Below are 72,089 nucleotides of genomic sequence, written 5' to 3' on the forward strand. Positions count from 1 at the left end.
GATGAGGGTGTTGATGTGAGCCATGACCAGCCTTTCAAAGCACTTCATGACTATGGACGCGAGTGCTACGGGTCGGTAGTCATTTAGGCAGGTTACCTTGGTGTTCTTGGGCACAGGGACTATGGTGGTCTGCTTGTGAAACATGTAGGTATTACAGACTCGGCCAGGGACAGGTTGAAAATGTCAGTGAAGACACTTGCCAGTTGGTCAGCGCATGCTCGGAGTACACGTCCCGGTAATCCGTCTGGCCCTGCGGCCTTGTGAATGTTGACCTGTTTAAAGGTCTTACTCACATCGGCTACGGTGAGCGTGATCACACAGTCGTCCGGAACAGCTGGTGCTCTCATGCATGCTTCAGTGTTGCTTGCCTCGAAGCACGCATAGAAGTCATTTAGCTCGTCTGGTAGGCTTGTGTCACTGGGCAGCTCGCGGCTGGGCTTCCCTTTGTAGTCCGTAATAGTTTGCAAGCCCTGCCACATCCGATGAGCGTCAGAGCCGGTGTAGTAGTATTCAATCTTAGTCTTGTATTTACGCTTTGCCTGTTTGCTGGTTCATTTGAGGGCATAGCAGGATTTCTTATAAGCGTACGGGTTAGAGTCCCGCTCCTTGAAAGCAGCAGCTCTACCCTTTAGCTCAGTGCGGATGTTGCCTGTAATCCATGGCTTCTGGTTGGGGTATGTACGTACGGTCACTGTCGGGACAATGTCATCGATGCACTTATTGATGAAGCCGGTGACTGATGTGGTATACACCTCAATGCCATCGGATGAGTCCCGGAACATATTCCAGTCTGTGCTAGCAAAATAGTCCTGTAGCTTAGCATCTGCGTCATCTGACCACTTCCGTATTGAGCGAGTCACTGGTACTTCCTGCTTTAGTTTTTGCTTGTAAGCAGGAATCAGGAGGATAGAATTATGGTCAGATTTGCCAAATGGAGGGCGAGCTTTGTACGCGTCTCTGTGTGTGGAGTAAAGGTGGTCTAGAGTTTTTTCCCCTCTTGTTGCACATGTAACATGCTGGTAGAAATGAGGTAAAACGCATGTAAGTTTCCCTGCAATAAAGTCCCCGGCCACTAGGAGCGCCACCTCTGGATGAGCATTTTCTTGCTTGCTTATGGCTTTATACAGCTCGTTGAGTGCGGTCTTAGTGCCAGCATCGGTTTGTAGTGGTAAATAGACAGCTACGAAAAATATAGATGAAAACTCTCTTGGTAAATAGTGTGGTCTACAGCTTATCATGCGATATTCTACGTATTTGATTTTGCGCACCAGTAGACCGCCACCCCTCGTCTTACCGGAGGCGGCTGTTCTGTCTGCCGATGCACGGAAAAACCAGCAAACTGTCTATTATCCATGTCGTCGTTCAGCCATGACTCTGTGAAACATAAGATATTACAGTTTTTAATGTCCCATTGGTAGGATAGTCTTGAACGGAGCTCATCCAGTTTATTATCCAATGATTGCACATTGGCCAATAGGACGGATGGTAGAGGCGGGTTACCCACTCGCCGACGAATTCTCACAAGGCACCCGGACCCTGTATCTGCGTCTTCTCTTCATGCGAATGATGGGGATTTGGGCCTGATCGGTTATCTGGAGTAAATCCTTCCCGTCCGACTCGTTAAATAAAAAATATTTGTCCAGTTCGAGGTGAGTCATCGCTGTTCTGATATCCAGAAGCTCGTTTCGGTCATAAGAGACGGTGGAAGAAACATTATGTACAAAATAAGTTACAAATAATGCGAAAAAACACACAAAATAGCACAATTGGTTAGGACCCCGTAAAACGGCAGCCATCTCCTCCAGCGGCATTATTATTACGGGATTATTGTGGATAGCAGGGGCGCAACTTTCACTGGGAACGGGGGACGGGGGGGATGGGGGGACATCCCAGCTAGCAATGAGAAATCGGCCCAGAAGAGGCCCTCTTCCCGGTGGGGGCAGAACTGATTGAATTGGCCTGGAGACGGGTGTCGGACTCGGCCCGGAATTAAAATGAATGACATCGGGCCGTACATCGGTACATCGGGCCCGATGCAAATGTTTATACATGTATACAAAATTACCCGATTTAGTAATTTTAAATATTACTATTATACATTTTATATATACAAATGATACCCATCCACAAAGTTTTTAATGCTGATCAATTGCCTTGCACAAAGTATCAAAATACTACTTAAACAGGAAAGACTCTTAAACAAAAACATTTAAATGTTAATTTTATTTTTTTGTTTGATTTTGTCTATTTAAGCTTTCTTTCTATTTAAGCTCTGGTAGGCATTCCGTTTTCTCCATCACTCCTCCAAGGTCTGGTCACTTCTCACTCGCTCTCTCCTTTTTCTCCCTCCATCTCTGTCAGGGGCTAGCTGCATCCATCGTTTTATGTATTTTCCTATCTCCACATCAGGAACTTCAGAATGGCTGCGACGCACAGCACTTTTGTAAATATCAGAAAGAGAAAATAGAACACTTATTGAAATACTCCCTGAAATATGACTCATAGTTTATGCAACTCCCAACATTATAGATCAGGGGTGGGCAACTTTGATGTTTGTGGGGGCCACATGTACCTTACATGTAACACTTACGATCACACACTGGCTGCTGCTGTTGTTGAATGTTTGGCTCAATCCTTGTTGGCCTATCAGAATTCCCAGGTGTCTCTCTTCTGTCCTCTGGAGGTCTGATAACTGGTGCAGTTGGCAAACCCTTAGAGGTGTTTGACTGGCCCTTGCGTGGAAACTTTTCCTTTGGCTCCTCATCCTCACTTTCAGTGGTACTGAATATTTGCGTATTTGTGCCCCTGATGTTAAAAATATAAGGTTATTGAACTCATAAGAATGACCAGTGAAGTAAACATATGTTGGATATTTAGGCCATCCACTGAGAAAATATTTGTTAATAGTTGTTATACCTTCCTTTTCTCTTCATATACGTGGGGCGGTCATCCTCCTCCTCAGTCTGAAGATCAGATTGGACCACAGCCATAGGAAGCTATAAGCTAGCTATAATACGGTCCATTGTGGATTTCCCGGCTTACTAGTGGGATCGGGTCCCACCTCCCACGTGTCACTTTTATTCATTCATTTCGCGTTGGTTTTATACTCCTAATGTCAAGTTCAAGTGTAGATTTCACACGTATTGTCACCTAAGGATCGTTTAGTATATGCATGTATCAGCGCTTTGACCTTTGCTCCCCATTTGAGTTGAGGAGACAGATACAGTAGCTAGCAATTGAATGTTTCTGGACATGAATTAGACTTACCGGTATCAGGATCCAATTCAGCTGTGTTAGATTTATTCTGTCATAGTGGTATTTCTGATATTAGTTAGCAAGTATTGTTGGGATACCACACCAGCAACCTCGATAAATAATATTTTAGCTACTGTACGTGTGGGTTACGCCCAGTTTCAGTTTCTAAGATCAAGACTAGGCTTCAAGACCTGTCAAACAAGTTTCTCATGTAACCAGTGCTAGCCTGAATGTATCATTGTTCAAATGTGATGTAGCAGTCTTTCATATTTGTTGCATACAGTGCAGCCTTTGTGATTGCGCACTTAATTACCATTACAAACGGTTGGAACTACTGTGTCCGAAATGGCACAATATCCACTATCCATTAGGGATCGGCATGAGTACTTGAGTACTCAAACGGACGTCAAAGCTTGACCTTTAACCAAAGATTTAAAAAAATAATCCAATACTGTAAAACTATTTAGTGGAATGTGCTTTGTGGCTGCCCAAACGGGTGAAATGTTGTCTTCCATTTGTGTATTGGTGGGGCACAACAAAAAAGAAACCATGCCAAGCATTGTCCCTTTTAGCTCAGTTGGTAGAGCATGGCGTTTGCAATGCCAGGGATGTGGGTTCGTTTCCCACGGTGGACCAGTATGGAGAGAGAAAATGTATGCACTCACTAACTGTAAGTCGCTCTGGATAAGAGCGTCTGTTTAAATGACTCAAATGTAAAAAAATGGTTAATTGCATCATGAATATCATGTGTAAGTGGTTGATTACATACATTTACCCACACACTAAAGTTAAAGGTCACTCATGTTCTCCCATTCTCATTATGTATGTTGTCTGTTCTCTGTAGAAAATGCTGATGGAAAGTATGTCTCCCCATTCCATGACATACCTATGTATGCTGATGAGAGCCAGGTAAAGTATGTCACCTTTATCCTGCTACAACGCTCCATTACATAACACACACACACTGAATGGAGATGGGATATCTATTCAACTGCTTCTTTATAGAAAGATACCCACTTAGTCTAACGTTTGAATCCATGGTTAAAGCTGCAATATTTAACTTTTTGGGTGACCTGATCAAATGCACATAGAAATGTGAGTTGTAGATATGTAATTCTCATTGAAAGTAAGTCTAAGAAGCGGTAGATATTGTAACGACCCTGGGTTTATAAGCGCGGATATCGACTCTACCACGCGAGCATGCTTTTGGGGCACAGTCGATGGCTCGCTGGACTTCGGGCTAGAAGGTTGAGGGTTCGAGACCTGCTCCCTGCCTGTTTCATTACAATATGGTTTTATGTGCTCTATTTCTATGCTTCTCATTATTAAGTTTCATTTTTACTTTCGGTTTTGGTACAGGAGCTCAAGCAAACATAATAAAGAAAGGAGGAGATAGGAATCCCATTGGGCAATGAAAGAAAGACGTATAACGCCCCGCCCATCAGACTGTTGACTAATCGCGTTCGTTGTTATGCAGCGTCACGCGTTGAGAAACCTGCCTATTTTCCTCGAAAGTGCGTAATGTCACGATTCCAACGCTATACGATATTACAGATAACAAGTTAATTATCTCACATCTCGGAAAACATTTGTAATGTTGTACTTCTTGTTGACGAAATTCATGTTAAACTTGTGTTTTGAGCTAGCGCCCAATTGACTCACATTCACTCCTTGGAGGAGAGCGCGCTTTTTCCCAGAATCACCCAGAATGCACCGCGTGGTCCTTTGACGACGCATTGGCAACGTACACAATGGGGGTTCATACGATTCCAATGGTGTTTCCCATCTCCTCAAAAGTATGTCTGGCTCAAGTATGGGTAGCTGCAGCCCAATATGGCGACCGGAGTATAAACAAGTGGGTGAGTCTAAAGGAGTAGGTGTATGGAAAGCAAATCATCAATAAGATACAATTGATAGGTTTGTGTTGATTTTACCTCCCAGAGTTGTTGAAAATAAAGTGCCTCCAGGGGTGGTGCAATAATCATGAGGTAGCTGCGTTCTATCGTTGATCAACACCGTCCTGGTTGGAATGGCCCTGCTTTCGCTAAGCTGACGACTGGTAGACGACGACATTTCGCCCCCGGTTTAGTGACTGGTCAGACGGTACTGCAATCTGTAGGTGGTTGATACCTAACCTGACGGACGGTGGAACCCAGGGCCTTTTCCCTTTCTCTCTTATCTCTTCCCTTTCTTGTCGTTCCTCCCAGCCGTCAGCGCATTCCCACTCCCTCTGCCAGGCAGGAAAAACAACAACACAAGCAGACTGGATATGACGTCAATGAAGGCAGCCGCCACACGTGTTTAGAAAGAAAGATCATATTATATTTTTCAAAATATTATTTGATGTAGGTTGAGGCCATAGACCATGGTTGAGGCCATAGACCGCAGGTGATTTTATTTGGTCACCAAAATGGCGGACGACACATAAAAGACTGTAAAAACATCAGCAAATCAGCTCGAAGTGATTATAAGTTTAGAGAGATAAATTAGATGTGATGGTATACAAATGTAAGCAAGGTTTGAAATTATTATGTTTTGGTCAATTATTATATCTGTTTGGGCTTCTTGCGGTCAATTTGCAGTCTACAAATTATTTGTAATTATGTTCTGGTCACCTTACCGACCATCGAAAAATCGCCCGCGGCTGAATCTATACTGAACAAAAATATAAACGCAACATGCAACATTTTCAACAATTTTACGGAGTTACAGATCATATAAGGAAATCAGTCAATTGAAATAAATTCATTAGGCCCTAATCCATGGATTTCACATGACTGGGCAGGGGCGCAGCCATGGGTGGGGAGCCAGGCCCAGCCAATCAGAATGAGTTTTTCCCCACAAAAGGGCTTTATTACAGACAGAAATTCTCCTCAGTTTTATCAGCTGTCTGGGTGGCTAGTCTCAGACGATTCCACAGGTGAACGAGCCAGATGTGGAGGTCCTGGGCTGGCGTGGTTACATGTGGTCTGTGGACGTGAGGCCGGTTGGATGTACTGCCAAATTCTCTAAAACGGTTTATGGTAGAGAACTTAACATTCAATTATCTGGCAACAGCTCTTGTGGACATTCCTGCAGTCAGCATGCCAAGTGTATGCTCCCTCAAAACTTGAGACATCTGTGGCATTGTGTTGAGTGACAAAACTGCACATTTTAGTGGCCTTTTATTGTCCCCAGCACAAGGTGCACCTGTGTAATGATCATGCAGTTTTTTCATTTTTTTATTTAACCTTTATTTAACTAGGCAAGTCAGTTAAGAACAAATTCTTATTTACAATGACGGCCTACCAAAAGGCAAAGGGCCTCCTGCGGGGACGGGGGCTGGGATTAAAAATAAAAAATAAAATACAAATATAGGACAAAACACACATCATGACAAGAGAGACACCACAACACTACATAAAGAGAGACCTAAGACAACAACATAGCATGGCAGCAACATATGACAACACATATTGGTAGCAACACAACATGACAACAACATGGTAGCAACACAACACTGCAGCAGCACAACATGGTAGCAGCACAAAACATTGTACAAACATTATTGGGCACAGACAACAGCACAAAGGGCAAGAAGGTAGAGACAACAATACATCACGCGAAGCAGCCACAACTGTCAGTAAGAGTGTCCATGATTGAGTCTTTGAATGAAGAGATTGAGATAAAACTGTCCAGTTTGAGTGTTTTTTGCAGCTCGTTCCAGTCGCTAGCTGCAGCGAACTGAAAAAAGGAGCTACCCAGGGATGTGTGTGCTTTGGGGACCTTTAACAGAATGTGACTGGCAGAACAGGTGTTGTATGTGGAGGATGAGGGCTGCAGTAGGTATCTCAAATAGGGGGGAGTGAAGCCTAGGAGGGTTTTATAAATAAGCATCAACCAGTGGGTCTTGCGACGGGTATACAGAGATGACCAGTTTACAGAGGAGTATAGAGTGCAGTGTTGTGTCCTATAAGGAGCATTGGTTGCAAATCTGATGGCCAAATGGTAAAGAACATCTAGCCGCTCAAGAGCACCCTTACCTGCCAATCTATAAATTACGTATCCGTAATCTAGCATGGGTAGGATGGTCATCTGAATCAGGGTTAGTTTAGCAGCTGGGGTGAAAGAGGAGCGATTACGATAGAGGAAACCAAGTCTAGATTTAACCTTAGCCTGCAACTTTGATATGTGCTGAGAGAAGGACAGTGTGCCATCTGGCCATACTCCCAAGTACTTGTATTTTAGTCATTTAGCAGACGCTCTTATCGACTTACAGTTAGTGAATACATATTTTTTTTATACTGGCCCCCCGTGGGAATCGAACCCACAACCCTGGCGTTGCAAACGCCATGTTCTATCAACTGAGCTACATCCCTGCCGGCCATTCCCTCCCCTACCCTGGGCCAATTGTGCGCCGCCCATGAGTCTCCCGGTCGCGGCCGGCTGCGACAGAGCCTGGATTCGAACCAGGATCTCTAGTGGCACAGTTAGCACTGCGATGCAGTGCCTTAGACCACTGCGCCACTCAGGAGTACATGAGGTGACTACCTCAAGCTCTAATCTCTCAGAGGTAGTAATCACAACAGTGGGGAGAGGGGCATTCTTCTTACCAAACCACATTACCTTTGTTTTGGAGGTGTTCAGAACAAGGTTAAGGGCAGAGAAAGCTTGTTGGACAGCATCTTGATATGCCACACCTGTTAGGTGGATGGATTATTTTGGCAAAGGAGAATTGCTCACTACCAGGGATGTAAACAAATTTGGGCACAACATTTTGAGAGAAATAAGCTTTTTGTGCATATGGAACATTTCTGGGATCTTTTATTTCAGCTCATGAAACATGGCACCAGCACTTTACATGATTCCATCCATAGACTGTAAAAATAATTGTTGAGGCAAAGTGCATCTTCTTCTCTGGTTGAGGGCAATGTTGCTTTACCTTTTCCATGTAGTACGTGATCTACATGTAACAAACTATAGTCTGATTTATGGCAGAAGAAGAACACATAGTTTTAGTGGATTCATATGTTATCAAGCTAGAAGATATCATGTTATCGCCCATATTCAAGAAAATGTACAGTAGAATGGGTTGGAGACCTGACTTATATTCAGCTGGTTTGCAAAAACACTATGGTTACATGCACACAACAATGCTATTATTCAAATCAAATCAAATTTTCTTTGTTACATGCGCCGAATACAAATGAAATGAAATGCTTACTTACAGTGAGGGAAAACATGTATTTGATCCCCTGCTGATTTTGTATGTTTGCCCACTGACAAAGAAATGATCAGTCTATAATTTTAATGGTAGGTTTATTTGAACAGTGAGAGACAGAATAACAACAACAAAATCCAGAAAAACGCATGTCAAAAATGTTATAAATTTATTTGCATTTTAATGAGGGAAATAAGTATTTGACCCCTCTGCAGAACATGACTTAGTACTTGGTGGCAAAACCCTTGTTGGCAATCACAGAGGTCAGACGTTTCTTGTAGTTGGCCACCAGGTTTGCACACATCTCAGGAGGGATTTTGTCCCTCTCCTCTTTGCAGATCTTCTCCAAGTCATGAAGCTTTCGAGGCTGATGTTAGGCAACTCGAACCTTCAGCTCCCTCCACAGATTTTCTATGGGATTAAGGTCTGGAGACTTGCTAGGCCACTCCAGGACCTTAATGTGCTTCTTCTTGAGCCACTCCTTTGTTGCCGTGTGTTTTGGGTCATTGTCATGCTGGAATACCCATCCACGACCCATTTTCAATGCCCTGGCTGAGGGAAGGAGGTTCTCACCCAATACTTTGATGCGGTGAAGTTGTCCTGTCCCCTTAGCAGAAAAACACCCGCAAAGCATAATGTTTCCACCTCCATGTTTGACGGTGGGGATGGTGTTCTTGGGGTCATAGGCAGAATTCCTCCTCCTCCAAACACAGCGAGTTGAGTTGATGCCAAAGAGCTCCATTTTGGTCTCATCTGACCACAACACTTTCACCCAGTTCTCCTCTGAATCATTCAGATGTTCATTGGCAAACTTCAGAAGGGCCTGTATATGTGCTTTCTTGAGCAGGGGGACCTTGTGGGCACTGCAGGATTTTAGTCCTTCACGGCGTAGTGTGTTACCAATTGTTATCTTGGTGACTATGGTCCCAGCTGCCTTGAGATCATTGACAAGATCCTCCCGTGTAGTTCTGGGCTGATTCCTCACCGTTCTCATGATCATTGCAACTCCACGAGGTGAGATCTTGCATGGAGCCCCAGGCCGAGTGAGATTGACAGTTATTTTGTGTTTCTTCCATTTGCGAATAATCGCACTAACTGTTGTCACCTTCTCACCAAGCTGCTTGGCGATGGTCTTGTAGCCCATTCCAGCCTTGTGTAGGTCTACAATCTTGTCCCTGACATCCTTGGAGAGCTCTTTGGTCTTGGCCATGGTGGAGAGTTTGGAATCTGATTGATTGATTGCTTCTGTGGACAGGTGTCTTTTATACAGGTAACAAGCTGAGATTAGGAGCACTCCCTTTAAGAGTGTGCTCCTAATCTCAGCTCGTTACCTGTAAAAAAGACACCTGGGAGCCAGAAATCTTTCTGATTGAGAGGGGGTCAAATACATATTTCCCTCATTAAAATGCAAATCAATTTATAACATTTTTGACATGCGTTTTTCTGGATTTTGTTGTTGTTATTCTGTCTCTCACTGTTCAAATAAACCTACCATTAAAATTATAGACTGATAATTTCTTTGTCAGTGGGCAAATGTACAAAATCAGCAGGGGATCAAATACTTTTTTCCCCTCACTGTACAAGCCCTTAACCAACAATGCAGTTTTAAGAAAAATAAGAGATACAAATATTTACTAAGTAAACTAAAGTACAAAATAAAAGAGCAACAATAAAATAACAATAACAAGGCTATATACAGGGGGTACCGGTACCGAGTCAATGTGCGGGGATACAGGTTAGTCGAGGTAATTGAGGTAATATGTACATATAGGTAGGGGTAAAGTGACAATGCATAGATAATAGATAATAAACAGCGAGTAGCAGCAGCGTAAAAAAGGGTGGGGGGGGGTCAATGTAAATAGTCCGGTAGCCATTTGATTAGCCATTCAGCAGTCTTATGGCTTGGGGGTAGAAGCTGTTCAGAAGCCTTTTGGACCTAGATTTAGCGCTCCGGTCCCGCTTGCCGTGCGTTAGCAGAGAGAACAGTCTATGACTAGGGTGGCTGGGGTCATTGGCAATTTTTAGGGCCTTCCTTTGACACCACCTGGTATAGAGGTCCTGGATGGCAGGAAGCTTGGCAGTGATATACTGGGCCGTACGCACTACCCTCTGTAGCGCCTTGCGGTCGGAGGCCGAGCAGTTGCCATACCAGGCAGTGATGCAACCAGTCAGGATGCTCTCGATGGTGCAGCTGTAGAACTTTTTGAGGATCTGAGGACCCATGCCAAATCTTTTCAGTCTCCTGAGGGGGAATAGGCGTTGTCGTGCCCTCTTCACAACTGTCTTGGTGTGTTTGGACCATGATAGTTTGTTGGTATTGTGGACACCAAGGATCTTGAAGCTCTCAACTTGCTCCACTACAGCCCCGTTGATGAGAATGTGGGAGTTCTCTGCCCTCCTTTTCCTGTAGTCCACGATCATCTCCTTTGTCTTGATCACGTCGAGGGAGAGGTTGTTGTCCTGGCACCACACTTCCAGGTCTCTAACCTCCTCCCTATAGGCTGTCTCATCATTGTCGGTGATCAGGCCTACCACCATTGTGTCGTCGGCAAACTTAATGATGGTGTTGGAGTCGTGCTTGGCCACGCAGTCATGGGTGAACAGGGAGTACAGGAGGGGACTAAGCACGCACCCGAGGGGCCCCCGTGTTGAGGATCAGCGTGGCAGATGTGTTGTTGCCTACCCTTACCACCTGAGTGCGGCCCGTCAGGAAGTCCAGGATCCAGTTGCAGAGGGAGGTGTTTAGTCCCAGGGTCCTTAGCTTAGTGATGAGCTTTGAGGGCACTACGGTGTTTAACGCTGAGCTGCAGTCAATGAACAGCATTCTCACGTAGGTGTTCCTTTTGTCCAGGTGGGAAAGGGCAGTGTGGAGTGCAATAGAGATTGTGTCATCTGTGGATCTGTTGGGGCGATATGCAAATTGGAGTAGGTCTAAGGTTTCTGGGATGAGGGTGTTGATGTGAGCCATGACCAGCCTTTCAAAGCACTTCATGACTATGGACGCGAGTGCTACGGGTCGGTAGTCATTTAGGCAGGTTACCTTGGTGTTCTTGGGCACAGGGACTATGGTGGTCTGCTTGTGAAACATGTAGGTATTACAGACTCGGCCAGGGACAGGTTGAAAATGTCAGTGAAGACACTTGCCAGTTGGTCAGCGCATGCTCGGAGTACACGTCCCGGTAATCCGTCTGGCCCTGCGGCCTTGTGAATGTTGACCTGTTTAAAGGTCTTACTCACATCGGCTACGGTGAGCGTGATCACACAGTCGTCCGGAACAGCTGGTGCTCTCATGCATGCTTCAGTGTTGCTTGCCTCGAAGCACGCATAGAAGTCATTTAGCTCGTCTGGTAGGCTTGTGTCACTGGGCAGCTCGCGGCTGGGCTTCCCTTTGTAGTCCGTAATAGTTTGCAAGCCCTGCCACATCCGACGAGCGTCAGAGCCGGTGTAGTAGTATTCAATCTTAGTCTTGTATTTACGCTTTGCCTGTTTGCTGGTTCATTTGAGGGCATAGCAGGATTTCTTATAAGCGTACAGGTTAGAGTCCCGCTCCTTGAAAGCAGCAGCTCTACCCTTTAGCTCAGTGCGGATGTTGCCTGTAATCCATGGCTTCTGGTTGGGGTATGTACGTACGGTCACTGTCGGGACAATGTCATCGATGCACTTATTGATGAAGCCGGTGACTGATGTGGTATACACCTCAATGCCATCGGATGAGTCCCGGAACATATTCCAGTCTGTGCTAGCAAAATAGTCCTGTAGCTTAGCATCTGCGTCATCTGACCACTTCCGTATTGAGCGAGTCACTGGTACTTCCTGCTTTAGTTTTTGCTTGTAAGCAGGAATCAGGAGGATAGAATTATGGTCAGATTTGCCAAATGGAGGGCGAGCTTTGTACGCGTCTCTGTGTGTGGAGTAAAGGTGGTCTAGAGTTTTTTTCCCTCTTGTTGCACATGTAACATGCTGGTAGAAATGAGGTAAAACGCATGTAAGTTTCCCTGCAATAAAGTCCCCGGCCACTAGGAGCGCCACCTCTGGATGAGCATTTTCTTGCTTGCTTATGGCTTTATACAGCTCGTTGAGTGCGGTCTTAGTGCCAGCATCGGTTTGTAGTGGTAAATAGACAGCTACGAAAAATATAGATGAAAACTCTCTTGGTAAATAGTGTGGTCTACAGCTTATCATGCGATATTCTACGTATTTGATTTTGCGCACCAGTAGACCGCCACCCCTCGTCTTACCGGAGGCGGCTGTTCTGTCTGCCGATGCACGGAAAAACCAGCAAACTGTCTATTATCCATGTCGTCGTTCAGCCATGACTCTGTGAAACATAAGATATTACAGTTTTTAATGTCCCATTGGTAGGATAGTCTTGAACGGAGCTCATCCAGTTTATTATCCAATGATTGCACATTGGCCAATAGGACGGATGGTAGAGGCGGATTACCCACTCGCCGACGAATTCTCACAAGGCACCCGGACCCTGTATCTGCGTCTTCTCTTCATGCGAATGATGGGGATTTGGGCCTGATCGGTTATCTGGAGTAAATCCTTCCCGTCCGACTCGTTAAATAAAAAATATTTGTCCAGTTCGAGGTGAGTAATCGCTGTTCTGATATCCAGAAGCTCGTTTCGGTCATAAGAGACGGTGGAAGAAACATTATGTACAAAATAAGTTACAAATAATGCGAAAAAACACACAAAATAGCACAATTGGTTAGGACCCCGTAAAACGGCAGCCATCTCCTCCAGCGGCATTATTATTACGGGATTATTGTGGATAGCAGGGGCGCAACTTTCACTGGGAACGGGGGACGGGGGGGATGGGGGGACATCCCAGCTAGCAATGAGAAATCGGCCCAGAAGAGGCCCTCTTCCCGGTGGGGGCAGAACTGATTGAATTGGCCCGGAGACGGGTGTCGGACTCGGCCCGGAATTAAAATGAATGACATCGGGCCGTACATCGGTACATCGGGCCGTTTCCGTCTACCGGAATTCAGCCAACTTTGCCGCCATCTTACCAGAGTCCCCCCAAAAGCGGCCCGATGCAAATGTTTATACATGTATACAAAATTACCCGATTTAGTAATTTTAAATATTACTATTATACATTTTATATATACAAATGATACCTATCCACAAAGTTTTTAATGCTGACCAATTGCCTTGCACAAAGTATCAAAATACTACTTAAACAGGAAAGACTCTTAAACAAAAACATTTAAATGTTAATTTTATTTTTTTGTTTGATTTTGTCTATTTAAGCTTTCTTTCTATTTAAGCTCTGGTAGGCATTCAGTTTTCTCCATCACTCCTCCAAGGTCTGGTCACTTCTCACTCGCTCTCTCCTTTTTCTCCCTCCATCTCTGTCAGGGGCTAGCTGCATCCATCGTTTTATGTATTTTCCTATCTCCACATCAGGAACTTCAAATTGGCTGCGACGCACAGCACCTTTGTAAATATCAGAAAGAGAAAATAGAACACTTATTGAAATACTCCCTGAAATATGACTCATAGTTTATGCAACTCCCAACATTATATATCAGGGGTGGGCAACTTTGATGTTTGTGGGGGCCACATGTACCTTACATGTAACACTTACGATCACACACTGGCTGCTGCTGTTGTTGAATGTTTGGCTCAATCCTTGTTGGCCTTTCAGAATTCCCAGGTGTCTCTCTTCTGTCCTCTGGAGGTCTGATAACTGGTGCAGTTGGCAAACCCTTAGAGGTGTTTGACTGGCCCTTGCGTGGAAACTTTTCCTTTGGCTCCTCATCCTCACTTTCAGTGGTACTGAATATTTGCGTATTTGTGCCCCTGATGTTAAAAATATAAGGTTATTGAACTCATAAGAATGACCAGTGAAGTAAACATATGTTGGATATTTAGGCCATCCACTGAGAAATATTTGTTAATAGTTGTTATACCTTCCTTTTCTCTTCATATACGTGGGGCGGTCATCCTCATCCTCAGTCTGAAGATCAGATTGGACCACAGCCATAGGAAGCTTACAGCGAGCCTCTTCATATGTGTCTGTAAGTGAATGTTAATGTATTGTGTTTAGATTGCAGATATATATTGTTGTCTCAGGAGGTTGATGTCAGTTATAAATAGTTGACTGCAAATATAACATTACCTCACCTCTAGTGTACCTGATGTTAACATCAAACAAACCCCATGTTTCGTCAGGTGCTTCTTGACGTTTCACTGCCCTTGTGCAGCGTTCTGTGGATGTATAAGGGGGGCAGTAGCTCATGCCATCCTGGACCCATGATGAAGGCACAACTTCGGTCTCCTTCTTCTTGTTATTCCATATTCAAGAGCCCAATTCACCAAGTAGCCTTTGAAACGGTCCGTTGGACTTTCAACTTCATTGTCAACCATCTCCTCGACATCATCACCCTCATCACCAATGTTCTCGTCAGCATCATCAACCTCACCCTGACCTCCACCTTCTCCTACACCTGCAGTGTCCATCAAAGCCTCCACAAACAGTTCATCCTCAAAGTCCTGACCAATGAACAACATTTCCTCAGCTGCCTCATTGGACATATAAAATGTCTGAGGAACAGCAGCATTTTCAACATTAAGTGTAGACTGCTCTTGTTGGATAGATGTCAGAAATCTTGACATGTGTGCAGTACACCTTCGCCGGATGTTTGAAGTCACACTATACTCTGAATACTTCTCAGTCATTTCTGACAAATGCTGACGTTGAGGGCCGGAGCTCTAAAACACACATTGATTAACTGAATTACTAAAGGGCATATACAGTCATGGCCAAAATTGTTGGCACCCCTGAAATTTTTCCAGAAAATGAAGTATTTCTCACAGAAAAGTATTGAAATTACACATGTTTTGCTATGCACATGTTTATTTCCTTTGTGTGTATTGGAATAACACAAAAAAAACAGGAAAAAAGCAAATTTGACATAATTTCACACAAAACTCAAAAAATGGGCCGGACAAAATGATTGGCACCCTTAACTTAATATTTAGTTGCACACCCTTTGGAAAAAATAACTGAAATCAGTCGCTTCCTATAACCATCAATAAGCTTCTTACACCTCTCACCCGGAATTTTGGACCACTCTTCTTTTGCAAACTGCTCCAGGTCTCTCATATTGGATGGGTGCCTTTTCCCAACAGCAATTTTAAGATCTCTCCACAGGTGTTCAATGGGATTAAGATCTGGACTCATTGCTGGCCACTTCAGAACTCTCCAGCGCTTTGTTGCCATCCATTTCTGGGTGCTTTTTGAAGTATGTTTGGGGTCATTGTCCTGCTGGAAGACCCATGATCTCGGACGCAAACCCAGCTTTCTGACACTGGGCCCTACATTGCGACCCAAAATCCTTTGGTAATCCTCAGATTTCATGATGCCTTGCACACAGTCAAGGCACCCAGTGCCAGAGGCAGCAAAACAACCCCAAAACATCTTTGAACCTCCACCATATTTGACTGTAGGTACTGTGTTCTTTTCTTTGAAGGCTTCATTACATTTTCGGTAAACAGTAGAACGATGTGCTTTACCAAAAAGCTCTATCTTGGTCTCATCTGTCCATAAGACGTTCTCCCAGAAGGAATTTGGCTTACTCATGTACATTTTGGCAAACTGTAGTCTTGCTTTTTTATGTCTCTGTGTCAGCAGTGGGGTCCTCCTGGGTCTCCTGCCATAGCGTTTCATTTCATTCAAATTTCGACGTATAGTTCGCGCTGACACTGATGCACCCTGAGCCTGCAGGACAGCTTGAATTTCTTTGGAACTTGTTTGGGGCTGCTTATCCACCATCCGGACTATCCTGCGTTGCAACCTTTCATCAATTTTTCTCTTCCGTCCACGTCCAGGGAGATTAGCTACAGTGCCATGGGTTGCAAACTTCTTGATCATGTTGCGCACTGTGGACAAAGGAACATCTAGATCTCTGGAGATGGACTTGTAACCTTGAGATTGTTGATATTTTTCCACAATTTTGGTTCTCAAGTCCTCAGACAGTTCTCTTTTCCTCTTTCTGTTCTCCATGCTTAGTGTGGCACACACAGAAACACAATGCAAAGACTGAGTCAACTTCTCTCCTTTTTATCTGCTTTCAGGTGTGATTTTTAGATTGCCCACACCTGTTACTTGCCCCAGGTGAGTTTAAAGGAGCATCACATGCTTGGAACAAACTTATTTATCCACAATTTTGAAAGGGTGCCAATAACTTTGTCCGGCCCATTTTTTTAGTTTTGTGTGAAATTATGTCAAATTTGCTTTTTTCCTGTTTTTTTTTGTGTTATTCCAATACACACAAAGGAAATAAACATGTGCATAGCAAAACATGTGTAATTTCAATACTTTTCTGTGAGAAATACTTCATTTTCTGGAAAAATTTCAGGGGTGCCAACAATTTTGGCCATGACTGTATAGCGAATTGCATTAATTCTTAGGAACCTTAATCACCTTTGTTGGCTGAATAGCTACTGCTGGAATTAGCTGGCAGGCTAGAGAGACAGAGCAGATATTTCTAGGTGTCAAAGTGACTGCATTAACATTCAAAAACTTGGGTCATTTTCAGGGAACACTCACCTTGATTAATCAGAAGAGGTTGGTTAGCAGTTTGCTGTAAGTTAACATCACAGACAACACAATCTGATTGCTGATTATGAAACTTGCCTCGAAACATGTAAGAAATCCCTTAACGTTTGTCGTTTTGTGTGTTGATATCCTACTCAGTCCTATAAATTAACGTTAGGCTACTGCAACCTGCCTTTTCACACTGGTAACTTAAGCGGCAGTAAAATAACTTTTTAACATACGTTTCTGTAGGTTTTCCAGTATGAAAATGTATGCACTCACTAACTGTAGGTCGCTCTGGATAAGAGCGTCTGCTAAATGACTAAAATGTAAAAAAATGTATTATTACAAAACTTATCCAGTTACTTAATGTCCAAATTGGATAAGAAATATGATTTACTGTTGAAGTTTAACGTTATATTGTAAACACAATCACAGAAACACATAACGTGAACTTACTCTGATATCCCAATCATTTTACCAGACCATTTAGCAAATGATACCACAAACAAAATATCATAAATAGATTACCTTTAACATTAGAACTGTCACAAAATAACAATAATTAGCTGGCTAGCTATTTTGTTTCCATCTTAACAAAAGGGGTCTACCTTCCTTCTTGATGGTCGAGCTCTAGTGACAGTTTATGACAGTTGGAATAGCAAGCGCCTCATTAACTCGTGCACTGGTAGACAGGAAGTAGATCTGCTCGAGTGCAGGTAGTGGTCCACCGTGGATGTTTAAACTCAACGAGTAGCCATACTGAATACGGCCGCACAAAATGACTTTCAAAGCTGAAATCTAAATTTAGTTTGTCTTCCATATCAATTCTATTTGAGCTATCATTTTAGGAAAAATTAATTAAATAATGAAATGTTAATTATATAAAGCAGCCCGTGTAATCATCTGCCAGAGAGTTGCCACAATCGGCAAGTAATACATTTGGTCCAGATAACTCACACCGGAATCAACCCGAGCTCAATCCCTGCATCCTAGCCATAAGTAATACCGCCAAAGGCGGGCCAGACTCGGGCCACATGATGTCTGCCGAGTTTGACTCTCAGCCAAGTGCCCCTACTCTCAGCCAGAATCGGCCCAGATCCACTGTGCTAGCTGGGATGTCCCCCCCACCACATTCTGAAATTGTGTTTTTGTCCCGGTAGGGTAGGCTGTTTGGAGTGTTTATTATAATGATGTCCCCCTCACTTCTAAAACCAAAGTTGCTCCACTGGTGGATAGTCAGATTAATATGATAGTTCGATTAAAACGTTTAGATGCTTTCCCTAATAATCCTGTTTGCATGGACACATTTGAAATTAGGCTACCTGATGACACTCTGATAAATGCAGAAAATCGCCAATCAAAATAAACGTCCTACCACAGCGACCATGTTATTTTTGGGAAGTATATTTTTTATTCCGAGTTCGGACATAGAAGTAGTTTTCGCATACAAACGTTATAAAACGCTTACATTCAGTTGTTCTGAACTCACTTCACTCGCGCTAAAGAGGGAGGCTCGCTCAGTTGATGCTAGCACATGTGCAGATCAAATACATTGCTGGAACGCATGTCCTAAAATTCGAAAGCTTGATCAACCAGGCAGGTAATGCTTACTTCAATTTTGATTTTACCCCGATTAAGATAAACAAAGCATGGTGTTTACATTACTATTGAAAAAAATGGCTACTGCCAAAATCAGTTTAATGTCTCAGTACATACACACTAATAATTCGATATTAATCTAATTATGGCAGAAGGCCAGTACGGCATTAGTCATCTGATTATGGCAGAAGGCCGAGTATGGCATTAGTCATGTACATGACGAAGGCCATAATCAGTTTAATATGTAATTATTAGTGGGTATGTACTGATACTGCAGTTCATGTCTAAGAGTTTATCAATATGCCTACATACGTTTCAGATCATAATGCTGCGTTCATAACCAAGTGGGAAGGTGGTAATTATCAGTTGTGAAGTCGTAAATATCAGTTGGATGCATTAATGTGCTTTAAACTGATTCTATATTTTTCTCTCTGTATTGTTGGGAAAGGCCCATAACTAAGCATTTCACTGTTAGTCTACACCTGTTATTTACAAAGCATGTGACAAATAAAATAAAATATGTGATTAATTTCCTTAGAAGGTGATGTCAGAGGTCAACATAATAATATAATATGCCATTTAGCAGACGCTTTTATCCAAAGCGACTTACAGTCATGCGTGCATACATTTTTTTTGTGTATGTGTATAACATGTGGGAGAAGTTGTGGTGCTTTCAAGATAACCTGGAACTCGAGTTCTAGAAAGATGCCCAAGTTTCTGACTTGGAATTCTGAGTTGGATGACCGTTCAAAACGATTTTCCCAGTTGTCCAGAACGCACTGAAGTCAGACTTTTCCAAGTTCCCAGTTGTTTTGAGCGTGGCAACTCGGAACCTCAGAGTTACATTTTGCATATGTTTTTTTGCGTAGAACTTCCTTTTGCGTATAACTTCCTATTTGTTTCCAAGTGGGAAACTCGGACCTCATCTTTCTACAACGAGGTTCCAAGTCAGAAATCTCAGAGTTTCCGACTTCCGAGTTGTCTTGAATGCAGCATCAAGGATGATAGATGAATTTCCCACTAGTAATTACCAGTTGGAGGGGCATTTAAATGGATTTTTCACAGTTGTATGTGGTAAATACCACCTTCCCACTTGGTTATGAACACAGCATATAATTTTGTCTGTGATGCTGCGTTAATAGGAAACTCAGATGTGCTAGTCGGAAATAGGAAACTCAGACATTTCCGACTTGGAAACTCATTGTAGAAAGATTTACATTACATTTACATTTTAGTCATTTAGCAGACGCTCTTATCCAGAGCGACTTACAGTTAGTGAGTGCATACATTATTATTTTTCATACCCCCGTGGTAATCGAACCCACAACCCATGCGCCATGCTCTACCAACTGAGCTACATCCCTGCCGGCCATTCCCTCCCCTACCCTGGACGATGCTGTGTCAATTGTGCGCCGCCACATGGGTCTCCCGGTCGCGGCCGGCTACGACAGAGCCTGGATACGAACCAGGATCTCTAGTGGCACAGCTAGATGATACAGAATCAACCAATAGGAACCTCAAAGCAAATAACTAGGTTTATTGTAACTCGGAGGTTCCGAGTTTCCGATAGCCCGTGAACTCGGCATCATGCGTTTACGATTTTTCATTATGCGCAGTTGCTGCACACTTTCCAAGCTTTCTGTCTAGAAATGCGCATGTGCAGTACAGTTCTGGGTGGACTTCTTTGAACACTCAAGTGCACTAGCCATCACTGCATCCTCGGCAAGAACCCAACACAGACGAAACATGAGCTTCACAGTCGAAGAGAGGGGAAACCCCAATACATTGAGCTATCGTTTGTTTTTCAGTAAGTATGGTTAACTTAATGGAAATATAGCTTAAGCTAGTTTAGTTACTAGCTAGCTATAATACGGTCCATTGTGGATTTCCCGGCTTACTAGTGGGATCGGGTCCCACCTCCCACGTGTCACTTTTATTCATTCATTTCGCGTTGGTTTTATACTCCTAATGTCAAGTTCAAGTGTAGATTTCACACGTATTGGCACCTAAGGATCGTTTAGTATATGCATGTATCAGCGCTTTGACCTTTGCTCCCCATTTGAGTTGAGGAGACAGATACAGTAGCTAGCAATTGAATGTTTCTGGACATGAATTAGACTTACCGGTATCAGGATCCAATTCAGCTGTGTTAGATTTATTCTGTCATAGTGGTATTTCTGATATTAGTTAGCAAGTATTGTTGGGATACCACACCAGCAACCTCGATAAATAATATTTTAGCTACTGTACGTGTGGGTTACGCCCAGTTTCAGTTTCTAAGATCAAGACTAAGCTTCAAGACCTGTCAAACAAGTTTCTCATGTAACTAGTGTTATCCTGAATGTATCTTTGTTCAAATGTGATGTAGCAGTCTTTCATATTTGTTGCATACAGTGCAGCCTTTGTGATTGCGCACTTAATTACCATTACAAACGGTTGGAACTATTGTGTCCGAAATGGCACAATATCCACTATCCATTAGGGATCGGCATGAGTACTTGAGTACTCAAACGGACGTCAAAGCTTGACCTTTAACCAAAGATTTTAAAAAATAATCCAATACTGTAAAACTATTTAGTGGAATGTGCTTTGTGGCTGCCCAAACGGGTGAAATTTTGTCTTCCATTTGTGTATTTGCGGGGCACAACAAAAAAGAAACCATGCCAAGCATTGTCCCTTTTAGCTCAGTTGGTAGAGCATGGCGTTTGCAATGCCAGGGATGTGGGTTCGTTTCCCACGGGGGACCAGTATGGAGAGAGAAAATGTATGCACTCACTAACTGTAAGTCGCTCTGGATAAGAGCGTCTGTTTAAATGACTCAAATGTAAATGTAAAAAAATGGTTAATTGCATCATGAATATCATGTGTAAGTGGTTGATTACAGACATTTACCCACACACTAAAGTTAAAGGTCACTCATGTTCTCCCATTCTCATTATGTATGTTGTCTGTTCTCTGTAGAAAATGCTGATGGAAAGTATGTCTCCCCATTCCATGACATACCTATGTATGCTGATGAGAGCCAGGTAAAGTATGTCACCTTTATCCTGCTACAACGCTCCATTACATAACACACACACACTGAATGGAGATGGGATATCTATTCAACTGCTTCTTTATAGAAAGATACCCACTTAGTCTAACGTTTGAATCCATGGTTAAAGCTGCAATATTTAACTTTTTGGGTGACCTGATCAAATGCACATAGAAATGTGAGTTGTAGATATGTAATTCTCATTGACAGTAAGTCTAAGAAGCGGTAGATATTGTAACGACCCTGGGTTTATAAGCGCGGATATCGACTCTGCCACGCGAGCATGCTTTTGGGGCACAGTCGATGGCTCGCTGGACTTCGGGCTAGAAGGTTGAGGGTTCGAGACCTGCTCCCTGCCTGTTTCATTACAATATGGTTTTATGTGCTCTATTTCTATGCTTCTCATTATTAAGTTTCATTTTTACTTTCGGTTTTGGTACAGGAGCTCAAGCAAACATATTAAAGAAAGGAGGAGATAGGAATCCCATTGGGCAATGAAAGAAAGACGATAACGCCCGCCCATCAGACTGTTGACTAATCGCGTTCGTTGTTATGCAGCGTCACGCGTTGAGAAACCTGCCTATTTTCCTCGAAAGTGCGTAATGTCACGATTCCAACGCTATACGATATTACAGATAACAAGTTAATTATCTCACATCTCGGAAAACATTTGTAATGTTGTACTTCTTGTTGACGAAATTCATGTTAAACTTGTGTTTTGAGCTAGCGCCCAATTGACTCACATTCACTCCTTGGAGGAGAGCGCGCTTTTTCCCAGAATCACCCAGAATGCACCGCGTGGTCCTTTGACGACGCATTGGCAACGTACACAATGGGGGTTCATACGATTCCAATGGTGTTTCCCATCTCCTCAAAAGTATGTCTGGCTCAAGTATGGGTAGCTGCAGCCCAATATGGCGACCGGAGTATAAACAAGTGGGTGAGTCTAAAGGAGTAGGTGTATGGAAAGCAAATCAGCTAACACGGGGCACAGTGCCCTTCGCTCCCGCATCTTTCACAGCAAAGAAAGACCAAGCTAGAGATGGGAGGGGCACAGCCAGGCATAGATAGGTAGGCATGTCGGCCACCAGGCAGACCGTCAGAACCGTGCATCGGTATTCAAAATATGTAGGCTATAGGCTATCGCAATGCTGTATTTAGCAATTTCTTGGATTGCAATGTCTTGCACAAGTTCACTAAAGTAGGGTCTATCAAAGAGTATGCAGAGCAATTCTACACGTAACAGACCGAAGATCAAACACGTTTTTCATAGTGAAGAGAAAGGGGAGCATGCGAGGGAGAGTGAGGATAGGGGCAGGCAGGGAGACGATCAGTGGCGCAGTGGTCTAAGGCACTGCATCGCATCGCAGTGCTAGCTGTGCCACTAGAGATCCTGGTTCGAATCCAGGTTCTGTCGTAGCCGGCCGCGACTGGGAGACCCATGGGGCGGCGCACAATTGGCCCAGCGTCGTCCAGGGTAGGGGAGGGAATGGCCGGCAGGGATGTAGCTCAGTTGGTAGAGCATGGCGTTTTTAACGCCAGGGTTGTGGGGTTCGATTCCCACAGGGGGCCAGTATGAAAAAAATAATGATGTATGCACTCACTAACTGTAAGTCACTCTGGATAAGAGCGTCTGCTAAATGACTAAAAATGTAAAAAATGTAAATCAGAACTGTGCCTATGGGCTATACCAGTGGTTCCTAACCTTTTTTGGTTACTTTACCACCAACTGAATTTTGCTCTGCCGGAGTACCCCTTAAGTACCCCCTCGTGCATTTTACCAGTAGGCCTATGGTCTCATGAGTCTTCTCAAGTACCCCCTGTGGATAGGCCAAGTACCCCCAGGGCAGGGGTCCTAGGACCCCTGGTTGGGAACCACTGGGCTATACTGTATCTTGGTCATCTGTATCTAGCAATGCCACGTAAATTCACCAAAAGTATATATTAGGCTATCAATGAGTATGGCTAAGCCATTCTTCATAGTGCCAGTGAATTGAAGTTAAACATTGCCAAATGCATCAGTTTAATGAGGCCTAAATGTGCAATAACAGTATTGCCTATAACTTATTTAATGAAACCCTGGCTGGCTGTTGATGTCCTAGGTCAGGGCTCTCCAACCCTGTTCCTGGAGAGCTACCTTCCTGTAGGTTTTCGCTCCAACCCCAGTTGTAACTAACCTGATTCAGCTTATCAACCATCTAATTATTGAATCAGATGCGCTAGATTAGGGTTGGAGTGTGAACCTACAGGATGGTAGCTCTCCACAAACAGGGTTAGAGAGCCCTGTCCTAGGCAATAGATTGCAAAGCAGCATCCCCGCTGAACTTTTTGGAAATGGCAAGTTCACTTTGTCATCCATAAACAGTCAAGTGCAAATACGGTTCAGCAGCTCAAATCAGCAGGATGTGGGGGGGCATTGTTATTAGGAAGGACGTCTACCATGGATGGATCGCTAAAATAATGAATATGATCACACTTCATCAATTTCAATATTATGGGGAGACCTATACCAAGTAGCCAAGCACGAGTTGTCAGTGTAGCCTATTATCATCCAGACATGACGTTGAAATATCTTCACAACTACAATAAAAACTTCCAGGCTTCCGTCATAAGAGAATTCAATTTGAAGAAAAAAATGAATTACAGGGGGCAGTTTGGAAAAACGGATCCTGTGTGAATTGTCCTCTGGAATAACGCATATGCTTGGATAATAATTACAAAACCAACGTCTCTAGTAATACCCGTCCGAATAGGGCTATAACATGGCAATGAATAAGTTTTCAGCGTAGAGTGCGCCACATCATCCCATGGGATATCGCTGAAATAGTATTTCTATATTCAAACAAAATAGGCCTTTTTATAGGCAAATGGACAGCATCATGCTCATGTCAGTCCTCTGGAACGCAAATGTAGTCTTCCTAGTAGGACCGCAATAATGAGATGGTGTTTGTGTGTGCGCATCCGTTTCAGCGTGTTTTGGGATTCGAGCAAGAGTCTACTCCTACGACTCTACCTACAGGAGTCGGAGTCGAGCAGGAGTCGACTCCTTTCGACTCTAATCACAGGAGTCGGAGTCGGAACCAACTCCAAAAATCCTGAAGAGGTGCACCACAAAAAAAACAACTCAATCAAAACCCCTATTTTCCTTTCGACACACCCATTTGCCCATACTCCGGTCGCCATATTGGGATGCAGCTACCCCCTTCTCCACCAGCTTCAACCAGCTGAATATACAATGAAAATATATTTCACAGCAGTTTAGATGGTACAATGATTCTCTACACTATCGCTTGTCTTGTCACATAGGCCGCCTAATTTCAGTTTATTAGAATTTTAGCAACCAGGAAATGGTAGAGTGATTTCTGCGTATTGCCCCTTTAAAGATGTAATTGAGTTGTTGTATCTCCATAACATTCTTGGTCGGAATTGTTTGTAATGTATTCATTTTTGCTCCCAATGCGTGTGGGAGAGTAGGAGTAGCGCTAGCAAGGTCATAGTCTGTTTGTAAAAGCAATGGTCTTTACCACTTCAACACTGAATTCTTTTATCATTGGGCAGTAACTCTGGATGACCTATTGTCTTATCTCTCTGGAGTAATATATCAGCCTTTCCTTTCCTCCAACATATCCATAGGCATAAATAAATTATTCCTGGGTATATTGATATTATGATATGTGACAAACAGGGACACAAGTACGAAAATGTATGCACTCACTACTGTAAGTCGCTCTGGATAAGAGCTTCTGCTTGATGACTAAAAAGTAACTGTAACAACAACAGAAAATCTAGGAACTTTGGAAAGTAAAAATGTCCATGGTTGTTATGCTCAGTTTGTGTACACCTTTTACATTTACATTCGAGTCATTTAGCAGATGCTCTTATCCAGAGCGACTAACAGTTAGCTAGGTGGGACAACCACATATCATAGTCATAGTAAGTTCATTTTTTCCCCTCCAATAAAGTAGCTATCAGCAAAGTCAGAGCTAGTAAGGGGGAAAAAAGTCAAGTGTGAGTGTTAGTTCAGAAAATGTTTTTCTTGTTGGGGGGGCTGAGGATTATTTAAGATGCTCTTCGAAGAGTTAGGGTTTCAGATGTTTTCGGAACATGGGCAGGGACTCTGCTGTCGTAGCTTCAGGGGGAAGCTGGTTCCACCATTGGGGTGCCAGGACAGAGAAGAGCTTGGCTTGGGCTAAGCGGGAGCTGCCCTTCCATAGAGGTGGGAGGGCCAAGAGACCAGAGGTGGCAGAACGGAGTGCTCAGGTTGGGGTGTAGTGTTTGAGCATAGCCTGAAGGGAGGGAGGGGCAGTTCCTCTTACTGCTCCGTAGGCAAGTAACATGGTCTTGTATTGGGTGCAAGCTTCGATTGGAAGCCATTAGAGTGTGCGGAGGAGCGGGGTGACATGGGAGAACTTGGGAGGATTGAACAACAAGCAGGCTGCAGGGTTCTGGATAAGTTGCAGCGGTTTGATGGCACAAGTGGGGAGCTCAGCCAACAGCGAACAAGCACACATTTGTTTACTACTAGTGAAGTATGACTCATTGCTTTCTTCTCTTTCAGAACATTTTCCACATGGTTGTTGAAGTACCAAGATGGACAAACGCAAAGATGGAGGTAGGTTCACGTTGATTGATTTTATTAGCCAGTTAAAAACAATACATATACACACAGTACATGCATTTTAAAAACCTGTATCCATTTGTCACTTATCAGAACAATTCAACCATTATTTAGCCAGATAAGTCTGGCTTTTACGATAACTACCTGGGGCCTGTTTCCCGGACACAGATAAGTCCGGTAACTAAAAAGCTATTTCAATAGCGATTCTCCATTGAGCATGCTTTTTTTTGAAATCCTGGCTAGTCAAGCAAAATAAGACACAAGATAATTCAATAATGTTTGGCTTTTCTACTTTCAGATTGCGACCAAAGACCCCCTGAACCCGATCAAGCAGGATGTGAAGAAGGGGAACCTGCGTTACGTCGCCAATGTTTTCCCCCACAAAGGCTACATCTGGAACTATGGAGCAATACCTCAGGTCAGACAGTCACTAACCTGTCACCAAGCTGCACGTGGTCTGAAATACAGGCCTGTGACTGTACATTTACAAGAGTTCAACATTTACAAGACTTTTGGCATTCCAACATAAGCCTTGTAGTGTGTCACTGTTTCTGCATTCAAACATGTTACAATGCAGACTAACAAGTTTGTAGAAGCAGACCGACGCTATATGTCCAACTCAATTCATTGATCACCTAGAATTTACTTGGCCATGATTGCCTAGTTCTCTGTTGTCATATGAACTAAATATCACAATCTCTTTTGACTGTGATATTTCTCTTTCTCGATAGACTTGGGAGGACCCCGAGCACAAAGATGGAGACACTGACTGCTGTGGTGACAACGACCCCATTGACGTCTGTGAAATCGGTACCAAGGTACAGCACTTGTTCTTTATCCTTTAACTACTATTAAACTTTGGAGCCGTTTTAAGGTCTTGATATTGTTTCTTCCATTCAATCTCTGCCATTCCTACATGCCTAAGGTGTCATTCAAAGCAGCATTTTGTCACCTAAGCAAGGTGTCCAATTTCGAAAAGTATGCCCAACAATTTTGCTGGGTTTGTTACTACATCAGCTGCCTGTACTGATTTTGTGTTGTGAGCTTCATTTATGGTTGTGTGATGAAATGCACTTTCCTCCGGCATGTGATCTGCTTTTTGACTATCATTGAAATTGACCTATCCCCATATCAATATCTTACTTTTGTATGCTGTACTGATCATACATCTGCCTCATCTCCAGGTGTGTTCGCGTGGTGAGGTGATCAAGGTGAAGGTACTGGGGGTTTTGGCCATGATCGACGAGGGGGAGACAGACTGGAAGGTCATAGCCATCAACGTGGAGGACCCTGAAGCTAAGGACCTGAACAGTAAGCATTGGAGGAGCTGGATGTGGACTAAACAGAGAATCCCTAATATAACAGGCCATTCCTTAATACTGCCCATTAGCCCAGTCACTGCATATAGTAGTACTGGAATATGATTGCTCAAGTGAAGAATGCAGTCATTGAACAATTGTTTTCCCAAGTGTGTGCGTGTGTATTCCTATTGCCACAGTCATCTGCAAGTGAAAAATGCAATGATTCAATGTTTTTCCAAATGTGGGTGTGTGTGGCTGCGTGCATGTGTGAGTCTATTCCTATTGCCACGGTCATCCCCCCTCCTTTTCACTCACCTGTCGCCCTATCCTGTGTATCTCAGACATCGGTGACATCCAGAGGCTGAAGCCAGGTTACTTGAAGGCCACAGTGGACTGGTTCAGGAGGTACAAGGTACCAGACGGGAAACCAGAGAACCATTTTGCCTTCAACGGAGAGTTCAAAGACAAGGTATCCATCTTGTACCCCATACACAGGAGTTTGTGTTCTGTAAACCTTTGGCCCGAGCCAGAATGGCTCATCTCCTCTTTCTGTAGTGTTTGACAAGGTATTGTAGCCTTGAAGTTGCCACAGCCTTGTGTTACAGTAGCTACATCCACCCTCATCAACATACTTTTCATTTTATCTATTTACCTTGTACCACGTCTACCCTCATCTAAAACCGCTTTTTCAATCTAGATACATGGATAGTCGTTTAGCCTGGATGCCAGTCTGTCTGCAATAGCCATGTTAATATGCCAGTGTAGAAATGTTGCATTGTTGAATGCAGAAACAGTCTGGTACCAAGGCTAGATTGCGTTGGCCAAATAGAGGCAAATTCAAGAGTTTGTGTTGTACAAGAACTTACATTTATTTTGCAAGACCCAAAGGGTTGTATTATCCTGTTGCAACATAGTGTGTCCCTGAGGATGCATGAAACCTTTTCACAATATACAGTGTCCATTGAAGTTCAATAGTAACTTGTAAGAAACTTGTTTTAAAGTGATTGGTTCAGCTAAAATACAGAAATACAAAGGGCTGGTTTCACGGACACAGATTAAGACTATCCTGGACTAAAAAGCACTCGCATTTGGGATTCTCCATTGAGTTTGCATTTTCCAGGAGTAGGCTTAATCTGTGTCCGGGAAACCACCCCAAACTGTATGTTTCCTTGCCCTACAACAGCCTTAGCTCTGTGTGTTTCCTTGTCAGGAATTTGCAATTGAGACAATCAAGAGCACCCATGGCTTCTGGAAAGCACTTATCTCTCAGAAGACCAACTCTGGAGGACTCAACTGGTGAGGAGAGCATACACGATTTACAATCCTCGTACAGTACAATACCTAGAAAACTGGCATTTGTTACAGTCCCATCATTTCAATATCATTACTGTAAATTAGATCAGTCTTTAAAGGCCCAATCCGTAATTCCAACATGTAAGCCCCGCCACTTAATTTGTGAAATTAGACCTTACTTCTGAAGAACTACAGCAGCAAGCAAGAACTTGTTTGAATCTGAAATACATTATTAATGAATACATGACTGATGTGACTGTTTTTCTCCAATCCTGCAGTAAAAACACGTGTGTGTCGGCCGGCGACAGCCCCTTCTGCTGCTCCACGGACGAGGCCAAGGCTGTCATAGAAGGGGTCAGTACCTTCTGCTTCTCTATGGCTAGTTTCTAGAACTTCAGGGTCGGGTCAGAGCTCTCCTTTAGAACTTCAGGGTCGGGTCAGACCTGTCTCCTTTATGTGCTGTGCTCTTAACTGCTGGGGTCAGTAGCTATTTCAAGTAAAATAGAGAAGTTCAAAGTGCATTTCAAGGATGAAACTCGCTTCTGTTGATGGGGTAGTACTTCAAATCAAAATGAGCAATTGCAAGGATTGTAACGTTCTACACATACGTACCTCCTCCTACATGCATCTATTGTGGTCAAACATGTTTAGCCTACACATTTATAAATTGCTCAATTGGACCATCCAATTATGTGTATTTATTTATGTTTGTATTTTTTGGGATAATATTTTTTTTAGACAAGCCCTTGTGGAACCGAAGATCCTATCCCCTGCTCAGGTATGTCTCTCAAAATAATTTTTACCTCAAGATTGAGAAACGTGTACTATGAATATACTTTGTTGTATTGAATATCGTGTGAATGTGTTGGACGTGCGCTGACAATGCAATTGTTATTTGTTTTTATGCTGTTAATTCTGCCTATTTGCTTGAACTTATAATAAAAACTGATCTAAATTGATCAACAAAATTTAACTCTCACTGTTCATAATGGTCCTTGATATGATCATATATTTATGGATTGGATCCTGCCTTGACTCAGATATTTATTTGACATATTGTAAACCTCCCACTCTTTATGGTCATTTTATGACCAACCTGGAATGATAGGAAAGAACTGCATGGTTGTACACACATTTTATTTTATGACCGTCAATTCCATTGCTATTCAGGAAGTAAGCTAAGATTCCAATAAATTTTTTCGTCAGTGGGGAAAATTGGAATTTCAATTTACTAATGGAATTGACCCAATGGATTCAGGTGGATTCACTTGACTTACTCTGTACACATCTAATCATGTGATTTTTCTATTTCCAGTGGATAAATGGTTCTACTATGAGAAGGCGTAACTTTAAGATGATGACTCAATGGACCAGAAGTGTCTCACCTGTTTAGCAAGCGTACTTGAAGATAATAGACTTAAGGACAGTTGTGGCTGAGAAAGAATAGACTCTTCTTCGTACTCAGAAGATAAGCGACGATGGGACAAAAATAGTTAAATAATGTCTTAGGAAATGTATTGTTACAGTTATTTAACGAAGGTCTCATTGGAGATGTGCTGTCGAACAGATAGTACTGGTAGTGTACTTCCTATAGCTAGCAACTCATGTACTGTGTGGGATCATCTTAATTGTTTTAATAAAGCTTTTTCTGTAAAACAACAATACTATGATGGTTTTGTTGGATAATGTAAAAAAAAAATGTATAACAACCTTCAATATTTTATTTGGTCTGACATTATTTTGTAGAAAGTTATACTCTGTTACCCAGCTGACATGTAGATGAGGGCTGATATGGTTACACTTTGCTAGAACAGTCGGAACACTGTACTGTGGAAAACGCACGTTTGTATGTTGTGTTCTTCTGCCATCTAGTGGTAATGTTCTATACCACAGCGCGCTTCCTAATTACCGTATGTCATTCTCTGCATAGCTGTGCGTGCTACAATAAATTGTATGTGTATTTTTAGGTTTTAAAAATATATAAACTTTGTTTTGATGTGAGATTCTGAGTTCATTGTCTCAAAATAAAATGACATAAAGATATGGGATCAGAATTTAACGTGACGCCTGTCCCAATAGCAGTTGTTACGCAGTTCCGGTAAACTGTCAAGATATTTTTGGACCGGTCATCCACGGGAAAAAAGCCTGGACCAAAAGTAACCGGACGGAGTGTTAAGAGTCACGGACATAAGGTAAATGATCAAATGTTTATCATCAGTTCCATGAAAATCAACCTTATACACTTGTTTATCAGAAAATCATGCCCCTATGTTTTGAGTTTGATCAATTGGAGTGGGTTGTTTTGCGACCTATTCTGCCTCGGCTTGTCTGTTGTTTACAGTGATGTTTATTCCAGCAACGCTGATGTTGCAAGTTTAGTCACCTGCTTCCAGACAGGATTTCTATATGGTGTCAACAACAGTAGGCCTATAGCTATGATACGATGTAACTCTTGCCAGTTCCATTGTAACAATTTCACAGCTGCAATGTCTAGTGTATATCTATAGTCAATTACCAATCTTACTCAAAAACCTTGAGTTTTATCATAGCCGGGCAGCTATAGGTAAACTCTAGAATTAGTTTTTGCATTCCTTAATGTCACTGTCATGATGTTCACAGCAAGTTAGTAGACACTGTCAAGAAAGTGACAGATGGGGGTGTGTGTGTGTGTGTGTGTGTCAGTCATGGCTGCCCCGGAGGTATCAAATGTCATTGTTGCCACAATTTGTTCTTCCTAGACTTTTTATGGACAGTCTGACTGCTATGATCAGTTAGCCAGCTCCCTGTTAGTGTGAATGGGATACAGTTGCCTACCTGCATTATATATTCAAAAGTATGTGGACACCCCTTCAAATTAGTGGATTAGGCTATTTCAGCCACACCCGTTGCTGACAGGTGTATAAATCGAGCACACAGCCATGCAATCTCCATAAACAAACATTGGCAGTAGAATGGCCTTACTGAAGAGCTCAGGGACTTTCAACGTGGCACCGTCATAGGATGCCACCTTTCCAACAAAAGTTCATCAAATGTTCTGCTCTGCTAGAGCTGCCCGGGTCAACTGTAAGTGCTGTTATTGTGAGGTGGAAACGTATAGGAGCAACAACGGCTCAGCCACAAAGTGGTAAGCCACACAAGCTCACAGAACGGGACCACCGAGTGCTGAAGTACGTAGCGCGTAAAAACCGTCAGTCCTCGGTTGCAACACTCACTACCGAGTTCCAAACTGCCTCTGGACACAAGACCTGTTTGTCGGGAACTTCATGAAATGGGTTTCCATGGCCGAGCAGCCGCACACAAGCCTAAGATCACCATGCACAATGCAGAGACTGTCAACGAATACAGCAAAGAGATGCTGTTTTTATTAGTGAGTTCATGTTTAAGTTCTTACTCAGCACTGTCAACACTTTTATAAGCCATAAAATGTGTGTTCTTCCTATTTCCACTCAGCGCTACAACAAGCACTGCAGCAGCAATGAGTGAGTAGAAAAGTGTATCTATAGGCTTGCGTTGTTATTATTTGCGGCTTGGGTCTTTTTTTAAATGTTTATTATATTTCACTTTCTCTGTTCATAGGAGTAACAACATGAATTTGTGCATGAGGCAGAAATAATGCGGTACAACTTCAGTTTCGCCATTAGCTGGAAGATGGTGTCCCTTTTTGGTCAGTGTCAGTGGAGGGATGTTGAGAGACCCTCAGTCTCCCACTCTCTCCCCCTCCGCTGAGACTGACCATCTGAGATGCAGGCACCATCAGCCCAGAAAAATAAAAAGCAAATTATTGAAATGTATGCATATGTGGCGGAGTCTAGGGAAATTGCTTTTGCTGTTCTGTTCAGTGACTTTCCAAGCGTCACGGTCAGAGAGAGAGAGAGAGATACACAGAGAGATACACGTCGGACTATCGTTGTAGAAAGAGGACGTGCAAGTTCTGGAAGAGGATTGTTCCATACCACCGAATGACTGTCATTTTCGCCAGAGTGATGCTAGCTACCCACGGGAGTGATGGACATCAAATAATTGTTACCGACACCAGAGGAGAGCCGTGAGTTTAAGTTATTTAGTTATAAAAGATTCCCGTGGAAGTAATTGAACTTTCTGTTTATGACCTGAAAGAAGAGGACATCTAATGTTGTGGACTTTTCAGTTGTTTGACATTACATAGTAGTGCAAGGATAAGAAGGGACACTGTTAATAGTGAACATTTAGGCATAATTAGCCATTCAAATGAGAATATTATTACCGTGACAACGTTGCAGGCTACTTCTATTATTTTAGTCCCTGCCAGCCCATAATACACAGTAATGGGTGTCATTCTTTATTTTTGTTTGTTTGTTATTGGGATATCTGATATAAATGCTGTAAGACTGCTAGACTGTATTGCTATGTTTTTATTGGTTGTCTTCAAGCTAGGCTACACGTGCACGTGAGGTAGGTTACAGTAGGTTATTCTGTGAACTGTGACATTGTGCCTGTTGTGTTGCCGAAAACTGACAATATATTTTCATTATTTTAAAACAGAACTGTCTTCATTACTACTGCCTGGGGGTAGGGGGCCTAACCTGTTTTAGGTATTGGGATGTATTGCAGGTGGATACTCCATGCTGTAGCTCAGCTGGTAGAGCACGGCGCTTGTAACGCCAAGGTAGTGGGTTCGAACCCCGGGACCACATATACACAAAAAAAATGTATGCACGCATGACTGTAAGTCGCTTTGGATAAAAGCGTCTGCTAAATGGCATATTATTATTATTATTAACCACATCATCATATTATATATTATATTATATATTATTATATTATATATATATATTATTACATCATCAGAGGGGCTGCATACAGTGAGTTATTTGTAACTTTTCACCCTATACTATTAGGAGAGGTGCCACTACTACTAAGTACTGTGGTGAGGTTAAATGTGTTGGACCACAGAGACACAGCTCTGTTTGTTGCTCAACCTCCCAAGGCTGATCTGAGAAAAACCCTACAAAAACAGGTATTTCCTACCTGTTACACTCACTCAGTAATACAACAACGGATCTATTACCGGTGTGATCATATAGCCTACCTCAAATGTTGAAGTATAATTTAAAAGATGGCGAGAACAACGATGCATTGGCAGGGCAATTAAAGCAAAGCCAATCTGCGGTGCTAATGTATTGGGCCGATAGCTTACAGCACAAACCTAATTGCTACAGTACTGTTTTTAATTTTTTTAATTGGTTAATGTTGCATCGGCTTACGTTTTTTAAGTCATGTTCAGGCTTGCATTTTGACTCAGTGATCTTGACTTAGAAAAGGTTGGTGACCACTGTTCTAGAGTTTTTGTTACGGAGTCTAGTTGATAGGTAATCGACTAGTTGGACTGTTCCCCAGACTCCACGCGTAGGGATTTGTACAAGGCTTAACAAGGCTATTGAACTGAACATTGGTGTCTGTCTTTATTCCTTAATCCAACATATCATACAGAAACATGGTATCAGAAGTGGCTCGGAAAACACACGTTTGTTATTTTTGTAGCTAAGTACAGTATAGGCGCAGTTACGTTCCATATGCGAACACAAGCCGTTTCCTACTCACAACACTGATCAACTCGTGTTAGCTGGCTAGCTAGCATCACTACCTACCTCCATGACTGAAGACAAAGAAATCTCCTATTCCATTGCTATGGCAGCGAACATTCCGCCACCAAATCACATGGTTCTCACAGGGGACTGGAATACTAATTGGGACAACTTCAGGGATGAATTCGAGGACTATGCGCTGGCGACCGGTCTACATGAGAAACCCAACGAGGTACAAGCGGCAACTCTGAGGAGTTTAATGGGCAGCGAATGCAGGCATATCTACCGGCACAATCTCACCCTCACGGCACGACAACAGTGTGATGCAAAGGCTATATTGGATGCATTGGGGAATTACTTCAAACCCGCCAGAAACGTAATTTACGAGCGGTTCGTTTTCGGAAGCTGCAAACAGGAAGAGGGTGAGTCAGTACACAACTTTGTAACCCGTTTGAGAGAGAAATCCGCCACTTGTGAATACGGGGGATTGAAAGATGAACTGATTCGTGACAAAATAGTACTGGGAATTGCAAATGAGAATACGCGCCGGCGTCTACTGAGAGAGAGAGGCTTAACATTAGTAACTGCCATCGAAATGTGCCGCACTGCTGAAGTCACTGACATGAGAATGAGAGCAATGGAAACGGAAACCCCACGCTCCGACGTTGATACTGTTCACGCTGTTGCTAGGCAGACATTCAGACAAAACCAATCGAGGCAGAGTAATTCACCACGAACGGTGAACACAGAGAGCCCCGTAGCATGTAAATACTGTGGGAATACACACACACGTGGCAAAGAGCACTGCCCGGCCTATGGAAAACCATGCAGAGCTTGTGGAACTAATAATCACTTTGCAAAAGTGTGTCTCAAAAGCAAAAGAAGGGTGAGTGAGGGCAAGATTCACTGTGTTGATGATGTTACTCAATGTTCAGAGCTGAACAGTGAAAGTGACATTTACATGCATGAATCCATTGGGGCTGTACACTCAAGAGGGAAGAAATGGTTTGTGACACTACGATTACACAACAAGCAACAACAATGTCAACTGGATTCGGGTGCTACATGCAACGTAATGAGCTACAAAGACAAAATCAATCTGGCACCTGACACACATCTATTTCCCAGCGATACTAGACTAAAGCTGTACTCAGGAGAACTAATGAGCTCTATGGGCACCTTTGAGACCGAATGTGTTATTCGGGGACGCAAACACAAGCTGGAGTTCGAGATTGTGAAAACCAGTCAAAATCCTCTCCTCTCAGGCTCTACATGCGAACGCCTGGGACTGATGCAGTTCACTGTACCAAATGACCTGCACATTGTGGATCATGTCCAGCATGGACCCCTGTCCAAAGAACAACTACTCAGCAGATATGACGATGTATTCAACATGCCCGTTGAATCAGTGCCTGGGGAGGTACACTTTGAAGTGGATGAGAGCATTACTCCAGTCCAGTGTGCTCCTCGCAATGTGCCCATTGCAATGAAAGTGGCTGTGAAGGCCCAGCTGGACAAGTACGAGGCCGATGGCCACATGACATCTGTGACTGAACCAACTGACTGGATCAGCAATATGGTCATAGTGAAAAAACCAGAGAAGCTGAGGGTCTGCATCGACCCAAAGCATCTGAACCAAGCACTGAAACGATCCCACTACATCATGCCGACACTAGAGGATGTCCTCTATAAGCTTCCCCAAGGCCAGGATTTTCACCTTGGTGGATGCCCGAGATGCATTCCTTCAATGCAAGCTGGACGAAGAAAGCAGCTTCATGACTACCTTCTGGACCCCCTGGGGGTCGGAAACGCTGGCTCAAGCTCCCGTTTGGTGTCTCAGTGGCGCCTGAGGTATACCAACGCAAGCAGCACGAGTTACTGGCTGGGCTCAAGGGCATTGAACCCATCGCCGATGATATCCTGATCGTAGGCTGTGGTGAAACAGACGAAGAAGCAGAACGCGACCACGATGTGAAGCTCCTGGCACTGATGGAGCGCTGCCGATCAGTTAAGCTTCGTCTTGGCCTGAAGAAGCTGCAGTTCAAGGTGAAAGACGTCCACTTCCATGGCCACATTCTCTCGGCAAAAGGCCTGAAGCCGGACCCAGACAAGGTCCAAGCGATCCTCGACATGCCAAACCCGTCTGATGCAAAAGGAGTACAGCGTCTCATCGGCTTTGCAAACTATCTTGCAAAGTTCATGCCACACCTATCAGCAGTCTGTGAGCCTCTGCGCCGGTTGCTGGACAAAGACACACCATGGCACTGGCTACCCAAGCACGAGGCCGCAGTGCAGGAGATGAAATCTCTGGCTTCATCCATGCCAGTGTTGCGCTACTACGACGTCACGAAGCCTGTCACAATCCAGAGCGACTCTAGCCAAAGGGGACTTGGATGCTGCCTTATGCAGGAAGGCCAGCCCGTTGCGTTTGCCTCGAGAGCGCTCACCCCCACCGAACAAAACTATGCACAAATTGAGAAAGAGTGCCTCAGCATCGTCTTCTCCTGCCAGCGATTCCATCACTTCTTATATGGTCGAGAGCTGGTCACCGCTGAAACTGACCACAAACCACTCATTGCCATATTCAGTAAACCTCTCCTCAACGCGCCCCAAGAGGCTTCAAAGTATGCTCCTGACTCTGCAAAACTACAGCCTGAAGGTCATTTACAAGCCAGGACCTGAGATGTACATCAGCGACACACTGAGCAGGGCAACAGCACAATGTACAGGTAGAGGCACTGCCTATCAGCGGCAGGCCATCTGCTCGCTACAGCAGGAACAACAAGATGTTCAACAGATCAATCAGGCAGACTACTTAAACGTGACAGATCACCGCCTAGCCCAGATCAGGCAACATACTGACAAGGACGAACACCTACAGTCACTGAAGTCCATGGCTCTAGCAGGTTGGCCATATCTGAAAGAGGAGACACCTTTCACAGTGAGAGAATACTGGACCTTTCGAGATGAGATCAGTGTGCAAAATGGCGTCTTGTTCAGAGGTCAGAAGGTCATTATTCCCAAATCACTACGTCCAGAGATGCTTACCCGCATACACTCCAGTCACGTCGGAGGTGACGCATGCTACCGTCAGGCTCGTGAAACATTATACTGGCCAAACATGCAAGCAGAAATTAAAGACTTTGTCAGCAACTGTACCACATGCAACGAGTACGCTCATGAACAGCAAAAGGAAACCATGATGTCACACGAACTGCCCACAAGGGCCTGGCAAATCATCAGCATGGACTTATTCAGCCACAGACAAAAGGACTATCTTCTCCTCGTTGATCATTACTCTGACTTTTGGGAAATTGAACTGCTCCCTGACTTGTCCGCAGAGACGGTCATAAAGCGCTGCAAGGCGCAGTTTGCAAGGCAAGGTCAGCCTGACAAGGTAATCACGGACAATGGCCCACAATTCACTGCACAGTTCAAGCGTTTCGCCTCAGAATGGGAGTTTGACCACGTGACCTCCTTTCCAAGACACCCAAAAGCAAATGGCAAGGCAGAATCAGCTGTCAAGATTGCAAAAAAACCTGTTAAGCAGGGCCTTGCGCGACAGCAACGACCCATGGAAAGCGATCTTACAGTGGAGGAACACACCCACCCGAAAACATGGACAGCAGCCCAGCACAACGCCTTCTGTCCAGACGTCTGAAGACTACTATCCCCGTAGCTAACAAGCTACTTGAGCCCTGCGTCATGGTTGGCGTCACAGACAAACTGCGTCACAGAAAGCAGCTCGCTAAGTGCTTCTACGACCGGACTGCTCGAGACCTACCAGAGCTGGAGGTGGGTGAAACTATAAGGATGAAACCGCTGCCGGGAGACCACACAGGACTTTGGAGGCTGGGCACATGCCTACAGAGAGTTGCACCACGTTCTTACCTGGTGGATGTTGGTGGCTCCCTCTATCGTCGCAATCGGGTGGATCTCGCGCGTAGCAGAGCAGACAAACCAGAACATGCCATACACTCACTTAGATGAGCTGGATCACAGTCCAGGCCTAAGGGTAAGGGGTGCAGAATTGAGACATGAGCCAACTGAAGGTGAAGCTTCTACCCCACCAAACTCTCCAGCTCGTGGCCCTAATCCTACCCCTGTCAGAGCCAATACTTACTCACGGGTGGGTCGGCTGTGCAAGCCACCGGACAGGCTTACTCTGTAAGCAAGAGACTTAACTTGTTGTCTGTTAATTATAAAAAAAAATAGTTCAAAATTTTTTTTTTAAAATAAAAAATAAAATAAAAAAGGAAGATGACAGCTGAAGTAAAAAGAAAATGTCATGCTTTTCAATTGTTATGACTTGACTGTTAAGAACGCAATGTTATGCCGTTATGTTTGCACTTTCTATTGAAAAGGATGATGTTACGGAGTCTAGTTGATAGGTAATCGACTAGTTGGACTGTTCCCCAGACTCCACGCGTAGGGATTTGTACAAGGCTTAACAAGGCTATTGAACTGAACATTGGTGTCTGTCTTTATTCCTTAATCCAACATATCATACAGAAACAGTTTTCACTGTTAACACTATCAACGTTTCCCTTTACCGTGGCAATTGTGATAGAATCAACGCAATATTAGCCACTTTCAATGCAACATACCGAAACAAAACGAACTATGCAAGAGATTTTGTTGTAGTTCTATTGAATCGCACTACTCAGCCAGCCCGTACTCTACACAGACTGTGTTTACAGCATAAGCGGTCTTGAGTAGATGCGCTTGTTTTGAGATCAAAGCGAGAGCTGCATGTAGCCACGTCTGCACATTTTGTTCATATCCTTTGCTAGTTAGTGATATATTAGCCCAGTTACATTTGTAGTCAGCAGTAGGGCCGTGATTGCTTCCTACAAGAGCACAAAACGTATACATTTCTAGACCTCTTTGAAAAGCTAGTCAGGTAAAGAGCTTTTTTTCTTTTCTTAAAGGGGCAGTGTTGTATTTTCAGACAGGCTTGAATAAGCTAAGTAAATAGGCAGAGGGTAACATAATTTGTCTGATTCTCTGTAATAATGGTATGGGAATAATAATGCATTTTATTTTGTAAAGTGATTTCTTGCATCAAACAACACAACATTTTCAGTCACCTCCTTGTCTGAAGGACAAGTGGATAAACAGGTTAATCAAGCCCTGAATGTTTTTTTCTTTTTCTTCAAAATATGGTATGTAGGCCTCAATTGAACACCACACATTGGCTGCTACTGTAGGCTGAATGATAGAACAGCTATTTCCATGTTAAAATGTTATGGGATGCATTTTCGCCATTGTTTTTGATGTTAGGCCACTCTGGTAGGCCTACATTATGATCAAATAGCCACAGTAGCCTACATGGCCACTTAAAACTAACTTAAAGTGGGTACAGCCTCAGTGTTCACAGTAAACGCACGCTGGAAGTTGCACAGAATTTTCACAATGTTCAAGTTTGCGCTCAGCACACCTGAAATCTGCTCAGTGCCCCAAAAATTAGAGGGAACATTGATTGTAATACCCATGAAACCTAGCGGTCAAACGGGGAAATGGTTCCAATCCTTTTTCCACCATTCATTTTTCCCATAGGGGATTTTAGAAACACGTAAAATAAGGGCTGTGTTTCGTGTAGGCTTACCCTGGCATAACGTTTTGATAACTGTGCAAATCTCTCTAGGACAGGGTGACTTAACAATATGTTCACCTGTATTTGCCCCCCAAAAATGAAATGCTAATGTGGCTATCATAAAAAACTACAAATGCCATGAAGATCTGGATGAGCCTGCCAAATCGAGGCAAAGGTAAGAATCTCAGGATTAACTATCTAATGTTAGCTAAATGTAGTAATTAATACATTGGCTACATTGCTTTTAAATGGACAATTCTGTGAACTGTCTTGTGCAAGTTTTAAATTGACAAAGGTGTCAGCTAGAGATGACGTGTCAGCTAGAGATGATATGTAGGAGCTTGCAGGGATTTGTAGTCTTGCATGATGTCTACTTTGATGCTAGTTAGCATTTTAGAATCTGAGTAAATAGAGCCGAATATATTGACAAAAGTCACCTTGTTCGAGAGAGATTTACATGGTTTTCAAAAACGTCACGCTAGGGTAAACCTACACGAAACACAGGCCTTATTTTAAGTGTTTCTAAAATTCCCTATGGGATAAATGAGTGGTGGAAAAACGATTGGAACCATGTCCTTGTTTGACCGCTAGGTTTTATGGGTATTATGACACCTCCACTGTGGGGCTCTATTGGAGGTTATATAGGTGTGACTAGGTCTATTGCGCTGTGTGATTTAGCTACAAAATATAATTTTATAATGTGGCTATATATTTCAATTGGCTATTTCTGTATTTTTATTTAATGTTTCATTGACAAAGAAATTGTATCACCTCTAACAATTTGTTAGAGGTTTTGTTATTACACTGAACAAAAATATAAACGCAACATGCAACAATTTCAAAGATTTTACGGAGTTACAGTTCAGGAAATCAGTCAATTGAAATAAATTCATTAGGCCCTAATCTATGGATTTCACATGACTGGGAATACAGATACGCATCTGTTGGTCCCAGACACCTTAAAAAAAGAGTTTTGCCGTGGATCAGAAAACCAGTCAGTATCTGGTGTGACCACCATTTACCTCATGCAGTGCAACACATCTCCTTCGCATAGAGTTGATCAGGCTGTTGATTGTGGGCTGTGGAATGTTGTCCCACACCTCTTCAATGGCTGTGCGAAGTTGCTGGATATTGGCGGGAACTGGAACACGCTGTCGTACACGGCGATCCAGAGCATCCGAAACATGCTCAATGGGTGACATGTCTGGTGAGTATGCAGGTCATGGAAGAACTGGGACATTTAAAGCTTCCAGGAATTGTGTAGAGATCCTTGAGACATTGGGCCGTGCATTATCATGCTGAAACATGTGATGGCGGCAGATGAATGGCACGACAATGGGCCTCCAGGATCTCGTCACTATCTCTGTGCATTCAAATTGCCATCGATAAAATGCAATTGTGTTCGTTGTCTGTAGTTTATGCCTGCCCATAGCATAACCCCACCGCCACCATGGGGCACTCTGTTCACAACGTTAACATCAGCAAACCACTTGCCCACACAAAGCCATACACTCTGTCTGCCATCTGCCCGGTACAGTTGAAACCCGGGATGAATCCGTGAAGAGCACACTTCTCCAGCATGCCAGTGGCCATTGAAGGTTAGCATTTGCCCACTGAAGTCTGTTATGACGCCGAACTGCAGTCAGGTCAAGACCCTGGTGAGGAAGACAAGCACGCAGATGAGCATCCCTGAGATGGTTTCTGAAATTCTTCAGTTGTGCAAACCCACAGTTTCATCAGCTGTCTGGGTGGCTGGTCTCAGACGATCCCGCAGGTGAAGAAGCCAGATGTGGAAGTCCTGGGCTGGTGTGGTTAAATGTGGTCTGAGGTTGTGAGGCCGATTTGGACGTACTGCCAAATTCTCTAAAACGATGTTGGAGGCGGCTTATGGTAGAGAAATTAACATTGAATTATCTGGCAACAGCTCTGGCAGTCAGCATGCCAATTGCACGCCCCCTCAAAACTTGAGACATCTGTGGCATTGTGTTGTGTGACAACTGCACATTTTAAAGTGTCCTTTTATTGTCCCCAGCACAAGGTGTACCTGTGTAAGGATCATGGTGTTTAATCAGCTTCTTGATATGCCACACCTGTCAGGTGGATGGATTATCTTGGCAAAGGAGAAATGCTCACTAACAGGGATGTAAACACATTTGTGCACAACATTTGAGAGAAATAAGCTTTTTGTGCATATGGAAAATGTCTGGGATCTTTTATTTTAGCTCATGAAACATGGGGCCAGCACTTTACTTGCTCTTGCACAAATAAAATGTGAAGTATATGGGTATAGAAATGGGTAGAGCCAGAAGCATTGTGTAGAGGCAATGTGTCTAATAACTTTATCTTGCGTGGCAGAGTTGTAGTTGGCCCTTGTCTGTCATCTAATGAATGAAGCTGAGTATAGTTAAGAGTTGAGTACCATCAGAATGTTCGTTTACACTGTAAGTGACTGTGTGTGTTTGTTATTTAACCGTTCTGTTTCAGGTGAAGATAACAGACATGTCGTTTATATTTAACTGGATCTACAGAAGCCTCAGTGGTGTGCTGCAGTTACTAGGTACAGTGCATTTAAGCAATAAGGCCCGAGGGGGTGTGGTATATGGCCAATAGACCATGGCTAAGGCTGTTCTTACGCATGTCGCAACGCGGAGTGCTTGGATACAACCCTTCGCCGTGGTATATATCACAAAGCCCAGAGGTGCCATATTGCTATTATAAACTGGTTACCAATGTAATTAGAGCAGTAAAAATAAATGTTTTGTCATACCCATGGTATATGGTCTGATATACCACAGCTGTCAGCCAATCAGCATTCAGGGCTCAAACCACCCAGTTTATAATAACATTTAAACCATTCAATCATTAAAACTAACTACTGAAGAAAGACTAATTACTTACTGTCACTCATGCTCTACCAATAACTGTTTTCTTTCTCAGGCACATGCCTAACCTAATCATAATAAGGTCAAATCAGGTATTCAATCCCATGTCATATTTTCAGCATCATATTTTCCTACATTACATTTGATGATAAATACACAGTCTCTTCGCTTGTATCTCCCTCCAGGTTTGTATAAGAAGTCTGGGAAGCTGGTGTTCCTTGGTTTGGACAATGCTGGGAAAACAACACTACTGCACATGCTCAGAGATGACCGACTGGGACAGCATGTGCCAACACTACATCCCAGTAAGGCGAAGGAGGTTCAGACACCTTGCTTACTTACCTATGGCTGTCCATCATTGTCTTTTAAGTGTTCTCATTGAATGACCCTTGTCTGGTGTTCCTAAAGTAGTCTATTTGTCTTCTTCTGTCCCACAGCATCAGAAGAGTTGACCATTGCTGGGATGACATTCACAACGTTTGATCTTGGTGGTCACACACAAGGTACACATTAGAACTCAAACTTGTACACATGGTACTTTCTTTTATGGTTAAGTCTTGAAACCTTCAGGTGATACTAAGGCTTAAGTGGCAGTGACAAGTCACTTGTGAACAATTAAACTGCTTTGATTTTCACTCACAGCCAGAAGAATCTGGAAGAACTACCTCCCAGCTATAAACGGTATAGTCTACCTGGTGGATTGTGCAGACCATGAGAGACTACAAGAAGCCAAAATTGAACTGGATGTAAGCCCCCCCCAACACAATTATACAAAGAAAATAAATAGTAGTAGTAAATAAGCAGCATACAGTATCTTACACCCAGTAGTTATTGTATGGCTAAATGCTAATCAATACACCATTGCTTTTCACTGATGAGCAGGGCATTAATCCTTAAGAGTCTATTGACGCACCTGTGCATCAATCTAATGAACATAATACAAAAATCCCCATCAAAATCCGTCAGTTTAAAGCTGCAATATGTAACTTTTTGGGCGACCCCAAAAAATGTCACATAGAAAAGTGAGTTATAGACCTGTCACTCATTGAAAGCAAGTCTAAGAAGCGGTAGACCTGTTCTTTGTGCGCTATTTCTATGCTTCCCGTTTTTTAAGTTTAGCTTTTGCGTCTTTTACTTTCAGTTTTGTACACCAGCGTCAAACAGCTGAAAATAAAATATCTTTGGTTATGGAAAATATATTTCACAGCGGTTTAAATGGTACAATGATTCTCTACACTATACTTGTTTGTTTTGTCACAAACTGAAATTAGGCGAACTATTACAATTTTAGCAACCAGGAAATGTCGGAGCGATTTCTGCATAGTGCATCTTTAAGCTTGAGATATCTGTTTTTTTGCATGGGCTGCGTCTCAATCCACCGCATCCGCCTACAGTATGTTGCCCTTCCGCTTCTGCGGTGGAATGTGGCAGCGCTACAGAGCTATTTGCCAGACCAGAAGACATCCCGAAAATCGGTCTTCTCACGAAAACGTCTGTAGCGTCCGAAAGGTTTGGCCTACTTACTAATACGACCACTCTATGGAAAGATGAGACTCTCACGACCCCCACAAGTGTCACGGAACTAGTCTGAAGGTAACGATACAAATTAATGGAGTTAGTTTTGTGGCAACAAAAATAAGGGGTTAAATATGTGACCAAAACAACAAATATTCCTGAGCTTTCTTATATCTCCTAGATATAGGACAGACAGCTTATTATCCTTGTTATTTATTTTTTGACTGTCTTTTTTGCCATTTATGAATGTGTTATTCGGTGTGTTTCTAAGGGCAATAGTAGTAATGGCCAAATTAAATATTTTATCAAATCTTTTTTTTTATACCTGAAGAGGTCCTAAAATTCCAACTCAAATAGCTAAATGATCCATGGTATGACCATCTTAAAACAATGCCATATGTTACCTTTGTAGAACCCCCCCACCCCCCCCAAAGGCTTAGACTTTTAGAGGTTTTACTGGTCCTCTACATTCTCTCCAGGCGCTGTTAACAGACGAGACCATCTCCAACGTGCCTGTACTTATCCTCGGAAATAAGATTGACCGTCCAGAAGCAATCAGTGAAGACGCACTCAGAGGGATGTTCGGACTCATTGGACACACTACCGGAAAGGTGAGGAGGAGAGGGGCTTACTGTTGAAAGCACATCACATAATTTACCCTCTAGAGCAGCAGCCTCCAGAGCAACTGACATCAGATAGTACCATCATACTAGGAAGTAAGGAAGAAAAATAAACAAAAGTCCTAATGTTGGAAAAAAACAGAATTATGTTGTCACATTTTGTTTATTTTGCAAGCACACAATCAACACTATTTTACATACGTTTTTTAAATAGGTTTTTGAAGGACCATAGAGTTAAGTCTGCTTTGTGTTTTCCTTGTTGCCAGGGGAATCTGGTATCATAGTATTGCAATACTGGTATCGTGAGAACACTACTACAGAGCTAGGCAGTTGGGTCTAGTATTGACAATGACTAGATGTGAATGACAAATGACTGATTTGGAGTACAGTTAGGATCCACTTCATTATGGTAGTTTATTATGGTAACTCTGTAGTCTCACATTGACTCCAGTGCAAAGGAAAAGGTTGGAATGGAGGGTAATCTTTACTTGTCTCTTCTGCCTGTGTCTCTCCCCAGGGTAATGTGTCACTGAAGGAGCTGAACCTGAGGCCCATGGAGATCTTCATGTGCAGTGTTCTGAAGAGGCAGGGATACGGAGACGGTTTCCGCTGGCTCTCACAGTACATTGACTGATCAATCCATCACTATTTCTCTTACCTGATTCACACTATAGAGCCAACCATACCTTACTGGGTGGGATAGATAATTTCATTTGAAATGGTCCTTTCCAGCATGGTTCCAGCAACTATGATGGATGTGTAACCAGTTCAGGTCAGCCAAGAGGACATGCCTCACAAATCTACCTGCTGTAAAAGCTATTAACTGCTAGCGTGCTATATTTATTGTAATTTTTACGTTTGAGAGAGTGTGCCTTCAATAAGTAAATATATTTCTAAGAAAAATATATTTTTATTGATACAGTATTTATACTCTTGTGTTTTGGACATATGTTTTTGGGTTCAAACAGTGTTGAAATATGCAGGGTTAGTGATTGTTTGATAACCCTCAAACAGTATAATCTATTAATAATTGGTACACCATTTTATAGTCTGAGGCCTATGTAGTGAATTCAAACTTCAAGACCTGCAAACCTGATATTGTGTAGTTTACACATTGCTTAGTTTTCAATAATTATCTGTTACTTTCTGAAAGTACTGTGGTGGTGTGCATTTTGAATGATTCCTCATGATGTCAGTCAAACAGTTTTATTATTATTACAGTACTATTTCCCCTCCCAATTATTATGAAGTTACAGGGTAGGACATGCCATTGCTTTGAACCAGTTCTTAACCCTGTTTATTTTTAAGTTGCTGGCATTGGATTACAGAGGAGGGGTTATCGGTGTAACAGTTCCGCGTTTATGTATTTTCGCCATTGCTGCTCTCTCCTTCCACGTACTACATACCAGGCCTGGGTGCACATACTATTAGAAATGTTTTACATACTTTGAGCATTTGCTTTAGCCTGCCTGGATTGCCAGGTTTGTACTTCTGCGACTTTTCTGTTGGTTGTATTGCAACAGGCAAGCTCAATCAACATTTATTCTAAGAATTTTTCTTTTCAAATGCATATTATAAAAGGAAAGCAATGGTGCCCTAAACATACAGTATTTTAGTGTACAAAGCAAAACACGGAATCTATGCAGATGATGTTTTATTACATGGCTATTCTAGTAGAATTCTCCTTCCTTCAAGAATAATAGTCTCACTCATAGATAGCCTATTATTCTGTTCTATATGTAATTCTATGGTCTCACCCCTCAATATAGCAGCACTCCTCAAGACATGCTATTTCAGGTTATTTGTGCATTAGAAATACAGTTACAGTGGGGGAAAAAAGTATTTAGTCAGCCACCAATTGTGCAAGTTCTCCCACTTAAAAAGATGAGAGAGGCCTGTAATTTTCATCATAGGTACACGTCAACTATGACAGACAAATTGAGAAAAGAAAATCCAGAAAATCACATTGTAGGATTTTTAATGAATTTATTTGCAAATTATGGTGGAAAATAAGTATTTGGTCACCTACAAACAAGCAAGATTTCTGGCTCTCACAGACCTGTAACTTCTTCTTTAAGAGGCTCCTCTGTCCTCCACTCGTTTCCTGTATTAATGGCACCTGTTTGAACTTGTTATCAGTATAAAAGACACCTGTCCACAACCTCAAACAGTCACACTCCAAACTCCTCTATGGCCAAGACCAAAGAGCTGTCAAAAGACACCAGAAACAAAATTGTAGACCTGCACCAGGCTGGGAAGACTGAATCTGCAATAGGTAAGCGGCTTGGTTTGAAGAAATCAACTGTGGGAGCAATTATTAGGAAATGGAAGACATACAAGACCACTGACAATCTCCCTCGATCTGGGGCTCCACGCAAGATCTCACCCCGTGGGGTCAAAATGATCACAAGAACGGTGAGCAAAAATCCCAGAACTACACGGGGGGACCTAGTGAATGACCTGCAGAGAGCTGGGACCAAAATAACAAAGCCTACCATCAGTAACACACTACGCCGCCAGGGACTCAAATTCTGCAGTGCAAGACGTGTCCCCCTGCTTAAGCCAGTACATGTCCAGGCCCGTCTGAAGTTTGCTAGAGTGCATTTGGATGATCTAGAAGAGGATTGGGAGAATGTCATATGGTCAGATGAAACCAAAATAGAACTTTTTGGTAAAAACTCAACTCGTCGTGTTTGGAGGACAAAGAATGCTGAGTTGCATCCAAAGAACACCATTCCTACTGTGAAGCATGGGGGTGGAAACATCATGCTTTGGGGCTGTTTTTCTGCAAAGGGACCAGGACGACTGATCCGTGTAAAGGAAAGAATGAATGAGGCCATGTATCGTGAGATTTTGAGTGAAAACCTCCTTCCATCAGCAAGGGCATTGAAGATGAAACGTGGCTGGGTCTTTCAGCATGACAATGATCCCAAACACACCGCCCGGGCAACGAAGGAGTGGCTTCGTAAGAAGCATTTCAAGGTCCTGGAGTGGCCTAGCCAGTCTCCAGATCTCAACCCATAGAAAATCTTTGGAGGCAGTTGAAAGTCCGTGTTGCCCAGCGACAGCCCCAAAACATCACTGCTCTAGAGGAGATCTGCATGGAGGAATGGGCCAAAATACCAGCAACAGTGTGTGAAAACCTTGTGAAGACTTACAGAAAACGTTTGACATGTGTCATTGCCAACAAAGTGTATATAACAAAGTATTGAGAACCTTTTGTTATTGACCAAATACTTATTTTCCACCATAATTTGCAAATAAATTCATAAAAAATCCTACAATGTGATTTTCTGGATTTTTTTTCCTCATTTTGTCTGTCATAGTTGACGTGTACCTATGATGAAAATTACAGGCCTCTCTCATCTTTTTAAGTGGGAGAACTTGCACAATTGGTGGCTGACTAAATACTTTTTTTCCCCACTGTACATACCAGACAGGTTTTTACCAACGAGGACAAAGTTCTCTAGTAAAATGACTGTTTTTGATCGATCAATTCAAGTTGTTTCACTACCAACCGATGACATGAATGTAACTACAAGTGCATTATCACTTTTAATTAATTAATGCTTGTTTATAATACAAAAGTGCAGTATTTTGTAATACCAGGGTTTTCATCACAACAGTGTGGCTGCATACGTTGTAGGTCACAGATAATGTATGCAATTTCCTATAGTCTACCATTTTAATGCTCAACTACCTACCAACCTACCTACCTACCGTATCAATGGTTTTTGTGACTGTAAAATAAGTACTTGGTGACTATTGGCTGCTAATAGCTATAATATGATAGTACTTGTGTGGTACTGAAGAATATAGGCTTTGTAGGACAGACACACTATCTGAGTGTACAGTAGATAGAGGGTGCCTTTTATCCTTTTTATAAATAATGTGAAATTGTTCTGCATGCCCTCTTACAGTACATGGACAGTCATTTATTGATTATGATTTTTTTCTTCTGTTTTGATCAGTATCAAAATAAATATTTTGGACAATCTGTTATGTTTTTTATTTGCATTTGATGTTCTTAAATGCATGATCTATGACACATTTACTGTTGGTTCTCTTAAAATTGCAATGGATATGAGACTACAATTTATGGTCCTCTGTAGCTCAATTGGTAGAGCATGGTGCTTGTAACGCCAGGGTAGTGGGTTCGATCCCCGGGACCACCCATACGTAAAAATGTATGCGCACATGACTGTAAGTCGCTTTGGATAAAAGTGTCTGCTAAATGGCATATTATTATTATTATTATTATTATTATTATTATTATTATTATTATATTTGAATTGCCTCAAGTTTGATCTAGATCACTAAAGACCCATAGAGAGAATGGTGGTCTAACAGCCCACTCGGTAAGTTATTCCTTTCCTATACAGTGCCTTCAGAAAGTATTCATACCCCTTGACCTTTTCAACATTTTGTTGTGTTACAACTTGAATTTAAAATGGATTAAATTAAGATTTTGTGTCACTCATCTACACATAATACCCCATAATGTCAAAGTGGAATGTTGTTTTTAGAACATTTTACAAATTAATAAGAAATGAAAAGCTGAAATGTCTTGAATCAAAAAGTATTCAACCTCTTTGTTATGGCAAGCCTAAATAAGTTCAGGAGTAAACATTTGCTTAACAAATCACATAAGTTGCATGGACTCACTCTATGCAATAATAGTGGTTAAAATGATTTTTGAATGACTACCTTATCTCTGCACCCCACACTGTATCACTACAGATACAGATATCCTTCCGAACTGAGTTGCCGGAGACAAAGAAAACCGCTCAGGGATTTCACCATGAGGCCAATGGTGATTTTAAAACAGTTACAGCGTTTAATGGCTGTAATAGGAGAAAACTGAGGATGGATCAACAACATTGTAGTTACTCCAAAATACTAACCTAAATGACAGAGTGAAAAGAAGGAAGCCTGTACAGAATTGTTTTTAAATCTCCAAAACATGCATATTCCAAAACAAGGCACTAAATAATACTGCAAAACATTTTGCTAAGGAATTCACTTTTTCTCCTGTTCTGTTTGGGGCAAATCCAACATAACACATCACTGAGTAACACTCTTCATATTTTCAAGCATGGTGGTGGCTGCATCATGGTATGGGTATGCTTGTCGTATGCAAGGACTGGGGAGTTTTTCAGAATAAGAATTAATGGAATGTAGCTAAGCACAGGCAAAATCCTAGAGGAAAACCTGGTTCAGTGGGCTTTCCAACAGACACTGGGAGATGAAGTTACCTTTCAGCAGGACAATAAACTAAAACACAAGGCCAAATCTACACTGGAGTTGCTTACCAAAACGACATTAAATGTTCCTGAGTGGCCGAGTTACAGTTTTGACTTAAATCTGCTTGAAAATCTATGGCAACTTGGAAATGGCTGTCTAGCAATGATCAACAACCAACTTGACAGAGCTTGAAGAATTTTAAAAAGAATGGGTAAATATTGCACAATCCAGGTGTGCAAAGCTCTTACTGACTTACCCAGGAAGATTCACAGCTGTAATCGCTGCCAAAGGTGAGTTAGTCTAACATGTATTTACTCAAGGGGTTGAATACTTACAGTTGAAGTAGGAAGTTTACATACACATAGGTTGGAGTCATTAAAACTTGTTTTTCAACCACTCCACACATTTCTTGTCGGTTAGGACATCTACTTTGTGCATGACACAAGTAATTTTCCCAACAATTGTTTACAGACAGATTATTTCACTTATAATTCACTATATCACAATTCCAGTGGGTCAGAAGTTTACATACACTAAGTTGACTGTGCCTTTAAACAGCTTGGAAAATTCCAGAAAATGATGTCATGGCTTTAGAACCTTCTGATAGGCTAATTGACATCATTTGAGTCAATTGGAGGTGTACCTGGGGATGTATTTCAAGGCCTACCTTCAAACTCTTTGCCTCTTTGCTTGACATCATGGGAAAATCAAAAGAAATAAGCCAAGACCTCAGAAAAAAATGTGTAGACCTCCACAAGTCTGGTTCATCCTTGGGAGAAATTTCCAAACACCTGAAGGTACCACGTTCATCTGTACAAACAATAGTACGCAAGTATAAACACCATGGGACCACGCAGCCGTCATACCGCTCAGGAAGGAGACGCGTTCTGTGTCCTAGAGATTAACGTACTTTGGTGCGAAAAGTGCAAATCAATCCCAGAACAACAGCAAAGGACCTTGTGAAGATGCTGGAGCAAACAGGTACAAAAGTATCTATATCCACAGTAAAACGAGTCCTATATCGACATAACCTGAAAGGCCGCTCAGCAAGGAAGAAGCCACTGCTCCAAAACCGCCATAAAAAAGCCAGACTACGGTTAGCAGCTGCACATGGGGACAAATATCGTACTTTTTGGAGAAATGTCCTCTGGTCTGATGAAACAAAAATAGAACTGTTAGGCCATAATGACCATTGTTATGTTTGGAGGAAAAAGGGGATGGCTTGCAAGCCGAAGAACACTATCCCAACCGTGAAGCACGGGGGTGGCAGCATCATGCTGTGGGGGTGCTTTGCTGCAGGAGGGACTGGTGCACTTCACAAAATAGATGGCATCATGAGGAAGGAAAATTATGTGGATATATTGAAGCAACATCTCAAGACATCAGTCAGGAAGTTAAAGCTTAGTCGCAAATGGGTCTTCCAAATGGACAATGACCCCAAGCAAACTTCCAAAGTTGTGGCAAAATGGCTTAAGGACAACAAAGTCAAGGTATTGGAGTGGCCATCACAAAGCCCTGACCTCAATCCTATAGAACATTTGTGGGCAGAACTGAAAAAGCGTGTGCGAGCAAGGAGGCCTACAAACCTGACTCAGTTACACCAGCTCTGTCAGGAGGAATGGGCCAAAATTCACCCAACTTATTGTGTGAAGCTTGTGGAAGGCTACCCGAAACGTTTGACCCAAGTTAAACAATTTGAAGGCAATGCTACCAAATACTAATTGAGTGTATGTAAACTTCTGTCCCACTGGGAATGTGATGAAATAAATAAAAGCTGAAATAAATCATTCTCTCTACTATTATTCTGACATTTCACATTCTTAAAATAAAGTGGTGATCCTAACTGACCTAAGACAGGGAATTTTTACTAGGATTAAATGTCAGGAATTGTGAAAAACTGAGTTTAAATGTATTTGGCTAAGGTGTATGTAACCTTCCGACTTCAACTGTATATATATATATATATATATATATATATATATATATATATATATATACTGTATATACATACATATACACATACATCCTTTAAAAATATATATTTTCCTTTATTACTTTCCAACCCCACCACCCCTCCCCTAATTGGAGTACACTAGTGAACAACAATGCTTAGGCCTCTACTTCCAGATCATACATACTATATACATTTTATGGCCACAGTCAATTTTACAATAGTTCTATTTTGTTTGGTTTACTCCTGAACTTCCTGTACCCTCAACCTCTCTGATCATTTTCATGATGTCCATCCGGTTTGCTTCTATATGCCATGTCTTTTAACTGTGCTCTTTCACTAAAGTTCTTAACCTATATCCTACATACGTATTATGGACATAGTATGTTTTACATTAGTTATCTTGTTGTTATTAGTTGTTATTAGTCCCAACCTTCAGCTCCATTCAACCCCTCCTATCTATCCCTTAACACCATCCACATTGAATTTCTATTTGACCTATATTTTTCAACTGTACTGTCATGTTTCACAAAAGTTCTGAATCCTTATATTCTCATTGTTTCTACAGATTGTAAATTCAAAATAAACATTTTTGCTAAAAGTATTATTATATTATTGATCGATTGACTATGACTTTTCAGATCACCCAGTAGTGCTATCTGCAGGGTTAGCTCTAGGTTAATATTGCAATCCTTCAGCCATTCCTGGACCTGTGACCAAAAACAAACTACAAATGGACAGTACCAAAACAAATGATCTAATGATTCTGTCTCTTCGCAGCAAAATCTGCAGAGCTGGGAAGATTGTATCCCCCATATAAATAGCATTCTATTGGTAGCAAGAATTTTGTATAATCATTTAAATAGAACAATTCTAAGTTTTGAATCCGGCGTCATTTTGCGTATCAGTTCACCATGGAATAGGTACGTCAAAAATCTCTTCCCAACTATTTTGCAATCTATATGGGATGGCTGTCAATACTTTGGTTCTTAAATGAAACTGGTATACTTTTTTATTTTTCACAATTTTCTTTAACCAATTATGGTCTTTAATGCAGGGCTGCCAGACAAGTTCCTTACTTTTCCCCCCTTCCACTTCCTCTTCCATTTTTGCGGTAATGCTGCAATTATTTGGTTGTAATTTTGGGTAGAGCAGACATTTCCATATGTTTTTGTTAGCTGCATGTGCGACATAACTCCACCAGCCCTACCTATGATATAATTTACGAAGATTATACCTTTTTTTTGTTGTTGTGAAAAATAATGTTTTTTTATCAATTAGTATATTTCAGTTTAACCACAATATTTGTTGCGTTATTTGTTCTGTCGTTTCTGGAGGATTCAATTGAAATTGCAACCAACTTTCTATGGCTTGTTTTAGAAATAGTGATATTTGGGAGATTATTTTCTTTTCAAATAACTGAAAGTGAGAGGTTGTAATCTGAATAAAGGGAAAAAGGCCATTCTTGAACATGGGGTGAGATAATCTTACTAATTTGCTAGAGAACCAGTTCGGATTTAAGTATAACTTTTGAATGACTGAAGCTTTTAGTGATAGGTCTAATGCTTTAATATTTAATAATTTATGTCCTCCGAATTCATATTCATTATATAAATAGGCCTGTTTAATTTTGTCTGGCTTGCCGTTCCAAATAAAATGGAATATTTCTTTCTCATATAATTAAAAAAACTGTTCGCTAGGCATAGGCAAGACCATAAGCAAAATAGATAAACTGGGATAATACTAAAGAGTTCATCAGTGTGATTTTTCCACAAATAGACAGGTATTTACCTTTCCATGGTAGCAAGATCTTATCTATTTTTGCAAACTTTCTATTAAAATGTATTGGAATGAGATCCTTTATTTATTTTGGGATATGTATACTGAGTATATCCACATCACCATCAGACCATTTTATTGGTAAACTACACGGTAATGTAAAAATTGTATTTTTTAGTGATCCAATATGTAATATAGTACATTTAGCATAATTTGGTTGTAATCCAGAGAGGTTAGAAAATGTATCTAGATCCTCTATGAGGCTGTGGAGGGATTCAAGTTGTGGATTTAAAAGAAAACATGAATCATCAGCGTACAATGACACCTTTGTTTTTAAGCCCTGGATATCTAATCCCTTGATATTATTGTTGGATCTGATTTTAATAGCTAACATTTCGATGGCCATAATAAATAGATAAGCCGATAGTGGACAACCTTGTTTTACTCCTCTTGACAGTTTAAAACTTTCGGAGAAATAGCCATTATTTACTATTTTACACCTAGGGTTACTATACATGATTTTAACCCATTTTATAAGAGATTCTCCAAAATTGAAATGCTCCAGGCATTTATATATAAACTCCAGTCGTACTTTATCAAAAGCCTTTTCAAAGTCAGCTATGAATAGCAGGCCTGGTTTCCCAGATTTTTTTATAGTGTTCTATTGTTTCCAGTACTTGCCTTATATTATCTCCAATGTATCGTCCATGTAAAAAACCTGTCTGATTAAAATGAATAATGTCCGACAATACCTTTTTTATTCTATGCGCTATACATTTTGCTAGAATTTTTGCATTACAACACTGAAGTGTAAGGGGCCTCCAATTTCCCACTTGTATCCTGTTTCAGTAATAATGAAATCAGACCTTCTACTTGAGTGTCTGATAATCTACAATTTACATAGGAGTGGTTAAAACATGCTAATAACGGTCCTGTGAGTATATCAAAAAAGGTTTGGTATACCTCAACTGGTATGCCATCCAAACCTGGAGTTTTCCTGGACTTTAATTGCATCCAGAAGTTCCTCCTCTGTAATTTCGCCTTCACATTAGTCTTTCTGTATGGCTGTTAATTTTACATTATCAATAGAAAAAAATCCATACAATTAGCTTCAGTTAGAGGAGATGGAGGCGACTGAAACGAAAACATATGCTTGAAGTACTTTGCTTCCTCCTTCAAAATATAATTAGGTGAATCATGGGTAACCAATTTCAGTAAATTATTTTTGGTAGCATTTCTATGCTGAAGATTAAAAAAGAATTTGGTGCATTTTTCCCCATATTCCATCCAGTTTCCTTTATTTTTTATAATATATTACATTTGATCTTTCTTAAATAAGTTCCTCCATTTATTTTTGTTTTTCCTCTAACTTATTCTGAGCCTCTATGTTACAGTTTTTATTGCTATTACATTTTTACATTTTAGTCATTTAGCAGACGCTCTTATCCAGAGCGACTTACAGTTAGTGAGTGCATACATAATTTTTTCATACTGGCCCCCCATGGGAATCGAACCCACAACCCTGGCATTGCAAACGCCATGCTCTACCAACTGAGCTACATCCCTGCCGGGCATTCCCTCCCCTACCCTGGACAACACTGGGCCAATTGTGCGCCGCCCCATGGGTCTCCCGGTCGCACAATCGAACCAGGATCTCTAGTGGCACAGCTAGCACTGCGATGCAGTGCCTTAGACCACTGCGCCACTCGGGATACTATATTTTTTATTGCTATCTATCTGTTCTGTTAGACCTTCTATTTCCTTTGTTTGTTTGGACTCTTTTGACCTGAATTGCTTTTGTTTTCGAGATGAGTACTGAATTGCATGGCCTCTAAAGGCACATTTAAAAGTGTCCCATACAATAAGAGGATTTGCGCCATCCATTATTCCTATGTTATGTCGGAAAAATTCAGTTAAATTCCTCTGTCCTAGTTAAAATCAAGTTATCACCCAATAGGCTTTGATTAAATGTCCAATATCCTCGTCCACGTGGAAAATCAGTAAGAGTAATGTATATGCCAATTATATGATGGTCCGACCGCATTCTGTCCCCTATCAACACTCTTTTAACTTTTGGTGCCAACGAGAATGACATAAGAAAGAAGTCAAGACGACTAGCTTGATTGAGTCTCCGCCATGTATATCTCACTAGGTCAGGATATTTAAGCCTCCTTGCGAAAGTATTCACCCCCCTTGGCATTTTTCCTATTTTGTTGCCTTTCAACCTGGAATTAAAATGGATTTTGGGGGGGTTTGTATCATTTGGGGGCGGCAGGTAGCCTAATGGTTAAGAGCGTTGGGCCAGTAACCGAAAGGACGCTGGTTCGAATCCCCAAGCTGACTAGGTGAAAAATCTGTTGATGTGCCCTTGAGCAAGGCACTTAACCCTAATTGCTCTGGATAAGAGCGTCTGCAAAATGTAAAAACATTTGATTTACACAACATGCCTACCACTTTGAAGATGCAAAATATTTTTTATTGTGAAACAAACTAGAAATAAGACAAAAAAACTGAAAACTTGAACGTGCATAACTATTCACCACCCCAAAGTCAATACTTTGTAGAGCCACCTTCTGCAGCAATTACAGCTGCAAGTCTCTTGGGGTATGTCTCAATAAGCTTGGCACATCTAGCCACTGGGATTTTTGCCCATTCTTCAAGACAAAACTGCTCCAGCTCCTTCAAGTTGGATGGGTTCCGCTGATGTACAGCAATCTTTAAGTCATACCACAGATTCTCAATTGGATTGAGGTCTGGGCTTTGACTAGGCCATTCTGAGACATTTACATTTCCCCTTAAACCACTTGAGTGTTGCTTTAGCAGTATGCTTAGGTTCATTGTCCTGCTGGAAGGTGAACCTCCGTCCCAGTCTCAAATTTCTGGAAGACTGAAACAGGTTTCCCTCAAGAATTTCCCTGTATTTAGCGCCATCCATTATTCCTTCAATTCTGACCAGTTTCCCAGTCCCTGCCGATGAAAAAAATCCCCACAGCATGATGCTGCCACCACCATGCTTCACTGTGGGGATGATGTTCTCGGGGTGATGAGAGGTGTTGGGTTTGCGCCAGACATAGCGTTTTCCTTGATGGCCAAAAAGCTCAATTTTAGTCTCATCTGACCAGACTACCTTCTTCCATATGTTTGGGGAGTCTCCCACACGTCTTTTGGCGAACACCAAATGTGTTTGCTAATTTTTTTCTTTAAGCAATGGATTTTTTCTGGCCACTCCTCTGTAAAGCCCAGCTCTGTGGAGTGTACGGCTTAAAGTGGTCCTATGGACAGATACTCCAATCTCCGCTGTGGAGCTTTGCAGCTCCTTCAGGGTTATCTTTGGTCTCTTTGTTGCCTCTCTGATTAATGCCCTCCTTACCTGGCCCGCGAGTTTTGGTGGGCGGCCCTCTCTTGGCAGGTTTGTTGTGGTGCCATATTCTTTCCATATTCTTTCCAAACTAACAGGTCTGTGAGAGCCGGTATTCTTACTGGTTGGTAGGTGATCAAATACTTATGTCATGCAATAAAATGCAAATTAATTACTTAAAAATCATACAATGTGATTTTCTGGATTTTTGTTTTAGATTCCGTCTCTCACAGTTGAAGTGTACCTATGATAAAAAATTACAGACCTCTACATGCTTTGTAAGTAGGAAAACCTGCAAAATCGGCAGTGTATCAAATACTTGTTCTCCCCACTGTAGATGTTCGATGAGCAGATGTCCACATACTTTTGGTCATGTATTTACAATCTGCAGGGACACTGGAGTGATATATGTAGATATGTATAGGAGTAAGGGGACTAGGCTTCAGGATATATGATAAACAGAGTAGCAGCAGCTTATATGATGATTGTATGTGAGTGCGTGTAGAGTCTGTATAAAAGTGTGTGTATGGTATGTGTGAGCAAATGAAGTGAGTGTGTGTGTTGGAGTGTCAGTGTGTGTGAGTGGGTAAAGTGCTGTGAATGTAAATAAATACAGGGTCAACTCAGTCCATGTAGCCATTTTGTTAGCTATTTAACAGTCTTTTGGCTTGGGGATAAAAGCTGTTCAAATCAAATCAAATCAAATTACCGTGAAATGCTTACTTACAGCCCTTAACCAACAATGCATTTATTTTTTAATAAAAAAGTAAAATAAAACAACAACATCAAAAAAGTGTTGAGAAGAAAAGAGCAGAAGTAAAATAAAATAACAGTAGGGAGGCTAAATACAGGGGGGTACAGGTGCAGAGTCAATGTGCAGGGGCACCGGCTAGTTGAGGTAGTTGAGGTAATATGTACATGTGGGTAGAGTTAAAGTGACTATGCATAAATAATTAACAGAGTAGCAGCAGCGTAAAAAGATGGGGTGGGAGGGCAGTGCAAGTAGTCCGGGTAGCCATGATTAGCTGTTCAGGAGTCTTATGGCTTGGGGGTAGAAGCTGTTGAGAAGCCTTTTGGACCTAGACTTGGCACTCCGGTACCGCTTGCTGTGCGGTAGCAGAGAGAACAGTCTATGACTAGCGTGGCTGGAGTCTTTGACAATTTTGAGGGCCTTCCTCTGACACCGCCTGGTATAGAGGTCCTGGATGGCAGGAAGCTTGGCCCCAGTGATGTACTGGGCCGTACGCACTACCCTCTGTAGTGCCTTGCGGTCGGAGGCCGAGCAGTTTCCATACCAGGTGGTGATGCTCTCGATGGTGCAGCTGTAGAACTTTTTGAGGATCTGAGGACCCATGCAAAATCTTTTCAGTCTCCTGAGGGGGAATAGGCTTTGTTGTGCCCTCTTCACGACTGTTTTGTGTGTTTGGACCATGATAGTTTGTTGGTGATGTGGACACCAATGAACTTGAAGCTCTCAACCTGTTCCACTACAGCCCCGTCAATGAGAATGGGGGCGTGCTTAGTCCTCTTTTTTTTTCCTGTAGTCCACAATCATCTCCTTTGTCTTGGTCACATTGAGGGAGAGGTTGTTATCCTGGCACCACACGGCCAGGTCTCTGACCTCCTCCCTATAGGCTGTCTCATCATTGTCGGTGATCAGGCCTACCACTGTTGTGTCGTCGGCAAACTTAATGATGGTGTTGGAGTCGTGCCTGGCCATGCAGTCACGGGTGAACAGGGAGTACAGGAGGGGACTGAGCATGCACCCCTGAGGGGCCCCCGTGTTGAGGATCAGCGTGGCAGATGTGTTGTTACCTACCCTTACCACCTGGGGGCGGCCCGTGAGGAAGTCCAGGATCCAGTTGCAGAGGGAGGTGTTTAGTCCCAGGATCCTTAGCTTAGTGATGAGCTTTGAGGGCACTATGGTGTTGAACGCTGAGCTGTAGTCAATGAATAGCATTCTCACGTAGGTGTTCCTCTTGTCCAGGTGGGAAAGGGCAGTGTGGAGTGCAATAGAGATTGCATCATCTGTGGATCTGTTGGGGCGGTATGCAAATTGGAGTGGGTCTAGGGTTTCTGGGATAACGGTGTTGATGTGAGCCATGACCAGCCTTTCAAAGCACTTCATGGCTACAGACGTCAGTGCTACGGGTCGGTAGTCATTTAGGCAGATTGTCTTAGTGTCCTTGGGCACGGGGACTATGGTGGTCTGCTTGAAACATATTGGTATTACAGACTCAGTCAGGGACATGTTGAAAATGTCAGTGAAGACACTTGCCAGTTGGTCATCACATGCTCGGAGTACACGTCCTGGTAATCCGTCTGGCCCTGCGGCCTTGTGAATGTTGACCTGCTTAAAAGTCTTACTCACATCGGCTACGGAGAGCGTGATCACTTAGTCATCTGGAACAGCTGGTGCTCTCATGCATTCTTCAGTGTTGCTTGCCTCGAAGCGAGCATAGAAGTGGTTTAGCTCGTCTGGTAGGCTTGCGTCACTGGGCAGCTCGCGGCTGTGTTTCCCTTTGTAGTCTGTAATAGTTTTCAAGCCCTGCCACATCCGAAGAGCGTCAGAGCCGGTGTAGTACGATTCAATCTCAGTCCTGTATTGACTCTTTGCCTGTTTGATGGTTCGTCGGAGGGCATAGCGGGATTTCTTATAAGCGTCTGTGTTAGAGTCCCGTTCCTTGAAAGCGGCAGCTCTACCCTTTAGCTCAGTGCGGATGTTGCCTGTAATCCATGGCTTCTGGTTGGGGTATGTACGTACGGTCACTGTGGGGACGACGTCATCGATGCACTTATTGATGAAGCCAGTGACTGATGTGGTGTACTCCTCAATGCTATCTGAAGAATCCCGGATTATGTTCCAGTCTGTGCTAGCAAAACAGTCCTGTAGCTTAGCATCTGCGTCATCTGACCACTTCTTTATTAACCGAGTCACTGGTGCTTCCTGCTTTAGTTTTTGCTTATAAGCAGGAATCAGGAGGATAGAGTTATGGTCAGATTTGCCAAATGGAGGGTGAGGGAGAGCTTTGTATGCGTCTCTGTGTGTGGAGTAAAGGTGGTCGAGAGTTTTTTTTTCCTCTGGTTGCACATTTAACATGCTGGTAGAAATGAGGTAGAACGGATTTAAGTTTCCCTGCATTAAAGTCCCCGGCCACTAGGAGCGCTGCCTCTGGATGAGCGTTTTCCTGTTGAGTTATGGCCTTATACAGCTCATTGAGTGCAATCTTAATGCCAGCATTGGTTTGTGGTGGTAAATAGACAGCTATGAAAAATATAGATGAAAACTCTCTTGGTAAATAGTGTGGTCTACAGCTTATCATAAGATACTCTATCTCAGGCGAGCAAAACCTTGAGACTTCCTTAGTATTTGATTTTGTGCACCAGCTGTTGTTTACAAATATACACAGACCGCCACCCCTTGTCTTACCGGAGTCAGCCGTTCTATCCAGCCAATGTAGCGTATATCCCGTCAGCTGTATGTTGTCCATGTCGTCGTTCAGCCACGACTCGGTGAAACATAAGATATTACAGTTTTTAATGTCCCGTTGGTAGGATAACCATAATATTAGGTAATCTAATTTTTTTTCAAATGATTGAACATTCGCTAATAGGATTGATGGAAGAGGCAGTTTACTCGCTCGCCGTCGGATCCTTACAAGGCCCCCGACCTACGTCCACGATATCTCCGTCTCTTTCTCCTGCGAATGACGACAAGACCCAAATCCCCGTCATTTGCAGGAGAAAGAGACGGAGATATCGTGGACGTAGGTCGGGGGCCTTGTAAGGATCCGACGGCGAGCGAGTAAACTGCCTCTTCCATCAATCCTATTAGCCAATGTTCAATCAGGATATCCTTCGCGTCCGACTCGTTGAAGAAAAAATCTTCGTCCAATACGAGGTGAGTGATCGCTGTCCTGATATCCAGAAGCTCTTTTTGGTTATAAGAGACGATGGCAGAAACATTATGTACAGAATAAATTACAAATAACGCGAAAAAACACACATAATAGTACAATTGGTTAGAGGGCTGTAAAACGGCAGCCATCTTCTCCGGTGCCATCAAAATAGTATGTTCAGGAGCCTGTTGGTGTCAGACTTGATGCACCGGTACCGCTTGCTGTGCGGAAGCAGAGAGAACAGTCTATGGCTTGGGTGGGCCTTCCTTTCACACCGCCTGATATAGAGGTCCTGGATGGCAGGGAGCTCGGCACCAGTGATGTACTGGGCTGTCCACACCACCCTTTGTAGAGCCATGCGATCGAGGGCGGTGCTGTTGCCATACCAAGCAGTGATGCAGCCAGTCAAGATGCTCTCAATGGTGCAGCTGTAGAACCTTTTGAGGATTGAGGGTCCATGCCAAACCTTCTCAACCTCCTGAGGGGGAAGAAGCGCTGTTGCGCCTTCTTCATGACTTTGCGCGTGTGTATGGACCATTTTAAGTCCTTAGTGATTTGGACACTGAGGAACTTGAAGCTCTCGACCCGCTCCACTGCAGCACCGTAGATGTGGATGGGGGCGTACTCCTGTAGTCCACGATCAGCTCCTTGGTCTTACTGAAGTTGAGGGAGAGGTTGTTGTCCCAGCACCACACTGCCAGGTCACTGACCTCCTCCCTGTAGGCTGTTTCATCGTCGCCGGTGTTCAGGTCTACCACCGTCGTGTCGTCAGCCAACTTTATGATGGTGTTGGAGTCATGCGTGGCCACACAGTCGTGGGTGAACAGGGAGAACAGGAGGGGACTAAGCTCACACCCCTGTGGGGGCCCCGTCTTGAGGGTCAGTGTGGCGGAGGTGATGTTGCCTACCCTCACCACCTGGGGTAGGCCCGTCAGGAAGTCCAGGATCCAGTTGCAGAGGGAGGTGTTCAGTCCCAGGGTCCTAAGCTTGATGACGAGCTTGGAGGGGACAATAGTGTTGAACACTGAGCTTTAGTCAATGAACAACATTCTCACATAGGTATTCCTCTTATCTAGGTGGGTGAGGGCAGTGTGGAGTGCAATTGAGATTGCGTCATCTATGGATCTGTTGTACTACTTACATTGTTTTTTGGGGTATCTGTATTTTACTTTACTATTTATATTTTTGACAACTTTTCCTTTTGCTTCACTACATTCCTAAAGAAAATAATGTAATTTTTACTACATAAATTTTCTCTGATACCCAAAAGTACATTTTGAATGTTTAGCAGGACAGGAAAAGGGTCCAATTCACGCACACATCAAGATAACATCCCAGGACATCCCTACTGCCTTTGATCTGGCGGACTCACTAAACACAAATGCTTCATTTGTAAATGATGTCTGTGTGTTGTAGCGTGCAACTAGCTATCCGTAAATAAAATAAAAACAAGAAAATTGTGCTGTATGGTTTGCTTAATATAAGCAATTGGAAATTATTCATATTTTTACTTTGAAACTTAAGTAAATTTTTGCAATTACATTTACTTTTGATACTTAAAACCAAATACTTTTACTCAAGTAGTATTTTACTGGGTGACTTTCACTTGAGTCATTTTACCCCCTTTTGAAATCTTGTCTCATCACTGCAACTTCCCAACAGGCTCAGGAGAGGCGAAGGTCGTGTCATACATCCTCTGAAACATGACCGGCCAAACCACACTCGTTAACCCAGAAGCCAGCTGTACCAAAGGAAACACTGTTCAACTGACAACCAAAGTCGGAGGAAACACTGTTCAACTGACAACCAAAGTCTAGGGTGTCTGGGATGATGGATTTGATGTGTGCCATAACCAGCCTTTCAAAGCACTTCATGATTACAGATGTGAGTGCTACAGGGCGGTAGTCATTGTGGCATGAAGCCTTAGAGTTCTTGGGAAGCGTAATGATGGTGGTCAGCTTAAGACGTGGGAATTACAGACTAGGACAAGGAGATGTTGAAAATGACCATAAATATGCCTGCCAGCTGTTATTTTTTTAAATTTTGGGGGTATTTTTTACCCCTTTTATGTGATATCACCTTGATTACTCTAATTATTTTCTCGACTTGTGCACCTACATTGGAAACTTTAATTCATAGGCTAGGTTGTAGCAACCTCATAATGGGTATACGGAAAATTCTGGTAGTCCCCTGTAGCTCAGTTGGTAGAGCATGGTGCTTGCAATGCCAGGGTTGTGGGTTCGTTTCCCACGGCCGGCCAGTATGAAAAATGTACTCACTAACTGTAAGTCGCTCTGGATAAGAGCATCTGCTAAATGACGTAAATGTGGTAGCCTAAACCTATCAATGTCACATTGAGCTGGGTAAATGGAATATGAATGACAGTCATCCAACATGCTGTAATATAAATAAGGCCATGCTCATAAAAAAATATTTAGTCCTCCCTCATCGACAGGGAGATTCGAAATGTTACAGTACACATTATTATTTATACCAATTGGTAGTTACAGTCTTGTCCCAATGCTGTACCTCCCGTACAGACTTGGGAGAGGCGAAGGTTGAGAGCCATGTGTCCTACGAAACACGACCCTGCCAAGCCACACTGCTCGCTTAACCCGGAAGCCAGCCGCACCAATGTGTCAGAGGAAACACCGTACAACTAGCGACCGAAGTGCATGCTGCGCTAGAGCGCGATGGGACAAGGACATCCCGGCTGGCCAAACCCTCCCCTAACCCGGACGACGCTGGGCCAATCGCGCGCCACCTCATGGGTCTCCCGGTCGGCTGCGACACATCCCGGGATCGAACCCAGGTCTGAGACCGCTGTGCCACTCGGGTGGCCCTGCCAGCTGTTCTGCGCATGAACTGAGACCGCACCCTGTAATACCGTCCGTGCACTTTAGCAAGTCTTTATTCACATAATAAATCTGATTTATTGAATTTTCCATTTGGTCTATAATAAATGGCACTTCATTTCATTTCATTCAGGCTCTTAAAATTCAATATTTGTGGACAATTTCTACTTAAAATATCAAAGGGATGCAAAAGGCACTCATTTCGTGGCACGACCCAAGTGTAGTGCAACCTCTGCCAAGAGGTCTTGGCCTTCATGATACAAGAGATGTGCTGCAGGGTTGTTGGTTCAAGTTCCACTTTATATTATGCCCTGGATTTCTTTTTTATATGGTATATAAAAGAGAAATCCGGGGCATAACATAAAGTAACATTTATTCTATACCAGCATGATGACCAGCATGAAGACGAAAGTAGTCCACACAACATTATACAGATCAATGTGAAGGATCCATCACTCTTAAAGTCCTCTTTTCCTCCCTATAGGTTTCATGCCGTGGTGGGTGATGTCCTGTACTCCACCAAGCCATCGTCTCCCTACTGTGTAACTAAATGCGCTAACATTTCTTATATTTCCTACACGTCATCATGATACCTAAATGCTATTTTTAGAGTTTATTCTGCTGATCTGTATATATGTATATATATTTGTATGTACAGTACCAGTCAAAAGTCTGGACACACTTACTAATTCAAGGGTTTTTCTTTATTTTTTACTATTTTCTACATTGTAGAATAATAGTGAAGACATCAAAACTATGAAATAATACATGGATTGATGTAGTAACCCAAAAAGTGTTAAACAAATCAAAATATATTTTAGATTCTTCAAAGTAGCCACCCTTTGCCTTGATGACAGCTTTGCACACGCTTGGCATTCACTCAACCAGCTTCACCTGGAATGCTTTTCCAACAGTCTTGAAGGAGTTCCCACATATGCTGAGCACTTGTTGGCTGCTTTTCCTTCACTTTGCAGTCCAACTCATCCCAAACCATCACAATTGGGTTGAGGTCGGGTGATTGTGGAGGCCAGGTCATCTGATGCAGCACTCCATCACTCTCCTTCTTGGTCAAATAGCCCTTACACAGCCTGGAGGTGTGTTGGGTCATTGTCTTGTTGAAAAACAAATTATAGTCCCACTAAGCACAAACCAGATGGGATGGCGTATCGCTGAAGAATGCTGTGGTAGCCATGCTAGTTAAGTGTGCCTTGAATTCTAAATAAATCACAGACAGTGTCACCAGCAAAGCACCCCCACACCATAACACCTCCTCCTCTATGCTTCACGGTGGGAACCACACATGCAGAGATCATCCATTCACGTACTCTGCGTCTCACAAAGACACGGTGGTTGGAACCAAAAATCTCACATTTGGACTCATCAGACCAAAGGACAGATTTCCACCAGCCTAATGTCCATTGCTCGTGTTCCTTGGCCCATGCAAGTCTCTTCTTCTTATTGGTGTCCTTTAGTAGTGGTTTCTTTGCAGCAATTTGACCATGAAGGCCTGATTCATGCAGTCTCCTCTGAACAGTTGATGTTGAGATGTGTCTGTTACTTGAACTCTGTGAAGCATTTATTTGGGCTGCAATTTCTGAGGCTGGTAACTCTAATGAACTTATCCTCTGCAGCAGAGGTAACTCTGGGTCTTCCTTTCCTGTGGCGGTCCTCATGAGATCCAGTTTCATCATAGCGCTAGATAGTTTTTGTGACTGCACTTGAAGAAAATTTCAAAGTTCTTGAAATGTTCCGTATTGACTGACCTTCATGTCTTAAAGTAATGATGGACTTTCATTTCTCTTTGCTTATTTGAGCTGTTCTTGCCATAATATGGATGTCACGACTTCCGCCGAGGCTGCCCCCCCTCCTGGTTCGGGCAGGCTTCGGCGTTCGTCGTCACCGGAGTACTAGCTACTGCCGATCCAATTCTCATCACTCCACTTGTCATGTCTTGTCAATCACACACACCTGGTGCTCATTCCCCTAATTAGTATGTGTATAAGTGTTCCCTCTGTTCCCCTTGTCTTTGTGAGTGATTGTTTGTTGTGAGAGCGTGTAGCTCGGTTGAGCTACTATTCGTAGTGTTTATGCCAAGGTGGATGTTTTCCCTTGTTAGTTTCGTTTTGACGCTTGGAGCGTTTGATTTATGTAAACGGAATAAACTCTGGACTTTGGTATTTTACCTCCTGCGCCTGACTCCTTCCTTAACACCTCGTCACAGAATCACTCACCCGCCGAATGGAGTCAGCAGGAGAAGACTGCATGCCTGGAGTTGTGGCAAGGGTCCAGGAGCACTCCTCGATGCTGGCCAGCCTGGAGAGGAGAGGACCCGATCTATCGAGACCAGCTGGTCAGCCGGTTCCAGTCACCTACACCCAGCCCATGGAGGGATCCAGATATCCCGGCCACCGGCGTTTGATGGGACTGCCACATGATGTAAGGGATTTATGCTCCAACTCGAGCTGTATTTCTCCAGCATCAGGCCGGCACCCCAGGAGCGGGAGAAGGTATCCGTTCTCGTTTCCTGCCTTTGTGGGCGAGCCCTGGAGTGGGCCAACGCGGTGTGGAACAAGGGTGGTACCGCGTTGGAGGACTACGGGGAGTTTGCTCGCCTCTTTCGGGCAGTTTTTGATCACCCGCCTGAGGGTCGAGAGGCGGGCGAAAGACTGGTTCATCTGAGGCAGGGGACGAGGATCGCTCAGGACTACGTGCTGGAGTTCCGGACGCTGGCAGCTGGGTCCGGGTGGAACGAGCGGGCCCTGACCGACCATTTCCGGTGCCACCTAAGGGAGGACGTCCGATGGGAGCTAGCCTGCCGGGATGCCATGCTATCGTTCTCCCAACTGGTGGACATGGCCATCTGGCTGGACAATCTGCTAGCAGCCAGAGGACGTCCTGGTAGGGGTCTGCCCGTTCCCTCTCCGGACGACTCTGACCCCATGCCGATGGAGCTGGGAGGAGCCGCCAGTCGAGAGAGCGCAGGAGGACAGCGACAGTGCCACTCTGGTGGCACGAAGGGACAATCCACCTCACGTCGCAGTCAACGTTCTTTTGGGTCTGGAGGCGGTAGGCAGGGTACTCACACATCACCCCAGGTAACGAACACCCAAACGTGTTCAGAACCCTTTGCAGTGCACTGTACTTTATCTATCTCCTTTCCAGATCACTTGGTAGGTTCCCAGTGTAAGGCGCTAGTCGATTCAGGCGCAGCTGGGAATTTTATGGACAGGGCAATTGCACACCGTCAAGGCATTTCATTGGTTCCCCTAACCATTCCACTCCCCATCAGAGCACTAGATAGTCGACCATTAGGGTCCGGGTTGGTGAAGGAAGTTACTGTACCAGTCACCATGGTTACGCAGGAGACACATGTTGAGCAGATCACCTTTATGATTATTGAGTCTCCTGCTTACCCTGTAGTCTTGGGTATCCCGTGGTTAGCCCTTCACAAACCCAATTTCTCATGGCCGCAGAGGGTTCTTACGGGGTGGTCGCGTGAGTGTCCAGGTAGGTGTCTAGGTGTTTCCGTTGGTGCGACCACGGTGGAAAGTCCATACAGTACCCCCACCGTGCGCATTCCCCCGAATACCATGATCCTGGCGCTCGCGTTTTCCAAGACGCAAGCGACTAAATTACCACCTCATCGGGAGGGGGATTGCGCAATAAACCTTAGGGTAGATGCTGTACCTCCCAGGAGTCATGTGTATCCCCTGTCGCAGGCTGAAACGGAGGCTATGGAAATATACGTCACTGAGTCCCTGCGCCAGGGATATATATGTCCCTCCACTTCACCTGCCTCCTCGAGTTTCTTCTTTGTGAAGAAGAAAGATGGCGGTTTACGCCCGTGCATTGATTATCGACCACTGAATAATGTGACGGTATGATTTAGTTATCCTCTTCCCCTCATTCCTTCAGTGATTGAGTCAATGCATGGGGCTAGTTTTTTCACCAAATTAGACCTCAGGAGTGCCTACAACCTGGTGCATATTCGGGAAGGATGTGAGTGGAAAAACAGCATTCAGCACAACCTCGGGGCATTATGAATACTTGGTGATGCCCTACGGTTTGATGAATGCTCCATCCGTTTTCCAGTCCTTGGTGAACGAGGTGTTTCGGGACATGCCTGGTCGTGGTGTGGTGGTCTACATCGATGACATCCTGGTGTATTCCGCTACGCGCGCCGAGCATGTGTCCCTGGTTTGCAAAGTACTGGTCCGACTGCTGGTAAATTATCTTTATGCCAAGGCAGAGAAGTGTGAGTTTTTCCAGCAGTCAATCTCCTTCCTCGGATATTGCATTACCACCACAGGTGTGGAGATGGAGGGAGACCACATTGCAGCTGTGCGTAATTGGCCGACTCCAACCATGGTAAAGGAGGTGCAGCGCTTCCTTGGCTTTGCCAACTACTATCGAAGGTTTATTCTGGGTTTTGGCAAAGTCACAGCTCCCATTACCTCCTGGTTGAAGGGTGGGCTGTCCCGGCTCCGCTGGTCTGCTGAGGCTGATTTGGCATTCAGTAGATTGCGGGGTCTGTTCACCTCAGCCCCGGTACTGGCTCACCCCGATCCATCACTACCGTTCGTAATGGAGGTGGATGCGTCCGAGGTAGGGATAGGAGCTGTCTTATCCCAACGCTCAGGCACGCCACCCAAGCTCCGCCCCTGTGCCTTCTTTTCTAAGAAGCTCAGCTCGGCGGAGCAGAACTACGGCGTTGGTGATCGGGAGCTGTTGGCTGTTGTCCGAGCTTTGACGGTGTGGAAACATTGGTTAGAAGGGGTGAAACACCCTTTCCTCATCTGGACAGACCACCGTATCCTGGAGTACATTCGGGCAGCGAGGAGGCTGAATCCTCGCCAGGCCAGGTGGGCCCTCTTCTTCACCCGGTTTGATTTCACACTCTCATACATTCCGGGTACGAAGAACGTGAAGGCAGACGCACTGTCTCGGCTGTATGACACAGAGGAGAGGCCCAGAGACAACACCCCCATACTCCTGGCCTCATGCATTGTGGCGCCGGTAGTATGGGCGATGGACACAGATATAGCGCAGGCATTACGCACAGATCCATCTCTACCACAGTGTCCAGCTGGGCTGCAGTACGTACCTGTGCTTATCCGTGATCGTCTAATCTACTGGGCACACATGTCACCCTCCTCTGGTCATCCAGGTATCGGTCGTACAATGCGCTGCCTGACCCGAGAAGTACTGGTGGCCTACCTTGGCTAAGGACGTGAGGGTGTATGTTTCCTCCTGCTCAGTGTGCGCCCAGAGTAAGGCACCTAGGCACCTCCCAACGAGTAAGCTACAACCTTTACCAGTTCCACAACGACCATGGTCTCACCTGAGTATAGATTTTCTCACTGATCTTCCCCCCTCCCAAGGTAACACCACTATCCTGGTCGTTGTGGACCGCTTTTCCAAGTCCTGCCGCCTCCTTCCTCTGCCCGGTCTCCCCACGACCCAAGAAACTGCGGAGGCTCTGTTTACTCACGTCTTCCGGCACTACGGGGTACCAGAGGATATAGTGTCCGACCGAGGTCCCCAGTTAACGTCTAGAGTCTGGAAGGCGTTCATGGAATGTCTGGGGGTCTCGGTCAGCCTGACCTCTGAATTTCACCCCGAGAGTAATGGGCAGGTGGAGAGGGTGAATCAAGATGTGGGTAGGTTCCTGCAGACCTACTGTCAGGACCGGCCGGGGGAGTGGTCGGTGTTCCTGCCATGGACAGAATATGCTCAGAACTCTCTCCGCTACTCCTCCACTAATCTAACACCCTTCCAATGTGTTTTAGGTTACCAACCAGTCGTGGCACCAGAGCCAGACCGAGGCTCCTGCGGTGGATGACTGGTTTCGGCGCGCAGAGGAGACGTGGGACACTGCCCACGTTCGCCTCCAGCGCGCTGTGCACCGTCAGAAGGCCAACGCTGACCACCACCGCAGGGAGGCCCCGGTGTTCGTACCGGGGGATCGGGTCTGGCTCTCGACCTGGAATCTGCCCAGTGGCGGCTCCTGAAAAAATTCTCAGGAGGGGCAATTTTTCTGATGATTTAGGTGACCTACACACATTTAAAAAAAGATATGTCCAGCAACAACATGAAGACAGGGGCAGCATATAAGTCAATACCAGAAGCATTTATTGACTGATCTCAAAAGTGTTGGCTTACCAGGGTTGGTGGAGCCCTCAGTTTCATCTTTGCCTCGCAAAGCTAACTCAAACACTCCGCAAAACTTCACACACTGGATTAGCCGGCTGAGGATGTGGCGGTTCTTGCTAATGTCGTAGTAAATATATTTGTTATAGTGAATATGGAATATGATATGTTGAGTAAAATGTTGTGCTAAGATCTATTTAGGTCAGGAGCTGGTTATAAGTTCTGTTCCTATCCAATAACAATGGACAAAAGGGTCCTATCTTGTCAGCCTTGTCAGCAGGTGGCCAAGGACAACACCCACGCCATAGGCCTCTCAGTTCTTCCAACTCACGAGTTCTTGCTCTGAGGACACACACACACAAACACACACACACACACATCATCACTGTTAAACACACACACACACACACACATCATCACTGTTAAACACACACACACACACACACACACACACAAAAATCCCCTCTCTTAGGCTGAACATTTGAAGACAGAGAACCCGACTCAGAGCCAATGCAACAGTGACAGTAGCCTGCAGGGGACCTCGCCCAACTCATCAGGACCAATCAGAAGATCAGAACTACTAGATTGAACCTACTTCATTTATTGCATAAAATGTCTGCACACAATGTTTCGGGGTTCTCTTCAGATAATAATAATAATAATAATAATAATAATATGCCATTTAGCAGACGCTTTTATCCAAAGCGACTTACAGTCATGCGTGCATACATTTTTGTGTATGGGTGGTCCCGGGATCGAACCCACTACCTTGGCGTTACAAGCACCATGCTCTACCAGCTGAGCTACAGAAAGTGGATACTCATGGATGCGCATTGCAATTGTAAAATGTCAACACAATTGGAGACACCACGTCATTTTTGGAGACATGTTATTGACAGTAAACTATTGTAGATGCGACTGCTAACTAAATAAAACATTTTAGCTGGCTAGCTAATCATCTTAGCTAAATGTGGGGCAAACAATTCAGTTATTTACCGTTAATTTGAGGGATTGGGGTGAAAGAAATCGAGTTACATAGTGATACTTTACGATATACTGTATTGACAATATCGCAATATTTTAGCGCTAGTTGGCTGTACCTGCACCAAAACACCATTATTGTTCCTTCATAGCTTGTTCTCAATCTTTTCACATTGGGAGCAAATTTGTTTTCAGCACTTTTATTTCCATGACTGATCAAAACTCGTTCTCATGGCTTTCTGATCCCTCTGCAACAGACATATGGTGCGCAATAAAATCACAGTATCGAATCGCAATACGTATAGAATCATGAGACTCGCAATGCTGATGCATATATCTTATCGTGAGGTTCCTGGCAATTCCCAGCCCAAGTTCATTTGCCACAACAAATCTCTTCGCTAGCAAACGCGATGTCTTCTCCAAAACGGCAATGTGTCTCCAGCAATGTTTACTTTTTTGACGTTCTATGGCATCTCCACTTTCCAAGCATATATGACCACATGTAATATTTTGGTAAGTGATGCAAATAGTGAACTATGTAGGGCCAGGATGTAAAATATATGTAGCTGCAGCAATTTCTCTTATCTGATATGGTAAGTAATGGGGCTTAATTTATAGCTCCCTAAGAGTTTGACGAACGGGTCCGTGAACGCGATTCCAGATATATTTACCTCTGAATAAACTGCCTTTATTACACCATATCCACATCCAGTAAACTTGTGATTATCAACACTAACCTCATCGTTGTGGCGGCGGACAGCTAGCCTGTATCCCTCGTCATCCAGTTGAGTGAGTGGCAATGTCTTTTTTCGTTCGTACCAATTTTTGGAAAATCCTC

At 43.3% G+C, this 72,089-nt stretch overlaps 2 protein-coding genes across 3 annotated transcripts; both read left to right on the forward strand.

Moving 5' to 3' along the window:
- Window positions 1-20,269: 20,269 nt before the first annotated feature.
- Window positions 20,270-30,858, forward strand: LOC121574103 (inorganic pyrophosphatase). Its single transcript, XM_041886707.2, has 11 exons — window positions 20,270-20,418; window positions 21,573-21,637; window positions 26,204-26,257; window positions 26,562-26,681; window positions 26,995-27,081; window positions 27,448-27,574; window positions 27,906-28,033; window positions 28,775-28,860; window positions 29,136-29,211; window positions 29,596-29,635; window positions 30,173-30,858. Exons 1-11 carry the CDS (start codon window positions 20,358-20,360, stop codon window positions 30,202-30,204), a joined length of 876 nt encoding a protein of 291 aa, XP_041742641.1. The 5' UTR covers window positions 20,270-20,357; the 3' UTR covers window positions 30,205-30,858.
- A 121-nt stretch (window positions 30,859-30,979) lies between these two features.
- On the forward strand, window positions 30,980-46,892 carry LOC121574110 (GTP-binding protein SAR1b). Of its 2 annotated transcripts, XM_041886726.1 has the most exons (8): window positions 30,998-31,049; window positions 32,308-32,336; window positions 42,502-42,574; window positions 43,085-43,204; window positions 43,337-43,402; window positions 43,542-43,645; window positions 44,894-45,025; window positions 45,552-46,892. In XM_041886726.1, the coding sequence occupies exons 3-8, from the start codon at window positions 42,517-42,519 to the stop codon at window positions 45,666-45,668; spliced, it is 597 nt and encodes a 198-aa protein (XP_041742660.1). In that variant the 5' UTR covers window positions 30,998-31,049; window positions 32,308-32,336; window positions 42,502-42,516; the 3' UTR covers window positions 45,669-46,892. The 2 variants fall into 2 exon arrangements, with proteins under 2 accessions (XP_041742651.1, XP_041742660.1); XM_041886717.1 differs by lacking the exon at window positions 32,308-32,336 and having other exon boundaries at window positions 30,980-31,049.
- Window positions 46,893-72,089: the final 25,197 nt, after the last annotated feature.

The sequence above is a fragment of the Coregonus clupeaformis genome, chromosome 1, assembly GCF_020615455.1.
Source record: "Coregonus clupeaformis isolate EN_2021a chromosome 1, ASM2061545v1, whole genome shotgun sequence".
NCBI lineage: Eukaryota > Metazoa > Chordata > Actinopteri > Salmoniformes > Salmonidae > Coregonus > Coregonus clupeaformis.

What these genes read in the sequence shown, in the direction of transcription:
- LOC121574103 (XM_041886707.2), top strand. Translation starts at nt 20,358, where the DNA reads ATGAGCTTCACAGTCGAAGAGAGGGGAAACCCCAATACATTGAGCTAT. An exon ending in GAGCTATCGTTTGTTTTTCA is followed by an intron (nt 20,419 to 21,572) that starts GTAAGTATGGTT and finishes TGTTCTCTGTAG; the next exon opens with AAAATGCTGATGGAAAGTAT. An exon ending in TGAAGCTAAGGACCTGAACA is followed by an intron (nt 27,575 to 27,905) that starts GTAAGCATTGGA and finishes TGTGTATCTCAG; the next exon opens with ACATCGGTGACATCCAGAGG.
- LOC121574110 (XM_041886717.1), top strand. Translation starts at nt 42,517, where the DNA reads ATGTCGTTTATATTTAACTGGATCTACAGAAGCCTCAGTGGTGTGCTG. An exon ending in TGGTGTGCTGCAGTTACTAG is followed by an intron (nt 42,575 to 43,084) that starts GTACAGTGCATT and finishes ATCTCCCTCCAG; the next exon opens with GTTTGTATAAGAAGTCTGGG. An exon ending in TCTTGGTGGTCACACACAAG is followed by an intron (nt 43,403 to 43,541) that starts GTACACATTAGA and finishes TTTCACTCACAG; the next exon opens with CCAGAAGAATCTGGAAGAAC.